The sequence below is a fragment of the Notamacropus eugenii genome, chromosome 3 (assembly GCF_028372415.1).
Source record: "Notamacropus eugenii isolate mMacEug1 chromosome 3, mMacEug1.pri_v2, whole genome shotgun sequence".
Lineage (NCBI taxonomy): Eukaryota > Metazoa > Chordata > Mammalia > Diprotodontia > Macropodidae > Notamacropus > Notamacropus eugenii.
Genome location: NC_092874.1, coordinates 443,042,159 through 443,114,247, shown reverse-complemented (window position 1 = coordinate 443,114,247; position 72,089 = coordinate 443,042,159). Strand labels below are relative to the sequence as shown.

Below are 72,089 nucleotides of genomic sequence, written 5' to 3'. Positions count from 1 at the left end.
ATAAGTGGAGACAGACTACCCAGGGATCACAGTCAGAAAGCCTCTACTCTGGACTTTTAGCTTAGCATTAATCATTATGTCAGTAGTTATTGGTAACGCTTCTAGAGGGACATAAACTGGGGTTTCTCCCTTCATGGATCTAGGAAGCTCCCATCATCAGTGTGCTCCAGCAACGTTTCTACAGTTTCCAGTCTGCAGCATTGTCTGGGGGACACTGAGAAGTTAAATGGGTTGCCCGAGATTATTATCAGGCCAGTACGGGTCAGGGAGGTAGGGCCTGAAACCAGGGCTTAGTGACTCAGATGGCTGTCTGGTCACTGTGCCCTAAGGCAGCCAAGTCTCTTATTCTGTTGTAACTTTCTAAGTAAAGAAAAACATAGAGAAGAGTTCACTGAGAAGCTTAAGTTTCTTATTAGATACAAGCAATAAAGGTAGCTAGAAGTTTTTGTGTAGATGTGTAGCTTAGCGGGTACTTTGGATCATATTTCTTTTATATGTATATTTATATATGTGTGTGTGTGTGTATATATATATGTATGTATTTTATTTTTAGTTCTTAATATTCACTTCCACAAGAATTTGAATTCAAAATTTTCTCCCCATCTCTCTGCACCCTTACCCCAGAACATCATGTACCCCATGCACCCCTTCCTCCATTCTGTCCTCCCTTCTGTTACCCACCCTTCTTCCATCCACCTTCCCCTATATTTTCCTGTAGGGCAAAATAGATTTCTATATTCCATTGCTTGTATAGCTTAATTTCTAGTTGCATACTAAAACAATTTTTAACATTTCGCCCTTAAAGCTTTGAGTTCCATATTCTCTGCCTCTCTCCTCACCCACCTTCATTGAGAAAACAAGCAATTCAATATAGGTCATAAATGTTTAACAATGCAAAGCACTTCTAAAATTGTTATGTTGTAAAAGACTAACAACATTTTCCTCTGTCCTATCCTATCCTTCATTTATTCCATTCTCTCCCTTCTGATTATCCCTTTCTCCGATTTGCTTTCCCTTCTATTATCTTCCCTCTTCTATCCCCTTCCCCCTTGCCTTCCTGGAGGGTAAAATAGATTTCCGTATCCAATGGAATGTGTGTTGTTCCCTCCTTAAGCCAAATACCATGAGAGTAAAGCTCAATTATTTCCTTTCATCTCCCCCCCCTTCTCCTCCATTGTAAAAGCTCTTTCTTCCCTCTTGTATGTGAGATGATTTGCTACATTCCACCTCTCCCTTTCTCTTACTTCTAGTACATTCCATTCAATAGTAAATATATTACATATTTTTTTGGACGTTTTGAATGTAGAAGCCTTGATTTTTATGTCTTCCTCTGATGGTATGCTTTGTTCTTCCTCATCCAAAAGGATGGAAGAAAATATCTTTCCACCAAGAAAGTAACCTTCTATAGTCTTATTTTTTTTCCCTTTTGGGGGCATTTTCCCAGCCTGTTACTTGACTTTTGAGTCCTTTGTAAAGTGGAGGGTATACTGTTCTCAGTTCCTCCACGGTGGCACAACCAAGGGAGAGGAGTTTACTTCTCTCCTGGCCTGTGGTTCCTCATAAGCACTTTTTTCTGTTCAGGATCTGCGAGTAGGATTCCCTCTCCATAGCCACCACCAGTTCCACCACACCAGCCCTCCTCCTCACCCCAGGACCGCCACTCAGAACTGAGACCCAGATTGGCCCCTCGATTCCCCCAGGGTCTTTAGGCCAAGAGCTCCAAAAGTGGATGCTGCTGTTGCAGTGGCTGTTGCCACCCTGGGTCTGGGGCCAGGGCCAGACTGCACACCCCTTTCATCCAGGTGAAAGAGCTTTCTCACTGACCTTTGAAGCTGTCTCTAGCCTTTGTGGGTTAAGAAATCTGGGAACCACAGCTGCTGCCTATGATTCCGTGCTCTGAATTCTGGTCCAGTCCTGTCTGTGCCCCGCTACCAAAGCTGGGCTGTGCTCTGCTCTGAGTCCCTTGTGATAGACCTTCAGCCTTCCAGGCTGTTTTGGCCAGGAAATCTCTTTCACTCTGTCGTTTTGTAGCTTCTGCTGCCCTAGAATTTGTTTAGAGTCATTTTTTAACAGGTACTTTGTGGGATATAGGCGGAGAGCTGGAGTAGGTATACTCCATCATCTTGGCTCCGCCCCCTGGAGGACATTTCTAAACTTCATTTTAAAGTTTAGATCAGCTCCCCAGACTGGTGCCTTCAGCTCTTTCTGTAAAGGTAGGACTCAATAAGCATCACTTAAGTAAAATGAGCTTCGTGGAGTAAAGTGTAGAGGGATTGTGGACCCAGCAGCTGGTGCTGCGCTGGAGTCATGTGGTTCTGACAGTTACTTTATAATAGGACATTTAGAGCAAGAAAGAAGCAAATGATGAAGAGACTGAAGTCCATGAACACTGGGTTATCAGCCCCTAGGTTGTGCAGCCGTAGGGAGAACAATCGGCTTTGTCCCCATGGCGTTTGACAGCTTCGGGGCCCTTGCTGCCACACTGCACCTAGAGCTCCGTGATATGAAGCACTTTCTTCACAACAATCCTGAGAATTAAAGTAGTTATCAGAATTGACATAGTAGAAATTTGTCTTCTGTTTTTACACTGTCAGCTGATGCTGTTCGAACCTAATACAGGAGAGAATGCTGCCTAATGAAGACAAATCCCACAGAAGAAGGCTGAGAAGCTGCCTCAGAGCCAGGCCAGCAATCCTTGGTCTAACATTAAAAAAAAGAATAAAAGTCGGTAGCTCCAAAGAGGCCATTTTTCTTTTTGGCGCTCCGGATGTTCTCCTAATTACTATCTCTGAAAAAAGGAGAAAAAATTAAAAATAAGTCAGTCTTTTGGTTTTTTTTTATAGATGAAGAAACAGGCTCAGTCAAGTTAAATGACGAGGAAGTGACAAAGGTTGTACTGGAACTTAGGTCTTTAATGATTTAGGCATAGATATGGATGATTTTATTTTTTCTAGTTACTTTTCAGCATTTCGAGTAAGCTGTCATCAGGTGGGCAGTTGTAATGCTTACTAAGGTCTCATTACGCAATAACCTGACTTCCCATTAAGTGTAATTAACTTTAAAAATTAGTGTGATTTTTTTTGTGTGTGATATCCTCTTCTAAAAAATCAAATTCTGTATTAAAATAGATAATGATAATAATCATAACCAGTAATACTAATTATTGCATTTTAAGAAGTTGATGCACAGCAAGATTTAAAGAACTACACTTAGCCATAATTATGCATATTCCTCACTAATTAACTGTAATTGTACCTTTTTGACTAGATTTGAAGCAAATGAATCAATTTGAATTTCTTAATATTAATTCAAAACTTTATTGAAAACTAACTTTTGGTTTAAGCATATCTGTTTATTGTGGAAAGGGAGTTATTTAACTCCATTTCTTTGCCCTTTGAAGTTAGAGCCTATCATAGTCAGTATCTATATTGAATGATGCCTTAAAAAACATCATACACAGGGTTAGATAGGAAAATTATGGTTTAGAAGCTCAGAGCTGAACTCAAATTTAGCAGACTATTTTGGAATACATTGAACACTTAGACACATTAAACAGCTTCATAACCTATTGTTATGTGATTATGTTATGTATAACTGATGTCAGATTGCTTATTGCCTGAGGGAGGGAGGAGAGAGGTATAGAATTTGAAACTCAGAATTTAAAAAAGTGAAAAATTATTTTATGTGCAATTGGGGAAAAATAAAATATTATTTTTAAAATTACATTAAACAACTTAAACTTGGAATACTTTAAAATAATAGATTCATTATAGTGATATCAATGATTTTTCCATGGTACCATATTCCTTCCATGGCAGGAGGTGAATGGTGTTATATTAACCAGTGCTTATTTTTCCTGAGTAAGAAGTCCCCAATCATATTACTACTTTGAATTCATACAGTTATGTGATGTAGGTCACTTAAATGTTATGGTGTCATGTTAAAAGTCCTAAGAAAAATCTTTTATCACAATAGGTTTTGATGGTACCCTTTATGACTACTTTAATGGCTATGAAGATTTGAAAAACAAGAAAATTAGATTTGTTGGAGACCCTAAGGAGAGAATTCAAGAGGATTATCTTCGAATTTTGAGATATTTCAGGTAAAATAAATGTATTTAAGTAGTTGTGTATTTGATCAAATTATTATCTGAACAGTCTTCTCTACTTCTACCCTGAGTTGATTCCTTGGTTGTTGGTTGTTGTCCTTCATCTTGAAGAGGACCAAAATGATATCACTGAGCATGGAGCCAAGGTACAGTGTGTCTAATTGTGGCTGATCAGACCAGTACGAGCTCCAAATGTTCTGCCACAGGTCAGGAACACAAACATTTAGAATGGAGATTCTTTCAGCTTTGAGCATCTCACTTTTCCTTTGAGCTCTTGCAGTTCTTCTTCATTCCTTGAGCGCAGTGCCTACTTTGTGGGCACACTATGCAGGGCTGTCCTGTGCCAGTATCTGCCATGTCACACAAGCAATCTCAGAGTTCTTCAGAGAGACCCTGACAGTGTCCTTGTATTGCTTCTTTTGAACTCTGTGAGCACTTGCCTTCTTTAAGTTTTCCTTAAAATAGTCTTTTAGGAAGATGTACTTTTGGGATTTGAACAATGTGGTTAGCTCATGAGAATTGCACTCTCTGGGGTAGAGATTGAACGACTGGCAGTATAGCTCCAGAAAGGACCTCAGTGTCTGGTACCTTATCCTGCCAGGTGATCTTCAGAATCTTCCTAAGACAATTCAAATGAAAGTGACTCATTTTGTTGCCATGGCACTGGTATATTGTCACTGTTTCATAAGCCTACAACAGAGATCAGCATAACAACTCTAGACCTTCAGTTTGGTAGGCAGCCTAATACCTCTTCTCTCCCACATATTCCTTTGGAGCCTCCCAAACTCTGCTAGCTCTGGGAATGTGTGCATCAACCTCATCTGTTTGTACATCCCTGAAAAGTATACTGCCAAGGTGAGTGAAGTATCCATGGTGGTCAGAATTTCCCCATTTGTTGTAACCAGTGGTTCTATGTATGGATGGTGGAGAACCTCTGTTTTGTTGGTGTTAATGGTTAGGGCCAAATTAGCACAAGCATCAGAGAATTGATCCAAACTTTGTTACGTATTTGCTTCAGAGGCTACATTGACTACACAGTCACCTGTAACCAAAAAGAAATCACACACCACCTCTGCTTCCATTTTAGGCTTGGCTTTATAGCCGTTTCAAGTTAAATAATTTACCATCAGTGTAGTAGCTGACCTTGATGCCATGTTTATCCTCATTGAAGGCCCTCCTTAATAGGCTGATCCATCACCTGGAAGATGGTCATCTACCTGAGAGCCAGTGTGGCATCAGAAAGGGCCAAGGAACAGTCGATGTGGTGTTTGCTACCTGACAACTCCAGGAGAAGTGCCAAGAGCAGAACAGAGGTCTGTACGCAACATTCGTTGTTCTGACCAAGGCCTTTGATAGCAGTCGTTCACAAGGGCTTGGGGGAAGTTGTCAGAATTTGGTTGCCCAGAGAAATACTTCAGTATTCTATGTCAATTTCATGACAACTTGCTTATAGGGGTTCTGGATAACAGACGATGTTCCCAGGCTTTTTTATGTTGCTCGCCTGTTGTCTCCAAGTAATCATGGGAAGTAGAAGCTAGGCAGAGACCTTGATTGTCAAAAGGGGGAAGAAGGTATGTCCTGGAAATTTTGGTAATTTCAGTTGATACTGTTGCTAGTCCTTGGGGACAATCGGAATCATATCATTAAATAGATGGTCAGTGAGCACTTTGAGAAGTGATGATCATTAGATTAAAATCAAGCCTTACAAGGCTTAGCTCTTTCCTATTTGAATAAGTGTTAAGCTGTTTCTCTGCTAACATATTCTGCTGTTATGTCAGTATGGCCAAGGAGAAAACCTGAAATTCTCAAAGGAAATACAAATTTTGCTGGATACCATGGAACTGAAAAGCTTCAAGCACTAAGGTCCTGGTGATGAGGGTTGAAGCACCTGCCAAGTCAAGATCCAAGAGGCCCATTAGCTCGGTTGGCCACGAGCTGGTGAACTTGAAAGGTTCAAATCTCTCAACAACTATATTACCAAGTTCTAGGGGGGGGGCTCTGTTTTGATAGATGGCCTATACACAATTTCTTGATATAATTGATTGATGTAATCTAGATTGGTAGATGATATGAGAGCTATAGAATGGTCTCTAGATTTGACATAAGGTAGATTTGTGAATGAGATAGGAAAATACAGTATAGTGGAAAGAGCCCTGTGTTTATAGTCAGGATGTGGATTTGAATGCTGACTGTGACTTATTTTTTCATTGAAGTTGGGCTAAATGATCTCTGAAGGTCCTTAAGACTCTAAATCTATGATCCTTTCAACCTTTGATTAGAGAATAATGTACTTATATGAGGATCTAAAGTCAAAGGATATTGAGACTTTGTTGATGTAGAGGTGACCTCTTGAGTTAAGTGCCACAGCTCAACCCTTGTGAGCTCTGTTGTTTTGTCAGTGATTTGACTGAATGCCTTGATGGTGTGCTTAGCACATTTGTAGGTGATGGAAAGTGAGCAATTAAGTAATACCCTGTTGGAGCCAAAAAAACCCATCTGAATAGATTGATGATGTGAATGACACTACCCAGGTATATTGTAAATTTCTGCACTTCACTTCAGAAGTAAACACTGACCAGTACAAACGTGTGAGAGGAACATTGTAGTTAGGTGAAGATTCATGTAGAAAAGACAGGACTTTTAGTTGGATGCTGGTCCAGTATGCGTCATCACTGAGAAGTGGTTGCTTTGTAAAAGGGCCATTGTAATCTGACAGTGCAGCATAATATCTAGGAAAAAAAATGGGGATGATTCTACTGTGCTCTGTGTTGGTTAGACCTCACTTAGAATGCCGTGTCCAATTCTAGGCCCCACATTTTGAGCAGAACAGTGTCAAGTTGTAGTGTGGCAAGGAAGGTGAGAGAACTTGGTCATAATCTGTGGGGAGGTAGAGATGGACAGCATGTCTGTAAGGATGTGGATGTGGCTGAAGAAGAGAAGGCTTGAAAAATTGTTGTGGGATTTTGAAGAAGGATTTTGGTTTCTCTTAAGTGTTGGACAGCAGGAGTAGGATGAGTATTTGAAAATTTAGGGAAGTTAGATTTTAATTAATAAACTATTAAAAATAGATTGTTGTTTTCTGTTTGCTGATTTATGTCCCTGGAACTCTTCATTAGACAGAATGATAGTTGGGGAAAGATTTCTGTGTTAAAAAATAATTGAACTAAATGAGCTAGGATGTTTCTTCAAAGTCAAGTTTGATAATTGATTCAGTTAATTGTTTGCCTTTTTTGTATTATAGAACTTTTGTTTTTGTTTGGTTGAGAAATGTTTCCACTCACCTTTACCAGTAAAAATTGCAGAAAAGAAATATGTCCTGAATTTTCAAGTGAACAGTCTTGTTTGCCTCCCTTTGTGAATGGGCCCAATGCATCATGCTGTCTTTCCCCTTTGTAGTGGAAACCTTCAAACAGAGGCAATGTTGACAGAAGGCAGTTGTCAACTTGGAGGGTTTGGGTTCAGATGCCAGTTCTGCTACTTAGGTCTGTGACCTTTTCCAAATTATTACTACTCTCTGGCCCTCAGCCTTATTCATCTCTAAAATGATTTGGCTCTAAATCAAATGGAGAATAGCATTTCAGGACAAAATATGCTAAATTTGCTACAGAATGCTTGAATGGAACTGTGCTGAAAAGTCTGGAGGGCTTCTGTGGAAAATGAATGCTGAATGAAACCCCTTGTACTGTCCAAAAAGATGGAAGCAAGCTTTAACTCCATGCATTTTGTGAGGTCACATGATGTAAAGAATCAGTCATGGACTGTTGCGAAGTTCATCAAACTAGAAAAAATTCTTACAAAAAGTTTAGGTCATCCCTTAGAAAATAAAATTGAACCTAAAATTCCAATCATAACAACTGTGAATTGAAAAGGAGCAAATGAGAAATTTAAGTTGAACAGCTCAGTTTTTGTTTGCTTTGGCCCAGACTTTGATATCTCAGCAGTCATTTGTTCTTGGATAATATATTTGTGGAAGCATTGTACACAAATTATTTTTGAGGTGACAAATAGAGCATTTCCTTAGGGCCATAGACGTCAGTAAAACTATAACAAAACTATATAAAATATGCCTGAATAACATATGGCCTGTGGGCAGCTTGCAGCCCCCCAAAGGATTTTGGGAAGCCTGCAAGAAAGCAAGGATGTAATGAGTGCTTTGTCCATGCCCCATTTAACCTACTTTTCACCAGTTACTCTTGTGCTCATCATGAAACTTGCTGGTGGATTGCCGCTGCGCATTCTCTTCCCATTTGTCACGTGACCTGTGGCAACCAAACACTGTCAGTCTGTCTCTAGTCTCAGAGGAGCGAGGGTCTTGTCTTTTCCCTGGTCAGTTGTTACTGGCATCGAACAGGGACAAAGCGAGGGCAGCCCTGCGCCAACACTGCTGACTCCTGCTGTGGGATGAGCAGGAAACCTGGAGGGTCCTTGCCCGCCCTTCCTGGGGAGCCGCCCTCCAATGTCAGACACTCAGTGTTTCTTTGTATATGAGCAATTGCTGTGGAAATTTTGGGGGTCTACCATTAAAGTTGTTGGGGTAACTTTGTAAAATAGGTGAAAGGAATGGAAGATCAAATCAGAATGTAGAGTGTTTAATCTGAAGTGGACAAATAGCTACTTGTTTACTTACACGAGAGACAAAATATTATGCTTTGTTTGCTGAGAAAGGAATAGCTTTTCTGTTCTGTTCTGAAGGAGTACTGTCTTCATTGCCATTTCGAATCAGAACATCCTGACTTAAGGAAATTGAAACACCAATGAAAAATGAAAGCTTCCAAATTGTTGAAAAAACTCAGTGGGGAACAATGGTTTTTCAAGCAAGTAAACTCATAAAATGAGGTGGCTACTAAGGTTAGTTTTCAGATTTCTAAAGAAACTGATTTTAAACATGATTCCAGAGTACATTAAACTGATTGCTAACCAGAAATGTAACATGTCCCATTAACTAGATGTAAACAATAAGAAAACCTGAAAAATGTATTAAAACTTGTAACACATAGCAAAGTAATTTTTTAACATTAATGTGACTTCATGATAAAAATCTTAATAAGTAATTAATTGATATTAATTGAAATTTCCCTTTTTAAAAATATGGTTTATTTGCAAAATAGTTTAATCATTAATTATACCTTTACTTGGAAAGTGAGCCACTGTGAAAAACTTGAAGAAATTTAGCCTATTTTAATTTTGGCTCCTACCTACTGCCAGGTTTTGCAGGTCTGATATAAACTGTAACAGAACTAATGAACTGGAATAAAAACTATAATAAAAATAAAAATCTGAGTACGAAATGTATAGTGCATCTCCTTTTTGTACTCTTGAATAGGAGTAGATATTAAATGCTGCACATGCTGTCAGATAGGTTTGACCAATGTTTGCTTAGTTATGCTAACTTTTTAGTTTTTGTTTCTGACATTAGCTTGCAGGGTTGGTGTTCATAGTATTATAGTTGGAAAGGCACCTCTAAAAATAAGATCAGTTTTTAAAACTGCACTTAGATTTCTTGGGGTTGGAGTGGAGTGTTTAAAGAAAGCATGTAATAACATAGTCAACCAATTTAGAGGAATCCTTATACTTTTCTCACGCCTGAACTGCCCATCTTTGGACTTTAATTGGACTTTAATTGTTCATTTGGAGGTACTTGGGAGCCTTCTTGTGGAACCAAACTGGGAGATAATGGGTCCAGTTGTTCAGACTGTCAGTCAGTTCTTGTCCTTAATCACAGTCGTGTACAAGTGCGTAGTAATGTTTGCTGTTTATCAAAAGCTAACATTTTCCTTCTTTTTTATCTATATTAATTGGATCTGAGATTGACAGCTTTTAAAATGTCAATTGCTTTGAGTTATTTAGACTATAAGTATTTGTTCAAGTATTTCTTACATTATGGATCATTTAAATGAATCAGTAATATATCTTTTGTCATTTAAAGTTAGTCATATCTCAAGTTCGTAAGAGAAAGCAAAAACATTCTAGACTGGCAGATTGCTTGGATTTTAGTCAGAATTGACCACCTCCATCTAGATGGATAGAGACTGGCACTTTGAAAGGTTTTGAAGATTCCAAAATGTGATCATGAGAGAATCCAAATAGCATCTTTGATTTGCTGCCTCACATTGAATTTGTCTCAGCTGCTGATGGCATCTGAATCTCATTTTATAGACTTTCACAAACAGTGTTCTTTTCAAGTTTATGAGTCATCCACATGAAGTTTGTGTTGAAGAACTGGATTTGATACTCACGCCAGTCTCAGTCAGCTGTTCAGAATTAAAAATAATGTGTTTTCAAGGAATTATCTATCTGGGTGCAAAGGTACCTGAAGCTGAATGAATTCTGATTTAATGTGCCTTGTTCAACATTGTGCAGACCTGACAAACCTTTAAATGATCTCCTAAGTTCTAGCACAAAGGACTTTACAAACTTGGAAATAACCTATCATTTACAGTATTATTCAGAATCTAGACTTGGTCTTTCAATGTTAGAGCCCATGTACATGTGTGAGCAGGGTTTTGTTTATTTGAAGTGCATCAAAAGGCGGTTTGCATTTGAAAGTTGTGGAAAACAGCTTGAATGTATTCATGTGACTAAATTTAACTAGATTTATAATGTCAAACGTCAAGGAAATGTGCAAAAAGATTGCATAATAAAAATCCCATCGAAGGTTTATTTTATTGAATAAAGTCTGTTACCACAGGCCTTCTTTTATTAATATGCCAGCTAGCTATAGTACTAAGTTGTGTGTTTTTAGTTTAATAGACGGGCTATTTTACTTGTTTAACCTCTTGTTTTGAATCTAAATTTAATTTGGTTCTGGTTTGAAAAAGTTACCTACCAGTGATCTAGATCAGAAGTATAAAACACTGGCCCACAACATCCCCAGTGTTGCCCAAACTACATTAAAATTAATTGGGAAATATTTAACAAAATAAAAGTGCAAAAACCCCTATAGGTAACATTAATATGTGATTTTATAAGTCATTATGTGACCCATAGGCATCCTTATGTGTGGTTTACTAGCTTCCATATCTATTCAAGTTTGACATCCCTGGTGTTGATAATCTTACAGGCAAAAGTTATCTTAGTATTTGTGTTCGGTGGTGGACTGAGTCTCCTTGTTTACCTTTCTTTTCTTTTTTCAATTGCTAATTGAGTTTATTTCATCTTTAGGACATTATCTCTGCCCTCATTTCCCATTTCTCCCTTTGTAGCCATCACCATATAATCAGTTCAATTCCTTGAACTTTTTTCATTTTTTTTCTGAACTGAACAAACAACTAATGAGATGAGTATTTGCATATATGTTGTAGAACAGGAGACACTTATACATAAAACTGCAGACCTCTATTATTTAAGTAGTGATTGCTTTTGAAGTATATAATAAACTCACCATTTCACTTCAAGAGCTGTCCTGCTTGTTTGGTTCCTTAGGAAGTCTCTTGTTTTCCATTTTTTCAATATTTTAGTTTAAAAATGTTAGAGCTAGGAGAAAGTTCCTTAGACTAAAAAAAAATGCTGATTATAATTTTTTACAATTTAATATTGAGTCCCACTTTTCTATTCATTTGGATCTACTCTTAAGGCATGGGATTTGTGAAATATGGTTAATAACTTCATACTTAATGGAAGAAAGCAATGCTCTGATTGAATATAAGAAACCAATCATTTTAAAAATCATATATGTCCAAGGTATATTAATGCACTGTTGATTAAGCTGTAAACTAGTCCAGCCTTTCCACAAAATAATTTGAACTATGCCCAAAAAGCTATTAAGCTGAACTTACCTTTGACCCAGTGACATCAGTACAGATCTGTACCCCAAAGAAATCAAAGAGAAGGATCCATATGTGCAAAACTGTTTATAGCTGTTTTTTTTGTTGTAGCAAAAAAAAAAAAAAATGAGATAATGGCCATCAGTTGGGGAGAGCTGAACAAAATATGGTATGAATATGGTGGTGTAAAAAAGGTGCTGTAAGAAAAATATGAATGAAGGGGATGGTTTTAGAAAAACCTGGGAAAACTTAGATGAAGTGATGCAAAATGAACAGAACCAGGACAGCTTATACAGTATTAACAATATTGTAAAATAAAATTACTTTGAAAGACTTTAGAATTCTGATCAGCACAATGGCCAGCCACTACTTCAGAGGACTCAGGAAGCATGCTACCAGCCTCAGGATAGAGAAATGGTGGAAGAGAGTGCAGATTGAGGATTGATTGTGTTTTTGTGTTTTGGATGTTGGCTAATGTGGGAATTAATTTTGCTTGAGTCAGCGTTTGTAATGGGTTTTATATTTCTGGCTTTCTCATAAGAAGGAAAATAGGTGGGAAGGAAAAGTTTCAGAGCTAAAAATAAATTTGAATTAAAAATAAATCATTTTATGTTGGACTTTTGTAAGGTTTTTTATCCTGCTTAAAACCAAAACAAAATTGACAAAATCAGACAAAATTGAAAATCCATGCTGGTTTATTAGTTTTTTTTCCCATCCTAGTCGCTTACTTCCAACTTCTTGCCAGCTCCTCATTTTTTTTCCTCAAAATAGGTTGCATGAATTCATAGTGATGCCAAAAAGTAGTTTAAACTAGATATGGATTAGACAAGGAACTAACTATAGTGTGCACATTAGAGTAGGTGCTTTTTATTGCTCTGGATGCTAAGGGTTTTTTTTGCCATCACTTAAACATAAACTAATAATGTCAGTACACATTTAAAAATGAAACCCACTTACATGGGAGAACTTTGTTTTGTAGGTTTTATGGAAGAATAGCGGATAAACCTGGTGTCCACGATTCAGAGACTTTGGAAGCAATTAAAGAAAATACAAAAGGTTTGGCTGGAATTTCTGGAGAGAGGATTTGGATGGAGCTGAAAAAAATTCTTGTTGGTAACCATGTAAATCATTTGGTTCATCTTATGTATGATCTTGATGTGGCTCGTTACATTGGTGAGTACCATTTGTGAATTATGTAATGCTTTTGTGTTTTGTAACTTAAATTAAAAATTTAAGGAAAAGTCATGTCTGACTAATCCACTAGAAACAGTGTGCTATAGCAGAAAGAGTATTGGATTTGAAGTTAGGAGAGACCTATATTTAATAAACATCCTGTCTCTGATACTTGTTCTCTATATGTGCATAAATACGTCACAATCACAATCAGTCTGAACCTCTGTTTCCTCGTCTGTAAAATGGGAATAATATCTGTAGTATCCCACAAGGTTGTTGTGAAAAACAAATGAAATAATTTAGTTTGTCAAGTGTTTTGCAAACCTTAAAGTTGTATGTATGTTGTATTAATTATTAGATCTCTAAGGTCATGTCGGACCTAAATCCTGTGATTCTGAGGATTGATTATTTCAGAAAGAATAGACACTTGAGTAAAAGGGAGTAATTGAAATAAGATTTTCAAATAGGCCTCCAAGAACATTCCACACCAAGAATATTTATTGAAAGAAAAAAGTCATGAAAAAGTTGTGAGAGGGGAATAGTTTGTCAAGATAGAAAAAGAAATCGAGACAGGAAACAATGGGTTAGGGATCCATTGGGTACTTAATAGATGTAAAGTGTTAGAAGCAGTTCCACCACTTCTCTAAAATGGGACAGAGAGAGAACACATTTCTAGATCTATCTGGAAGATCCTACATTCTTGTGAGGGGAAGATCTTATGAGGCTAATAAGATCATATCATAAGAAATGAGGCTAAGGGGAGCTTTCATGTGGACAAACGTACTACATGTGGGGAAGAGTACTGAGCAGGTGTATAATAGATTCTGCTGCCATTATGGGCGATCTCTAGATGTCATCACGTTCTTCTGCAGCCAGAAAGTCAACGTGTTAGATGTCATCAGTAAGGTTATTAGAAATGAAGTCCAGAGCATGAAACTGCTGTTGTTTCTTCTTGTGTTCATTTAAAGAAGATGCACCTCAAGAAAGTGGTGGGCATCCCCTAGACGTGAACATCAGAGACCAGGGTGATTGAGTGAAGGGAAGTCTGAAGTCGGACTGAAAAATTAGGACTTTCGCTTTGGAAAGATGTGGGCTTGAGGTGGATATGGCTAAATTAGGAAGTGGCCAGAGTGAATTTATGTTCAGCACATCCTAGTGGACTGAATTTAGTGATGCTTATAGAAGTTTGAAAAACATACATTTCAGAAAAATAGGTGCAAGTAATACTGTTATACACAATCTGTTATGTAATTTCTGTGCAATAAATAGTGAACTTGGGGAAGAGGCAAAACAAAAGATCTGCTTCCAGAAACAATTTAGACTGGTAGCCGACCCAGTGGATTGTCACATGACTTTATGGTCTTGTCAGTTTGGACATTCCCACCATCAGGAGAGATCACCAGCCATGCATGCCTGCCCATCCTTGTCCTCTCATAAAATCTAGACCAGGGTCCCTGAGGCCTTCCGCATTTCCTCCTGACCTTTTGGAGGATGCAAGTGGGGCACTTAGGCTGTTGTCCATGATTCCCTGACCTCCCCATGTGACTCTCCTGTCTACCTGGTGACGTTGCAGATGTTGCAGACTGCTCGCCCCCTCTCTGAGCCCCTCCATTGCCCTCTGCGTGAAGATTCTTTTTCAGATGTTCAGTGATTGCTCTTTCAAGTCTCAATATAACACTGACAACATGGCTCTGAAGAAATATGCCTTTGTTTCTGGGAGTGCTGAAAGGAGCTTTGCCATTTCTTGAAAGTAATTCAGTCTGCCTTCTTTCTGCAATTCTCCAGTGCATTATGAATTTCTGTGAAAATTGGGATATTTGGAATGTATCCCCTAGTTTTTTTAGGTTACCATACCAGGGAGGCTAATTCTTCCCTCCTTTTCTTGGTGCCACTGTCAGAGAGAAAATCCTGTACCATGCAGACTATCTTACCTGGCATAGCATTTCTGTAGAGGAAATTATTTTGTGTTTCTGCATTTTTTTCAGTTTAATACTTTGACAAGGAAGTAAATGTTTTGGTTCATTTAATCAGGGCCTTTAAAATACAGGATCAACTGTTTTCCCCCTACAGGTTTACCTGCTGCTGGGAGTTTAGAGGAATTTAACAAAGTCAGCAGAAATGTTGAAAGTCTTTCTCCGAAGCCAATGACCCTTTTGGCCTCATTATTCAAAGTACAGGATGACGTTAAAAACCTTGATTTGAGATTGAAGATTGCAAAAGAAGAAAAGAATCTTGGCTTGTTTATAGTGAAATATAGGAAAGATTTAACTAAAGCTGCTGATAGTTCAGAGCCACTGAAACCATATCAAGATTTTGTTTTAGACGTAAGTATATGATACTGGTGTGGTCAGTTGTCTTACTGAGAACTCTTCTTGAAATCCAGGTTTTTATTGCCACTTAGGGTTTTCTATAAAGTGACTAAGAGATTAAACTTGGGGCTTTCTTTTCCTGTTTCCTTTATTTACTTTAGACTCATTTTATCAAAGCAGTGATGATAAGCACATAGTAAAACCTCAGAAATGGGGGGAGTGGAGAACTTTGGACCAAGGGCTGAATTCTGACTCTACCATTGATCTGTGAGACCTGTGGCAAATGACTTGAGCTCATGGGGCTGGAGTTTTCTCATCTGTAAAGGGTAGAGATTGGACTGCTCTGGTCTAATCCATCTTCAGCAATCTGACTGCAGAAACAGAAATTTTACAAATGTGAGGGTGAGCCTAGCAGTCTTAGCTTCACCAATTTAGAGTTAGAAGGAGCCTTGAAGATCATGAATCTGGCCTCTTTATTTCACCAATAAGGAAAGGAGAAGTTTCCCAGGTGTTGTCAGTGGTGCAGCCAGAATTCAAACCCAGGCCCCGAGTCCAAATCCAGTACATTTGCCCATAGTACTGTGTCCACTTTATTTGTCCCATCAGTCAAAAGATTCTCACATCAAGCAAATTCTTATGGTGTAATGGAAAAAATGCTTGGTTGATCATTGGAAGACCCTAATTTCAGGAATTGTACCCCTGCCATTATCTGGCTTTATACTTCAGATACGTCATCTCACCTTCTGCTCCTTGGTTTCTTCTTCTGTAAATAGGAGGGGTAGGAATTGGATTAGGTAGCATTTTCCAGTGATGGAATTATATGATTTTTTTCAGTGAATGCACTTATTAGTAAAATGCCCTCGTTATGCTCCAGTATAAGTTAATTTTCTTTGTTTTGTATTTAGTCTAGGGAACCTGATATACTTAGTCGAATTTGTGAACTGCTTAAATACCAAGGAGAGACAGATCTTCTCAAGGAGATGCAACAGTGGTCCATCCCTCCATTTCCTGTCAGCGGCCACGATGTAAGAAAAGTTGGTATTTCTTCAGGAAAAGAAATTGGGTTAATATTACAGCAGTTGCGAGAACAGTGGAAGAAGAGTGGTTACCAGATGGACAAGGAGGAACTTCTAAGTTTCATAAAGAAGGCCTGAAAATGATTGGAGGATTGTACTTGGATAATCTCTAAGATCCTCTCTGGCTTACCATCTTAAGAAAATTTTGACATGCAAAGCTTTGGGCCTAAGAAATAACACCCTTGATAAAAAACCGTTAGAAGAAAAGCCCATTTGGGGGACTTATGTAAAGATTGAAGATTTTTATATTTTAAGTTTCATGCATAAATCTCAAACCTACTTAGTGAGACTGTTCCAGTCATTGAACAGAAGTGCCTACCATTTGTTTCACATTTTAATGGTAAATACAAACTTATTAACATAGACTTATTTGTGGCATTTGATTTATTTCTGTAGAATTCTCACCTTATGTTGTACAGTCCAACCCAAACTACCTGACTTCTCCAATTTCTTCTTTCTAGGATTTTGTTCTAGATGAGTAATTTCTCTTCTCAGAGATGACCATCCTTAAAAAAACAGAGAAAATGACTGGTTCAAATAAAGATTTCAGTGTTTTCATTTGAGCTAGATGGCTAGTTTGTAGAATAACCAAATCTGCATGAGGATTAAATGCCCATGTAATTTCAAAATAAAACTTGAAACAAAGTGTTTGGAAACATCATATTTCAATTCAGTGAACATCCTCTCTTTTTAGTTGTTTTTTCCTTACCTTTTTACTGTCAGCATGTGTACCAGTGAATGCATGAACCACATACTCATACACCTAATTCATTTTGTTATGCGATCATATCTGATTCTTTAGGACCTCATGGGGTTTTCTTGAAAGATACTGCAGTGGTTTGCTATTTCCTTCTCCAGGGGATCCTTTTGTCAAACAATTGGGACTTGCTCAGGTCACACAGCTAGCACATGCCTGAGGCTGGATTTGAATTCAGGTCTTCCTGACTCTGGGCCCAGCACTCTATCCACTAAGCAACCAGCAGCCAGATTCCTTCAAATACACTGCACATTAGCTCATGTTTTAACTGACTTGAGAGTCCTAGTGATACTGGCTGCATGTGTAGACAAAGCATGCTTCTGTTAAATTGAGGGATAGGATGAGAGAGAGAGCATGCGTGTATTTGGTTTGTGTATTTGAGGGTTGTATGTAAGGTGAATTTTAATGTGTATAAAGTGAATTTTTGTTATTGTTTCTCAGAGTTCAGTTTCCCAGGATTCATAGCCATAACAATCTCCAGTTTCCAGGTATTAGATATGAGTTCCCACAGTTATGGTTCAAAACATCTCCACCACACCTGGGTAGAGTTATATGTAATGGTAAATAATATGAACATCCACTGTGGCTGTGCAGTGAGATGCAGGGCTGCGGTGATGTAAAGTTGTGAGGCTGTTGCTGGTAATATGCCTACTCGGTCTGATGCCCTGTAAAGCAGGTGGTCGCTAGAATGGGGAACACTTAGGGTTGAATGCACACATACTGTGTGTGCCTCAACTGGCCCCCATGGAGGCTTGCGGGGGGACCTTAGGGTTGAGTGCACAAGCTGGAAGGCTGTGCATGCCTTGATCGGCCCCCATCAAGGCTTGGGGGGAATCTGTGTTTGCCTAACTGACCCCCATTGAGGGATTTAGGAGCACAAGCTATGCTTGTCTCGATTGACCCCATCCAGACTTAGGGGTAGTTGCCTCCGCCTCTCATCAGCCCCTGCAAGAAGGGTGATTAGGGAATGCTGTAGGGGTTTGTGCTCTCATTGTCAGCAACCTCTTCTGAGAAAACTAGACCAGAGTAAAGTAAGATTATTAAACCATTCTTAGTGTCTTTCCTGTTTGACCAGATCAGGAGTGACCTGTGTTAGCAGCTCTCAAGTGAGAGCTGTGTTTATCTGTCTTACAGAGGGACATTCCATTCATTACATTTTTTATGAGGTTGGAAGAAAGTGGTGGGAATCATTAGCCTATGATGGGGAAGGTGTAAAAATACTTGTCATGGAGTTGTAATTTGGAGAAAGACAATTTGAAATACGAATGTCTGGGTAAAAGATGACGGATGCACACAACCAGTTAGTGATGCCACGGGAAAGCGTCCCTTTACTTGTTTGACCTTGACAAATCATTTGATCTCTCCCTGGGCCTCAGTTTCATTTGTCACATGAGAGGATGTGGACAAGACAGATTCCAAAGTCTTCCAGCTTTAGATCTCTAGTTTTATGATCATAGGTCACAGATAAACATATCAGGCAGTTTGATACAGTGGATGTTGTGCTTGGTTTGGAGTCAAGGAAGACCTGGATTCAAGTTCCTCTTTGGACCGTCAGTGTTGACTTAGGCAAATCACTCAGCCTCTCAGCCTCAGTTTCCTCATGTGGGTGTTGAACTTGATGACTTCTAGCTATCTGTACCTCTGATAGCAAGGAAATGTCTGAGGCCATGTTTATAGATTTTGGAAAGGCTGTTTTGTCTAAAATCAATAAGATTTTGCTGGTTCTTGTAGAGCAAACAAGATGCAGCTTTTTATAAGACTATAAATAAAAGATGATTTGCTGATGACCTTGATAGCATTAGAAAGATGAGTAAATGAATGTTTCCACTACATAAAACTCCTATTTATCTCAGCTACTTTCCTGATTTTGACTTTTTTTTTTTGGCAAGTTTGAAAAAAAGTTTACTCAGTTAATTTTTTAAAATCCATTTTACATGTTATTTCTTTCACTCACTCCTAATTGCTCCCCTCTTCTAAGACTCTTCAGACAGTAAACACCTGATGAGTTTGTAAGCTGCAGCAGTGATTGATTTTGAATGTGTCTCTTGTGTGAGCTCTTTTCATTTCATGGATCTGAGTCCCAAATAATGAGCACTACCAGACATCTTTGGGTTTATAACTCCTTTGTGTGGCTGTATGAGCTAAAGGTCGGCCTGAAAAAGAACACATGTCACGGTTGACACTTTCAAAGGGTAGTTATTGCTTTCAACTTGAGAATCTAGAAGTTTATGGAAGGTCTCTTCATTTAGGAATGGTTCATAAAAGCTATTTTATTTTGATAGCTAAATAAAAAGCCACCTTTCTAGTCTTCCAGAGAGTAGTATTTTTTGTGAGCACTAGGTGGCAGCATTGCTAGGCACTAAAGAACTATTTTGATTAGAATTTTAAATTAATATCAATAAGTACCGTCAGGAGGAAAAAATGAGATGTCTATAAGTGCCAAGAACCTTTTTCTCTCCATCCCCATATGCCAGCAACTGTAGGTGGCTGTTTTTTTCTCTTCAAGGCACCAAAGAATCCTCCTTTTAATCAGTACTACATTTTCCTAATGTCCATGAGACTTTTTCTTCCTTGGCTTTAAATTTTAGAGGAATCCAAGATACCAAATGGTTTGCTTCAGGGTTATACTAATTTTGTTTTGTCTTTTAATTCAAGCCTAAAGGAAATAGGTTGGTTTTTGAATTTATTTCATGACTGTTGTCTTCCTGTAGCTTAATAGAAGCCTAAGAAATGCAAAGTAGAGGCAAGTGATTCTTAGTCCTTTGCCCCTCTGGAGTGTTTTATATCTCATGAATATATTTTGGGTAATAGGTACAAGGACTCTTTTCATGATTTAAAAATTGCTGAGGTTTATCTTAGATTAGTTTCTGCTCCAAAACAAATGGATTCTGGTAACAATTTTGGCCACAGATTGTAGGTAAGATGTAAGGTCATCTTTGGGTAGAACTTTTATAGTTCTCTATTTGTGCCTTTTTGGAGAAGGGGTAGGGTAGGGTAGGGTAGAGTGGGGTGGGGTGTTGAGAGAATGAGACTTGTCTCTGGTTTTACCTTATGTTGCAGATTTAAGGCTGGGGGTTGGGGAGGGAATGTCAGGTAGAATAGGAAGTATTGAGGAAAGTTAACAGAATCAATAATTATAGCCCTACACTCAAGTAAGTCCCTAAGGGAACATCACTATGACAGCACGTGATCTTAACTTGTTCGTAGTGGCGATGCTATCACCAAGAAAGTCAGATATTTTTGCTTAGTATGATAATAGCTTTTTTATGTAGTACTCTTAAGATTTACAAAGTTCTTTATGCCTTACCTCATTTGCTTCTCACAATCTTACAAAAATGTTACTGCTTTTTGCCCTCATTTTAGAGATGAGAAAACAGACTCAGAGAATGATGACTTTCAAAGTCTCCTAGCTATTAAGTTGAGGAAGAATTGGAACCTGTGTTCAGCTTTCAGGTCCACTTCCTATCCATTATTCCAGTAGTCTTTAAAGTAGGAGTGAGAGGCCCTGGGTGGGATAGAATAACCCCAGGAAAGGAGTGGCTTTGACCCTAAGCAATAGGAATAACCAATGAGGGATGGAGGGGGCAGCTTGCTTCCATGTATCCCCCCACACCTTCCTATAACTAAGGGTGGGTATTATCTAGTGGGATGCAAGTCCTTCAGAATGAATATATCTTAATATGACCCAGGCACTGCAGAAGTCATGCTTGCTGATTTTCCCTCTTTTCCTAGATTTCCCCATAACCTGATCGCCATCACCACAGTGATGAGCTCTGCATACTTTGGCAGTGGAGAGTAAGCTCCCCGTCTCTTACCCCTTCTTGTTTCTAGTAGGAATAAGTAATATAGGATAAACAGGCATTGAATGGTTTGCAGTTACAATATCTTTCCCCAAAGAACTCACCCCTCTCCTGAACTTCCTATTTCTAAGTAGGGCTCTACCAACCTTGCAACTTGCCAGGTTCTCAACCTCCTTAACCTTGATGCCAAAAGCTGCTTTCCTCAAATAATCTGATTTCATTTTCATCCTTCTTAATCTCTGTAGCATTTGACGCCGGTTGACTACCCTTTATTCTTGAATACTTCTCTCCCTGGTTTATCAGGGCACTGACCACCCACTCTCCTTTGCTGGCTCATCGTCCACACCTCCTAACACTGGGTGTACCTCAAGGTTCTCTCTTACTTGGTAACTTTAACAGCTCCCATGGTCTTGCCCCTATGTAGATGACTCAGATTCTTTCTCACATGCACGTGTATGTGCATACACACACATACATCTGAGCTCCAGGACATTTTGAACTTGAGAAAACTAATTACCTTTCCTCCAAAACTTCCCCTTTTCTAACCTTCCCTATTTGTCTTGAATATACTAACATCCTTCTGTATCTTACAGGTTCACAGCCTTAGCCTTGGTTCATTTTCTCTCATCCCAAATATCCAGTTAACAAATCCTGTCATTAAGGTCCCTCAGTAGTTTCTACATCTCTCTTTTCTCTACTTCTACCACCATCATCTTAATTCAGGCCCTCTTGGCTGGACCACTGCAATAGCCTCCTCTTTGGTGTTTCTAACTCAACGCTCATCAATCTGTGTTTCCCCCTCCCAAATTGTATCTGATTGTGTCATTCCCTTATTCAAACTTCATGGCTCCCTTAAATTAGCTCTAGTATCAGATGTCATTTCTATCATCCTTTTCTGTGGAAATTTTATAATGTACATAATTTAGTAGAATACAAGTCTATAATTTAGAAATAAGTGAAAATTTCAGGTATGCACAATTTTTTTTTTACTGTAGTACAGCATGATCAAAAAGTTTGGAGACAACTGTACTATGTCATACTGCCTTTCTGGGGGTATCTGAAATATTTTAGAGAGATCTCTGTCCCAAATAGTACAATTATAAAAGTATCACATACATGGAATACATACATGTATGTGGGAAAAAATGACTTGTCCCTGTAAAATGTTTCATTAGAGCTTGTGGACTTAAAAAAAAAAAAGGCAACCAGAGGTAAAGATTAATTGAAATGGCCCTTTAAATTATGTTTTCCAGAACATTAATTTTAAGTCATTTTTTAAAAGCAGTTATTCCTTGCGCAATACATAAATTCCACTGTAGAATCTAAACTCCCTCATTTACAAACAAAATAATCTCTATAATTTTGGTTAAAAATCCTGGTGTTAGAATGAAGCAGAAAAGAGAAAAACGTAAATCCAATAAACTCTAAATTACCACTGTCAAGGATGTAGTATGTCAATCAGTGGGAGTTTCTTTATGGGTGAGTGTTATTTTCTAATGCCTTAATCTCAAAAAGCTAAAATCTAAGGGCTGCGACTGCGGAAAATTGTGCCATAGACACTGCCACATCTACTGACCTGGATGTTGGTTTGCTCTCAAAGGAACACTCGGTATTTAGAATGTAAAAAGGTGACCACTGGCAGTTTCACCACTATTCTTTGCTAAAAAACACATTCTGACAGTGCAAAGCACCGTAATTTCTTAATAACTCTGTGACTTGTGTATTGGTCCAAAGATCCTTAGTTCAGATAATTGTAAAACCTGCGATGCCACTCATAGTCTAAGATCAGATTTACATGATTGCAGCTGTAAAATGAGAGAGGTAGAAACAGGAGGCTAAGAAAAAATAAATGGCTAACACTGGGAACTCAAGCATGGTTCCCCCACTTTAGCCATCTCACCACCTAAATATTTGGTTTAGCTTCTACCATGAAATATAATTAAAGAGCATCTGATTCACCTGCATCAATACTCTTTCCACCCTGACACATAGTAATAAGGATTTAGTGCTTTTGAAAGGAAAAAAAGTTATCTACTGACCACTTTCTAGTGATGCCAGGCTGACCCTAGGCTAATTATACCAGGGTTTAGCAGGTCTGAATATGAAGCAATTCCAATTTGCCAAGACCTACTAAAAATCCAAAATGTAGAATAGAACAGGACTTTTTTACTGTTCAGTCCTGTTCAATGATTTGTGATCCCATTTGGGGTTTTATCTTGGCAAAGATACCAGTTTGCTGTTTCCTTCTTCAGCTCATTTTACAAATGAGGAAACTGAGGTAAACAGGGTTAAGTGACTTGCTCAGGGTCTCACAGCTAGTAAGCATCTGAGGCTAGATTTGAACTCATGAAGTTGAGTCTGACTCAAGGCCTACTGCCCTAACCACTGTTCCATATAGTTTTCTAACACAGGGCTTTAGTTGAAAGACTTTTGACAAAAACCTCCAAAAAAAGCCAGTTCAATATTGTTTAAAAAAAAATACAAAAACTGTTTTTAAAACCAAACTAGCTAAGCAGGGAAAACTTCATCACCAGATGTTTAGCCACCAAATGACAGTATTTTTTAGCCACAGCAACACTAAAACATTCTATGAAATTGAGAGCATCCCCACCAATGATATCAGAAATCTGAAAATAAGATTTGAAATAGATATACAAATAGATTGAAACAGATGTACAAAATTTCTTCATTATTACAATTAATTATCCATAATTTTGCAAATCACAAGGAGTCAATCACAATGTTAGGGCTTTATTATTGTTTCTTAAATACTTGAGTTTAATTCTTTGCAAATATTGGCAAGCAGTAAGACAAATTATTCTGAGATCTATTTCAAAAAGCAGATTGAGAAAGTGAAATCAGTGGGCTAACAGCAACTCTGCAAAACCCCCTAGACTCTTCTGAAAACTTCATATCTGAATTCCAAGCCAGAAATATTAATGTACAAAACAGCATCATAAAAAAACTCACAAGATAATGCAGACAATAAAATTTAACACACATTAAAAGAATTACTGCATGCTACATCAGCATTTTTCTTTTAACAAATCTAATGAAAGATACTTAAATTAGGCAATTTTGTTGATTCCTGTTGGTATTTTGTGCAGCTGAAATGAGCACTTATTGGCAAGTACTTCTACATCACACAATTAAATATTATTGGAATTAATTCCAATAGAGAATTTGCATCTGGTTGGCCAGTGTGGGACCATTCACGCTATCTGAAATCACCATCCAAACATTCAGATTCTTTCTTAAAAAACAAAGGGGTTTTCAAGTCATGAAAATTTATAATGTATAAGAACCCTTAAGTCTATAGCAATACTATAAAATAACACATAGAAATTTAATCATTTCTGAGTGATACTTCTGTAGCTAGGAACCACAAAAAAGAAACTGGCCATTCTTTCAGTGATTAATCAGGCAGGATGTCATAAACTTAGTTACAGACTATGAAATGCAAATAAAATCTAATTAAACTGCATTTTGAACTAGTTTCACTCGATTACATACGCATACAATACCCCAAAAGCAGCATATTTCATGCTCAGATGTCACACAATGTCAGTTTGATGCTTTGAAGGAATCTCATAAATTCAGGGAAATACAAGAAGGAAGTGTTCAGTAGTAATTGAAAACTGCACCTTCTCCATTCCAACTTGAATGACATGAATGTCAAGAAAATTGATGACTACGGTAAAGATATGTTCTGACTTTTTGCTTTTCAAAAATCTGCAAAATAATTGGAAAAAAAATCACTCTCTACTTAGCTTTTCTTCTTCAGTACATTATAACAGTAAATAAATAAGAGAAAATAAGACTGTTATGGAAATGGAATCAACTATACATTTTTTAATAAAAGCAAAGATATAGAAAGTATCAAAAATTAGTGGCCATTAGTTCCTCAAAGTTAACTGAAAAATTTTCGTAACTATAAAATGACATCACATTCTCAGATTTTGTTGTACGTTTATAGAATGTTATTTCTACGTGCACTATATAAACATAGCTGAGTAAAAGAGATGGAGTACAATTTAATTTAAGAACTCCTTTATTAGTAAGGTGACTCACAGGGTCTTTTCTTCATCTTTTACTTTGAACATAGAAAGGGTGAACCAAACAATATTTGAAAAAAAGGTCACCGCTAGACTCCTACTTAAGTACATTTTTTAAAACAAAATTAACATTCTTCTCATTATTCTGCTTTTTGCTTTTACCTATCTTGTTCATTTCCAATAATAAAATAGAACAGATAACGTTAAGGCTGCAAAATGAACAAAAGGATGATTCCCATATGTTTAAACTTCATGGAAAATAATTCACATACTGAGCAAATTAAGTTTAAATGGGTAACTGTTTACTAAATACTAAACAAATATAATTTAACAGCATGACTCAGAATTCACTAATATTTTTAGAAAATGAGGAAAGTTTATTTGGGGAATTCAAACTGTACATTTTACATCAATGCTTCAAAAGATTTACAAATCAACACGGCAATAAAGCTTAATCAGAAAGGAAAAAGCCCTTTTTAATATATGATCCAATCTCCCTATAAAAAAGGAACACTTTACCTGACTTGCTTTAGCAGCAAGTGCCATTGATTGCCTTTGGCCATTTTTGTTACCAAAATGGCATTATAACCATCACAAATACCAGGAAGGAGCAACCAGTCTCACACCAGAATATTTTACTGTCAAGCAAAATGGAAATTCAAAAATGTGTGTGTGTGTGTGTGTGTGTGTGTGTGTGTGTGTGTATACACATACACAAACTTGGAAACATCAATGCCACTCTGAAAAATATCTTCATGTGCCACCTCTGACAAACATCCCTAAAAAAGAAATGCACTTTTAATATTCACTGCCATACATGAAGGCTATAAGCAACATGCTGTTTTTAACAGCATTTTTTTAAGCTTTAGTTGGGCAAAAATGGATGTCAAAATTCCACAGGGCAGTGGCAAGTCTACCAAGTTATTTAGGATAGGTATTCCCCAAATCAAACCTATTTGCTAAATTTCTTTTCCTCCTCTTCAAGAGTGAATTCAAATCTTCAGCTACTGTTGCTTCTTGGGGAAGTAGCTATTCCTCATACATACAGCAAACCTCAGTGTAATGACTCTTTTTACTTAGGTAAGCATCTGAAGAAAGCATTATCTTCCAAGGCAGATTTGATTTAGAAACACTGACTGACTGATTCTGTTTCTTGTTCCCAAAGCAAATCATCAGGTTACAAGCAGAGTAATGGTGAGCTATCTTGGTTGGATGTGTCTTCAGTTTCTGGAATCCTGGGCAGGAGAGCAGATCGAGTTAACCCCCAAAATTTCTGAGGTGACATATCCTTCTTGGTGGCTGTAAATTTCCACCCGATGTGACTTGAGCAAACTCTGCATTGGGCAATAGTCCATGCATACCTGAAAAATAAAGCAAGTACTCATGTATTTCATCTTTTAAATGATCATACATTTTAAGAGAAATCTATTTCAAATAATAACACATTGTTACAACTCTTAATGATACATAAGCTAACTAGAACTTGAATCTAAAAATCTGAGTATGACTCTTAGAAAAGCCAAATCTTATTAGGACAAATATCATCACAATTTAAAACATGCAGTAATTTGGCTTCTAAACCCCAAGCACTGGTTTCTTTAACAACAATCAATGCAACAAAATTCCTAAGGAAAAAAAACAAATCCGAGATGGCCACAAGGCAGCTCTACTCTTGGTATTTCAGTGGAAGTGAATCCTTCTCTTCTAACACCATTTCACTCCAAAGAAATATCAGAATTGCTACTTGACTCTGAGGTGGCACTCCCTGTTTTGTGTAGGACTGACTGCTCATCTGGTACTTCCTACATGTAGGTAAAACTTTATAGGAAAAGCTTTTGGTTGATAAAACCTGAAATACTGGGTTTCCTATCACACAAGAATAGAGAAACTACACCAACACAGGGGAATTCCTTCCCTCCCTCAACAGAGGGGAAACATTCTTCTCAGCAATCTAGAATTTTCTTTTGGAATCTAAGTTTCCTCTGCATTGTGCCAAGGCCACATACTAGTCTTGCACCTGCATTTTTGGTTATTCTGCATTTTTATGCTCATTGAGAACAGCAGGATTTGTTTTTATCCTCCCACCTGCAGAATTGTATACTTTTTCTACTGTGTATAAATTAAACATTTCAAAAATTAGTGATCATCACACTAGGACATCAAAGGCATTCAAGATAATAAATGAAGATGAAAGGATTTAAGGTCATAAACAGCATAATTTTTTTCATTGGGAAAACAAATCAACAAAATATTTCTTATACATAATTTCAGTTATTTTAAGTACTCCAAGGGAGCAGAGAATTCTTATCCATCTTTATTTCCTCACCATATAGTGCAGAGCAGATAACTGTTACCATAAAAGGAAAAACATTAAAAACTCCTTTTCCCCCCTTTATCTACCATTTTGAGAAGTTAAGTTTTAACTTCTTGTGCGTCATCTAATTTCAGGGGAATCATGAAACTACTCCAACTCCCACCCCACTGTCACCAGATTTTGGAGAAAGTCCTCATCTTCTCCACTAATAAGAAATAAGGTGACTTAATCCCTACGTAGTTTTTGTTTGCTTGTTTGCTTCCCCTTCCCCCAACCCCACTCCATTAGACCTATAACTGTAGAAACCAAGGTTCAGGGTCCTTAGCTACTGAGAGCATTGGACCCTTGTCTATTTTCTACAACTGCATAGACTGGTAGATAAATTGTTGGTTGGATGTAACTGCTTGGTGTCTTTATTCTACCATAATATGCTACAAGCAATAAATACTTAAAATGACACATAATTTCCAATTTTCTTCCCAAAAGAAATTATCTAATAGTCTGAGTGTTCAGTCCCAGGCTAGAAAGTGTCATTCCCCCATAGCTCTATTTAGCAAACTGAGCTTTCTCAGAGCTTTCTCAGAGCAGAAGATGGAAAATAAATGTAGAAAAATAAATGATTTTGGAAATTTAAGGAGATCCTTAAATGTTAAACCTAAAGGTTCTTTTGATTCTTTTTCTAGTTAAAAAGGTAAATTAATAATTAAGAAACCATTGCAATTTCCTGCTAATGGTTACCTGTGTGATTTGGGGCAAATGATTTTATTCACTTCTCTGAACCTGTTACACTTCATGTATCAAATATGGGGACTAGCCAGATGATTTCTAAATAAAGTTTCTTGCCTTGAAATTCCACAAAATACTGTTTGAATTCCTGCCATATTCAGGGCATGTTGAGGCTATTTAGAAGTCACAATTACAGTGGTTGCCTTTACAGAACTTACAATCTGTTTGAGACCACCCTACTCCAGTCCCTGATGCATGACAGCACACAAATACCTCATTAGTAGTTCAATAAATGCTGTGAGGTCAGAAGTGTGCTGGGATAATGAGGAAAGGCTTAATGGAAAAAGTGGGAATTGAGTACGGTCTTAAAAAAATGAAAGTATCATCAGCTGACTAGCTAGTGGGAAGAGTGACTGGTACCCCAAGAACTTCTCCTTGACCGTGTGCTAGTCAATATTTTTTTTAATGACTTAAAGGCACAGATGACATAAGGGGTAGGGGAAATCATTAGCATAAAGGATGAAAAAATTAGGAACCACAACGATGTCAAGAATGGAATGATGAACTGAAGATGGAATGATGCTATGGAAAGAACACTGGATTTTATGTCAAATGACCTGGGTTCACTGATAATTACTACCTGTCTGACACAGGCATGTCATTAGATGGGCCTGTTTTCCCATCTCTAATGGGAAGAGTTTGCTCGAGGTAAAGTCTGAGCTCCTCTTCAGCTCTGAAATTTACAAAGGATAAATGCAAAGTCCTCTGCTTGGATTCAAAAACACAACTAACTGCAAGTCAGACAAGAGGTCATGTGCAAAATTAGGGATTTCAGGGGACTGTTCAATACACCAACAATGTAGTGGAGGAGCTTAAAAAGCTCATGCTTTCTTAGGATACAAGAATGGAGACTCTTCAGAACACAGAAAGTCACAGTCCTGTTAAACCTTGCCTTGATAAGATCACACCTGTAGCATTATGAAGTTTTGAGAGAATATCCCAAATATACGTGATGAAGAGGACTCATGACCCATGCCATATGCGGCTGTGCTAAATTTACCTAAAGAGGAATGATGCCCAGGGGTTCATGGGGGCATTACGGCTCCCTTTAAGTAAGTGAGCAATTGCTACATGGCAGAAGAAGAATTAGACATGAAAAAGGTACAAGTTGCAGGGAGGTCTACACTGATTCCTTATAAGGAAAGATTTTGGACAATTTCTCATTGTTTGCTGCTTTGTAATACGATGAGTTCCCCTCAACAGGAGGTTTTGAAGCCCAGGCTGGATGCCCACTTGTTGGGAACGTTATAGAGGTGATTCCTTTCTGAGTTCCCTTCTAGCTCTTCTATATCAACCCTGAACTTGAACAACAAGTCATACGGATAGTTCCATGTGCAAAAGAGAACGGAGACTCAGTATATGAAACGAAGAATCTATCCTTGAGTAGAGGCTAGTAACTTACGTTTGTCAGCTTGTTCCTGTATCTGTAAAATGAGCTACTCTACAGGGCTGTCTTCAGGATGAAATGAAATACGTGTAATGTATTTTGTAAACCACGAAGTGCTACACAAATGCTATTATCACTGATACTACTATTACGACTATTTTCTTTGAGGGAGTGGGACCATATGGTATAATGGAGAGTGCCCTACATCTGGAGTCAACAGGTCAGCTTCAGATCTTGGCTCAGACATGATCTGTTTGATCCTCGGAATCCTCATCTTATAAAATAGGAGCATTAGACTCGATGTCTCTTCTTGTTTTAAATCTCTGAACGAATTATCTAAACTTTGCATCACCTCAAGTGCCTTGCTGATGGGTTCTACATTTACCAATCACTCAGTTTATTCAACAAACATGCATTTTTATATTAAGTATTTAATAAATTGTAACTTGTCAAATTATATTAAAACGTTCTGCTTAGGACTGTGAGTACTTCAGAAGATCCACGGCAGTCTATACAGTATTACAGCATGTTACAGCATGCACTACATTTTGCTCTGATTCATTCTTTGTAAACCAGTACACATTAATAATAGGCACAATGACTTAAAGGTGAATACAAAATTTGATTAAAGCACAAAAGTTACGTCAACTAGTATAAAAATCCTCCAGGCAGTGGTGTCTACTCTGACACTGATTAGCCTATCACTGACGTGTGAAGCTTCTCTAGCATGGCAGACCACCATGGGGACACGACAGTAGGAAGCCTTGTGGCACTGTGCTGGAGACAACACCGTACTTAGAGTGAGAGGCCTGGTTGGAATCTCAGCTGATACTTTCTCTCTCCATCCCAAATGCACCCTACCTGTCACCTGAGGTAAATCAGTTTCGTTTCTTTATCTGTAAAAAAAAGAGAGCTCAACTATTTGTCCTCTGATATCTCTTATCCCTTCTGGCTCTAAATCCAATATTCTGAGGTCAGCCTGATCTGGTCACAAAGTGTTTTACTTTCAGGACATGAGTGACAGACTGGACTGCTTTTTGCCTCCAATTTAAATTTTGCTTGAGGATCATAGCATTTGGCAATCTCCTCTTTTTACCTTTGCATTCTATGCTGTTTACATATGTAAAAAGTACAAAAGGATAATGCAACAGCTGTCGCTCAGTATTCACAGGTTGGAGAGCATTTAAGCAGAATTATTCATTTCATTTTATAGTTGTGACTGTAATTCTGGCTAAGGACTTTTGGCTTCTGTGTCTGATTATGGCACAGAATACACTAAAGTCTAAGAAGTTAAATTAAAAAAAATAAAAACAACATTAAACAACCACCAAATTACCCAGGAAACCAGCTGTGCTCTGTTGAAGATCGGCCAATCAGATTGAGGTTGGAAGCCTTGTACACTGTAAGCGTCTCATGTACATATCCATGAGGATTCACGTATGCTGCCATAGGCCCACATAAGGACAAACTACAACAGACAAATCAAGACCAGCCACATAAATCACACTTGAATCTGGAATGAAAGTCTTTCTATTTAAACATAAAGTGAATAGAACTGGCAAAAAACAGAAGGGTCTTGAGTTTAAGGTAATGATGTTTTTTTCTTCAAAATACTGGTTAGAAGTTAATACATCTTGATATACGAGTACTACCAAGAGTCAAAAGTAGAAATTTCAAAATACAAACAAGTACTTGACAGTCAGCTTACTTCTGTCCAGCTTAAATAGCTGTCTTCTGAAAAGATTTAATGATGATCAATAAAAATTGAATTCACTCGTCTAATTCTGCCCTTAGAAATGAGAACCCATTTTCAAGGAAGACTGAAAAGAATCAATATTAATTCTTTAAAATACTTTGGCTTTTAAAAGCAAAGAAATCTCTACAAAAACTAAAAAATGAAATACAAAATAACTGGAAATACCTTCCCCCTGCCCCCCAGCACAAAAAGATCCTCAATTTATTAAACGCAGTTTCTTACACTTATTTATACTGTGGAAAGAGAATTAGGTGCTGGCTTTGCCTCCAAGTTCTTACGACCTACAGCAAATGCTTGGTGCAGGTTCAACAAGACGGCCTCCAACGAGCCTTTGAAAAGTCTGTGACTTTGTTCCTTGCATCTCTAATATTTTATGAATCACTATGTCAATATAGGCACAACTTTAGAGCAGATGTGCATGTGAAAATTTAAATTAAAAAAAATTCACAAGAAACATGGCATTCCTTCTGGGTACATTTCTTACTTGCTCCAAAAAAATTAAAAATTGACTGATTCTTATCCAAATAATGGTGCTTAGTACAAGTTTAAAAAAAATTGCATGAGATTATGCATCAAACCAAAAATCATGTAAGTCCAGAGTTCATCTAGAATATATGGAAAGAGTCAGGTTAGGTGTTTTCTAGTCTCAGCTCTATCAATAATGGGCTGTGTAATGCTGAAGGAGCTCTTTCACTACTGTGGGGTTTAACCTCATTTATGAAGGATTTAAACTAGATGGTATTTCATGCCCTCTCAGCTCAAGGATTCTAAGTGTGTAGCCAATGACAAGTTGCTTAGAGGATATACGTTAACTTCTATAACTGTAAGCTGGAGGCAACAATACCTCCCTTCTCTTTATGAAACATGTTATTGGTGTTTATATTACAACATAAATAGCAAAGAGGCTGAGGGAACACATAAAAATAAGACTGTCTTCTCTATCCTTGAGTGCAACTTATGAAGCCTACAATCACTACAGTTATAGCCCAACTTCCGTACTTGTACTAGAGGGAAAAGACATCTGGGAACAATTCCAGAATCACAAAATTTCAGAGTTGGAAGGGACCTCAGAGGCCATCCGTGTCCAACCCACAACCAAATCAGAGCATCCTCTAAACAAACAAGATCATCCAGCTATTTCTCCACTGGAGGGGTATCCACCCTGAGGGAGCCCAATCCACTTTTGGAGAACTTTAATTGTTAACAAGTTTTTCCATAACCAAAGGCTAAATGTGTTTCTCTGCAAACTCCATTCATTGTTTCTGGTGGCAGATGCTGCCTTTAGAGGCAGGTGATTCAGTAGATAGAGGGCAGAGCCTATGGTCAGAAAGAGTTCAAATTTGGCCTCGGACACTAACTTAGCTGTGTGAGCTTGGCAAGTGACTTTACTTCTATTTTGCCTCAAATTCCTCAACTGTAAAACAGGGATGATTAATATGGCCTAATATGGTTGGGCTGCTGTGAGTATCAAATAAGATATTTGTAAAGCACTTAGCACAGTGACTGGCACATAGCAGGAGCTTAATAAAATGCTTGTTAGCACTCTTCATTCTAGTTCTGCTCCATGGGATTAAGCAGAATAAGTCTTTTCCTGTCACATGACAGCCCTCTTGCAAAACAATCCTACGTCTAAAAAAACTCCTTTCTCACAGTGTGGCAGCAAGAACACTGGAGCAGCAGTGGACAGCCTGGGTTTCTGCACCGCAAGCTCAGCTACTTCCTAACAGGCCTGTAAAATGAGGGGTATGGGTTCTAGTATATCAGTAATGCCAGCTAAGATTCTTACATGACGATAAAATACGCAAAAGGATGCTTGGCTGAAATATAAGATAGCTGCTGAACACTGATTAGCTGTATTAACTACCTTAGGTTCTGGCAATCAGAAGAAGCACCTAGAGAAAAAAGTTGGTTTTTTTTTTTTTCATTTTATGAGAGTCCTGATTGAATATCGAAAGGATTACAAAGGAATTACCGACTCCCACAATTCCATAAGAAATTTACATGGAATAGCTTGTCATCTGTGTTTTAGAAAAAATATTACTCATAATGAAGCAATTTCATTAATTTATATGTATAATTCTTAAAGAAATACTTGTGTATAAAATTTTATTTCACAAAGTAAAAACTTCAAAGAAACTTTTTGTTGACAATCACCTTTCCCAGTAATTAAAAGGTGAAGAATTTTTACATGAGTAGTGAATAAATTCACCCCATAAAATACAAAAGCATCTATGGCAAATTTGCATCTGTCTGTAATTTTTCTCCTTGAACATCTTCCATTATTCTACCTCTTTTGTATTCCCCCAAACTCACAGCAGATGTTCAATAAAGTCTTTTAACTGAATCGAACTGAAGAAGAATCTCACCTGAATATTTCAGTTTTGGTTGTGATTTCCGTTTCCTGACACTGCTTACAGCAAAGGGAGGTACACTTAAAAAAACATACAACAGTCTTAGAAGATAAATAGAAAAATATAGATATATACTGTGTTATGTCATCTCAGTAGTAAAACTATGTAAAGCATATGATATAACACATCTCTAAGCTTTTCCCAGACATTTCTACAAATGCCACATTTTCCAAACACATTCCTTAGTTATTAAAAAATAACAACAGCAACCACAAGAATTGGGGAGAGGACAGACAGACAGAAAGATCAGAGATGAAGGGAGAAAACGCCAGATCATGAGCTGGTCAAGATTAAACTAGATGCAGAAATCTACCAGACGAAAAGTCAATTCAACAGTATCATAAGACACCAACACAAAAAAAAACCACTCTTTGCCCTCAAAGAGCTTATATTCTAATGCTGGAGGTTGAGGGGGGAGATCAAGAGGGTGAATACAACATGGACATAGAGAAATGTGATGCAAAGTAACGTGACAAAGGAGAGATGACAAACATCCTTGGGAGATGAGGGGCAGACATCAGAGAGGTAGTACCTAGGCTGAGTATTGAAGGTAAGAACTCTGAGGCAAAGGTGAGGGGGGAATGCATCCAAAGCAGAGAGTATGGCTTGTGTGTATATAAAAAGTATGAGATGAAATGTCAAATCTGAGGAAAAGCTAGTCTGGCTGAACTGTGGTCGATAAAGGGGAAGAATGTGATGTAAGGACAGAAAGGCACGCTGGAGAAAGACTGTGGGGGACTTCAAATACCATACTGAGGAGTTTGTACTGTATAACACAGTGATAACAGCAAGTAACTACAGATTTTTAAGGAGAATGATGAAGTCAAATCTGTGCCTTTGGAAGATTATTTTGCAAAAACAGACTGGTGAAGACAGACATCAACAGGAGGGGGTCCTGAACTAGGGTAGCAGCCATGGAGAAAGAGAATTAATTCAAGACTGGAATTTGAGAGATCAGACAGGGCTAGCGCTACACTCAACAGGGAAGGTGGGGAGAAGGGCAGCTTCAGGAGATAAAGGGCTCTGTTTTAAAGATGTTAAGATGCTGACAGAATATCCTGTAGAGACATGCAGCAGGCAGGTAGAAACACATTTTGTGTCCAACTCCTAGACTTGGTAGTCATTTGTATGAAGATGATAAATGTTCCCATTCGGGTAAATGAGATCACCAAAGGAAAAGGTATAGAGAAAGAAGACAGGATAACCTAAGGCTTTAGGAGACAGCCATGGGGAGACAAAGGAAGCCAGCAAGAGACTGAGAAGGAGCAATCAGCAAAATGGAGGAAAAAAGAGGACAGAAAAGTATCAAGGAAGTCAAGGAAGAAGGGTGGTGATTTAAAGTGTCAAAAGCCACAAGGGCACCAAGGAAGATGACGACTGAGCAAAGGCCAGGGATTAGAAGGTAAGGTCTCTTAATAGTAGTTTCATGGCACCCCCATCAAAGTGGCAAAAATGGTAAAATGGTAACAGTCAACACCGCAGAACCTACAGGGACATAGGTACAGCAATACTACTGACGGAAATATGAATATAATGATGCAAGAAAAGACACCAAAGTGTGCAGACCATTTGAACCATCTGCCCTAGTTGGGTATATAACCCAGGGTACCTATAGACAAAGAGAAAGGTCTCATACATAACAAGAAGTTCACAGGGGCATTCTTTGTGAAAGCAAAAACACTGGAAACAATGTGGGTGCACGCTGACTTGGGAATGGCCTAACAAACTGTGGAATATGAACATAACAGAGTATACTATATCATAAGAAACAAATGTAATTCAAAGAATTACAGAATAATCTTATAAACTGCTATAGAGAAAAGGTAATAGAACAAAGAGAAAAATATAAACAAAGGACTACATATGAAGTAAAGGAAAACAACAGTAAAATGCTCTCAAACTCATTAATTACAATGACTAAGTTTGGTTCCCAATACAGAAGCAGGGACTATGGACAAAAGGGTACATATAAACTGTCAGATATAGTTGCTTTATTGGGTGGGCTTCACTCAAACTTTATTTTATTGAAAGGAAGAACTCAATGGGAGGTAAGAGGGTATACTGGGAAATTAGTTTGATATTTTGAAAAGGGACACAAGTAGAAATTATTGGATAATATATAAATAATTGGGGAATGTAATAACTGAGGAGACAGTTGGGGATTTCTTCTAAAGAGAATACGGATTACATTTGGAGAGTGGGATTGACAGTGAGTAGTCAGAAAACAGAGACAAGACTCCTGTTGAGAATCTGCTACTGAAAGAGAAGGAAGAGATAGATGCCAGCTGAAGGAAATGGCAGAGTGGGTGTGGCTGCGAGAATCTGAAGATACAGGTCAGGAGGACTGAGCAGGCTGATGAACAGAGAGATCAGGTTAGTCTAGGGGACATCAATCTGAGGAGAGGTAGACCAGCACAATGGAGAGTAAGTCAGCTTTGACTCCAGGAAGATCTGGGGTTCAATCTCATTTCTAACACATTCATGTAACTTCCAAGTCAATCTGGTAACTCTCTAAGATTACTGACAAGACTGTCAGGTGCTGATTCACACCAAGAGAGAAGTTTTCTACACCAATGAAATCACAAGTCCAGTTAAAAAAGCTGTAAACCTTAAGAAAGGAAAAGGTGTGATTTCAATGCTACAAGGATCTGAATCAGGCAAAAGATAGAAAAGTAATATTAAAAGGAGGAAAAGATGCAGGAGATGAATGGTCTGAAAGCAGCACTAGTATTATGCTGACTCCTCCACCTGGAGAGGAGGGACTTATTTTACACAACTTATTTTAAATAAACTTTAGGTATATTCATTTATATTGGTATATTAGGTATATTTATTCAATAATTTTAGGTACATTCAATCTATTTAATGTATAAGTCAAATGGTCTCATTAAAACAGTCCAAGTCTAGAAAATAAATATTCAGCGGAACAATTAATCATCAACATTGCTCTGAAAATTATAATTAAGTAATTGTCTTGTTTAAACAGTCCCTTGTAATCCAAATCTTTGGAATCCTAAATCTCATTTTCTCCCTTTCTCTGTCTAAAAGTGTACTGTTTTTTAAAAATTCTATCAAGAACACTGACATGATAATTCAGGTTTTGAACCAAATAGTTCAATTATCTTTAGGGGAAAAAAAAGTTACTATTTGAATTGTCACTTGAAAAGTTTATGTCAATTATGATTGGCAAATGACCTTTTCAGTCAATCTGTGTTGCAAAACTTTGCCACATATTAAATTATAAGGAAATTACCTCTTGCATGAAGTAAAAAAAGGTGATTTGAAACAACTCTGCAACGGGTGAATGTTACAAGGTAATTTTTAAAAAGCAATTTTCAAATTTAGGTAAGTTCTTATAGGGTTAATGCAATGTCAAATGAGAATAGTTACTCTGATTTCACGGTTCCTAACCATGCATGCTGATATAACAGATACAAACACCTTTAGACTTCATCAAAAATTAGTGAGAAAAGGTTAGTATACTCACTTTGTTCATAATATCTAGTTCACAACGAAGTCGCTGGATAGCACTGCCAATTTTAAGGAGCTGGATTCGTAATGCATCATCAATAGGAAGACAGGCAGCTACTCTGTAAGAAAAATCTTCAAGACATAATGAGTATTTCAAGTTAAGAATCAGATAAATAAAATAAGCATATCTTGCATAACTGACACACAAAATTACCTATCTTTTGAAAATGGATCCCAAATACAGTGATAGTGATGTCTTAAAATATACAGAATACATAAGTTAATGAAGGATAATGCCAGAAAATTATATTACCAGGAAGTTCAAAGAAATCTGAATCGTATGGACTGACCACATCCATCCTTTATGCAATTTAACAAGTTTAATATGTGCTATCCCTTCTTTTACAAATAGGAGTATTAATTCATACACTGAGAAAATCCTCAAATTAAATCAATTTGAGAGTTATCTGCCTACAGAGACAACTATGGCAAACAACATTATTTTAATTACACTGTAATTTATAAACAAATATTAAATAGCACTAGGACCATTTATAAATGCAAGGACTGATATCAAGTGAAAAACTGTCTTTTATAAATATAAAAACTTACTTTCCTAAGAAAACTTTGACTAAAATAAATAAGTTTTTACATATGGATCAAAGGGGCAAAAAAAATTAATTACATTCCGCCCTTTTTTTCCCCCTTCTTCCTTCTGACTTTCTTCTAGACTACTTTAAAATCATTTCCAGAGAATAAAGCTAAAATTCAAACAAATACTTTAGGTTTCAATGAAATTAGAATAAAATAATCCCCTTTAATACTGTGTTTTTCAACATAATAGCCACTTAATGAATGTTTACTTAATTAGAGTAAACACTGTGAGCTAAAAGTAGAATTCCATACCAATTGGATTTGAAGGAAGGGATTCATCTTTTAGATTTTCATCCCATTCATGTAGTTGTCTCTTGACTCTTTCCATTAAGGTTTCCTGTGGTTAGAATAAAACATTAACAATTTAGCTATTTTATCTGCTTACCACAAAAGGTCAGAGTAAATATAAACAGTTTTTCACAAATACTGAACCGTATATTTTATTTTTTAAAATAATATTTTATTTTTCCCCAAATACATGTAAAAACAATTTTTAACATTCATTAGTTTAAAGTTTTGATAATCTGATACAGGTTATATATACGTCATCGTGTACAATATTTCCATATTAGTCATTTTGTGTCAGAAAACTCAAATTAGGGAAGGAAGGGAGGGGGGGAAGGAGGGAGGAAGGAAGGAAGGAAGAAGAAGGGAGGAAGGAAGGAAAGAAGGAAGAAAGGAAGAAAGAAAAAGAAAGAAAGTTTTGGTCCGTTATTCAGACAATATCAGTTCTTTCTCTGGAAGCAGGTAACATTTTTTATTATGAATTCTACTGGATTGTTTTGGATCACTGTATTGCTGAGAAATCATTCACAGCTGTTCATCGTACAAAATTGTTCTTACTGTGCTGTACATATATTTTAAAAGTAAACAAAATAACAAACATTTATTAAGTGCCTACTATGTGCTAGTGTTTGTGCTAATAATGTTAGAGGATACAAAGACAGACACGCAACTATTTGGCATTTCATTAGCAATTCTACCCATTTCTGATCTTCAAAGAAATCCCTTATTTTTTGGCACTTCCTAGCTTTGTATTGTCATATGGATAACAATTATTTTCTGATACCAATTCTTAGAAAAAGATGGACTCTATTTTTAGAATAAAAAAGTTTTCTAAAGGACTTTCTATAAAAAATCCTAAAACAATTTTTTTCTATCTTTTCATAAAACGTATACTTTTGTTTCTTTAAGTTCAATACTTATATTCTTGTCAGTTCCTAAAGTGAAAGAAAACATTACTTGGCCTAAATTCTAGATCACTCACTGAAGTACTTACCTAAAATAAAAGAAGAATGATAGACACTGACAAAGGTTCCAAGACAAACAAAAATACTCTACCAGGAGATCTAAAGTATACCACTGAGAAACACAGAGCATGAAAGGCACAAAAACGCTTAACAAAATATCTGTGGAACTGACTGCTACACATGGCGACTCACTCCTAACAACAGTCCTAAGAGGTGTGACTATTTTCTTTCTCTACTCTTTCCTTTAGCAGACTCCACGTCTATGGTTTCAATGATCAATTCTCAATGGCGTACCTTATCTGGGATGCTAATGTAAACATTATTTCTGTGCCTCCACTATGTCTCCTCTCCAATTCCATCTTTCTATTGATACGTCTGACCCTGTTACTTCCCCAATCAAAAGCCTGTGAAGATTCCTGATTAACTACAGAATAAAAACACAAGCTTAGCATTTCGGCACAATCTGGTTCCAGGCTAACTTTTCAGCCTTATTAATTCTAGGCCTGCATATATATACTCTGCCAAATGATTCCCTCATTCTACCCTAATTTCCTCCATTTCTGTGCATATACTCAGGCCAATCCTCAAGCATGAAATAGACTCTCCATTTATGCCTGTTGAAGGGTCACACAGAAACCATTTCTTCCAAGAAGCTGAAAGTGTTTTCTCCCTTCTCAAATCTTCCTAAGAGTATTTTACATAGACTTCCATCATTATCATTAATAAATCTTTATTAAGTGCCTATTATGTGCTAGGCACTGTACTAAATGCTGGAGATTCCAAAAGAGGCCATAGACAGTCCCTGCCCTAGAAGATTTCATAAATATATACAAACAAGCTACATTCAGAATAACTAGGAAATAATTTAAAAAGGGAAGACAGTGAAATTAAGAGGGGGTGGGGACTTCCTGTAGAAGGTGAGATTTTAGTTGGGACTCAAAGGAAGTCAGGGAAATCAAGTCTGAGTGGGGGAGGGACAGTATTTCAAGCCTTTGGAGACCTGTGCCAGTGGACAAGAGTGTGAGTCTGGGAGGAAGGCATAGAGAGAGGCAAGGTTAGGAAAGACTCTGGATGATGAACGGAGCATCTTATTTGCTCCTGCAGGCACTGAGGTTTACTGAGTAGGGGAGTCATCTGTGCTTTAGGACAATCCTTTTGGCAGCTAGAGGATGGACTGGATTGGGGAAACTTCTTTGTCCTTATCCCATTCTACCTTACATTATACATATTTGTGGGCAGTAAAAACACACAGCTATACAGTAGTATTCCAAGTGGAAATTCACTGGGTCTGAAAGTCTTAAGAGATTCTCAGTACAAGTTAAATACCTGACAAGGGTAATACCAACCTTCTCCATGTCTCCTCTAAGATGTCTGAGTATACTGAACAGCCCTCTAGTGACCCTGATGAGGGAACTCCCTCATCATCTGAGGGATCAGACTTACTACTTTGGAGGCTTCTTTTGTTCTGATATTAAATGTCGGTTCACAATGTCTACCGTGATAATGCCCATGAACCCAGAAAAGGGCAGTTCTTAGGCTTCTGTGTATCACAGACCCCTTTAGCAAAGTCCACAAACCCATTCTCAGAATAATGCTTTTCTTTTTTCTTTTAACTCACAATTGAAGGAAATGTGAAATTTCAATTAGTGAAAATAAATTTTATTTTTTGTTTTTCCCCATCTAAGCTCTTGGACCTCCAGAAACTTACAGACCTCTTAGAGGTCAATGAACCCCAGATAAAGAAGAAACATAAGGAGAAAGAATAAGAGAGATAGGGGAGGGAGAGAGGAAGGAAGGAGGGAAATAAGGAAAAAAGGAAGGAGAGCATGAATATGAATACATGCACAAACACTGAACACCTTGTCCGTAAGTTCTAAATATGGAGGCAAGGACCTACAAAGCCATTTTTCCAGTTCCCTAGTGCTCTTCATCTAATAAATCACTGTATTTTTGGTAGTAAAACTTGGTTCAGTATATATGTATCAAAATGTACAGACTACGTAGTAATATCTACCAAAAATCAAACAGGGGGACTTAGAAAATAAAAGATTAATAGAAGGTAACTTACAGCATCATATAAGGAATAGAGCCAGGGAGGCCAAGAAGTCAGACTTGCACAGTGAAACTTCCTCTGAAAACAGAAAACATATACTAAAATCATACATCGTTCCTCTGCAATAAAAAGGGGAGGGAATTTTCTCAAAAGGAAAAATCAAGCTCCCTCCCTTCTTCTGCTTCTGCCTATTGAGATTAAGGAAACAAGCATTTATTAAGCACCAACTATGTGCCAGTCACTGTGATAAGCACTTTAAAAATATCTCATTTGACCCTCACAACAATCCATGCTGTAAACTAGTAGGTGCAATTATTATCCCTGTTTTACAGCTAAGGAAACTGAGGCAGGCAGGTGAAGTGACCTCCACAGGACTGCACAGCTGAGTAAGTGTCTGAGGTCACATTCAAACTCAGGTCTTCCTCAATCCAGGCCCAGCACTTTATCCGCTGAGCTATGCAGCTAACTCTGATTACCTTCCATCTACACTGTATACTGCAGATTGCTAGTCACCTCCACTGTTAGAACATGGCTCACTGGAGGCAGGCTTGAGTTTTTGCCATTCTGAGTCTCCCTAGCGCTCAGCATGGTGCCAGGTACGTAGTGCTGATTGACTGATTTGTGTCTCCAGTGCCTAGAGCTATTCTGATAGTATAGTACAGATAGCAGAGTACAGGAAGCAGTAAATAAATGATCACTGAATTGAATGTAAACTAAATAGCTGTATGATTTATTTTAAAAGAATCTATGGTTCATATTTTTAAAAGATTTTCATATTTTAAAAGAATACAAATCTGTATATGGAAGCCCTATAGATTTATTTCTATTGAAAAGTCAAAAAATATTCTCTGTGTTTGAGTATGGCAACCATTTTTATTTGAAACAGGTGGGCAGAAGGATAAAAGGCTGATGTAATCTCAATGCAATTCAGTTATATGAATCATTTAATCAGCACATCGACTTTATGCACAAGATGTATGATATGCATTTCAACTATTTACTTTGACTACTACTGAAAGGTATGCATGTCAAAACAAATGGTGAAGATAACTTAGGAAACATAAAAGAATAAAGTAAATATGAAAAGAAGAATGGAGTTTTAAGATATTACTGGGACATTTTACATAATTTCTATTTTTTACATAATCTCCACTGTATTTGCACTAAAACCTCAAAACAGAATTCAATGTGGAGCTAGAACTTATAGAACCCATAGTAATTGAGGAGAAAAACAAGATGTTATCACACAGGTCTCAATGTAATCAATGTTTACTTACTTGGAACTTGCTGATAATAAGACGGAGTGAATATAAATCAAGTGGCATGAAAACATGTAATACTGTCCCTTAACTACAATGGAAATTATTAACTTTCCCTTTAGATTGATATATATATATGTTTCCAGAATGTGGTTTAAGTCACAATCTATTCCAATTTCTCCACTGCAGAGACATGCCCAGAGGACATCAATGGGCTGCTACACAGTACCAAATGACTTGCACACAATTAGTGGCAGAAAGAAGCCACTGAAACAAAAACGTGCATATACTTTATACTGAAGTATACTAAAATCATGTAACAATGAGTCAACACAATAGGATCAGAGTACAATCAATTCAGTAGAATCAATAGAGCTAGAATTTCCAAAATTGTTCTGTTTAGTTTGGAAGTTGATTAAAATCAACACCAAATCCTATAGTTTAAAAGAAAGAAAATATCTAATATTTTACAGTGATATTTTGCAGAGAGTAGATACTAAACACTAATCAGTGTTCAAGGAACGTAAACACAAAGCTCAGCTGTCCCACTGTCCACCCAACAGTATTTTCAAATAAATCTGTTTTATAAATCATTCCTAATTTAACTGTACTTTCTAATTTTGCTCAGAGAACCAAATAACTCTGAAATGAAAACAGAAGACTAGTTATCAGTTCTATAAGGTAAGCCTAAAGTCCCTGTTTATTATCTACCTATGCTGAACATATAGGCTTAACAGAGAAGACTAAGATATTTAGACTCTTCTAACAGTAATAAGAAGTACAGACAGCATGAAAGCACAATATTATTGAAAATAAGACATAATGACACCAATGAGAGTTACAGGTCCTTCATGATACTAGTATCTTTGTGGAGTTCTTTTAATTAATATAGGCTTCCTATCTATAATAATAAGCTTATTAATAAGTTTCATATACTTTTCCTTTATTTGCCATTTTGTAGCAAGAAACACAAAGAATATTATAAAAACTTTCAGCTTGTTGACGTACTGTTAAGTTTCTAATCCTATATCACACAAGCAATTATTGTAATAAACTGAAAATTAAGAAACCAGATTCTGCTTAGATTCAACATTTTCTAACTCATCAAATAACATGGTACTTAAAAAGCAGTAATTAATGTGGATTTAAAAGAATGGCCATTTCTCTCCCCACTAAGGCACACACATTACTTTTACTTCGAAAAGCTGTTATTAAAGGAAGAAACAATTGTTGATTTTTGCAAACTGCACACAGTGCTGAAGCAACATGGTACAAGGGAAAGGCCTTAGGATTTGGAATCAGAGGACTTAGGTTAGAATCCTAGATCTGCCATTAATGCCGTGTGAAACTAGGCAAGCTGCTGCTTTTCCTTGGGCTGCAGTTACCTCATCTGTAAAATGAGGCCATTGAACTTTAAGACCTCTCTACCAGCTCAAATCTATGGTTGTATGATTCTATCTAAAGAAAATATCTTACATAAAAATATTAAATGCTTCGTACAACAACTGACTTTGTACTATAAAATTAAAAGAACAGTGTTTTGTAATGAAAAGGATGTGGGGCTGAAATTTAGGAAACCTGGTGTTCAGTCATAGCTCTGCCACTGTGTTGGAGAGCCACAAACTTTTTGGACCTTAGTTTCCTCATCTGTAAAATAAGGGGATCAGATTAGATGATTTCAAAGGACAATTCTTGCGCTAAGATTTTACAAAGTTTATTCTGAAACAAAGGCACCATAAAATTAATATACTAAACTGCATCTATTATTTCCTATCAACTGTGTGCAATTAAATAAATATTGCATCAAAGAGCAGAAATATATGAAAAAGAATTGCACATTTTTGAAGAAGTCAGCAAACAACAATCAAGCAGTTTCAAAATTCCCAAAATGAACTCGTTTTTGGTCCCTGGAAGAGAATTCTCTCTTGTTTCTGTGTCACACTAATAGACTAGACATTTACGAATGTCCTTCTCCATAAGTATTTTAAGCCTATCTGCAACATGAGTTGTTCTATGAGGGCAGTCACTCTGCTGCACCAGAGGTGCCCTAGGCCCTGCTTTGCCAGCACAGTCCCCTTCCTCGGGGAGCGTGGGGGGTTTGATATGAACACTTTTTGGTGCTAAGAAGCTTTTTTTTCCTTTTGTTGGTTTCTCAACAAATAACAATTTCAAAACCATGAGAAGAGTAACTTAGAGATTGCAAGAACGCAACAGGGTTCAAGTGGGAGGAAAGAAGTGTCCAAATCAACACTCAGAATTACAATGCACTGAAAGGAGGGGTGACAAATTCTACACTGTCCTGTCAAGTGTGTGCATGAACCCTAACACACCCTTCATCCCAACTTGGCTGTTATCTAATTAAGCTCTTCTAAAAGGCCCCCCAACTAGTAGGTAGCCAGAAAAATAGTTTTGTAGGATAATTTAATGTTAAAGAGAGAACAATTTAGTCAAGGCTAGTTTAAAATAAAAGTAGTAAATTAAAGACTCCTATGTTTCCACAAGAAGAACGAAGGGCCCAAGGTGGTCACGGGACACTTCAACGGGGCCATGGTAAGCTGACTTTGGGCTTTTTGTTTTGATTCCTCCATCCTGTCCAATAAACTGAGAAAAAACCAAGGCTTTATTTAAGAGAAAAAAGCACAAGGTTAGGCATTCGTGTGTCATTTCCTTTTTAAATGTTTCTAAAGTTTGCTGGCCTCAAAATCATCTTTAAAAACAACATTCTGCACACCACAGTAGAGTTGCCAAGGAGCACACAGGCAGAAAACCAGCAGGAGCTGGGATAGGGCCACACCAGGAGAGAAAGGGACTAGATGCTGGCTTTCCACAAGAATAAAAGAAGAAGACTTAATTATTAATGTATTTTGGGGGACCTAAGTCTTTTATGATTTCACTGGTACAAGGAAATAGCACTTTTGTTATACTTACAATCATGGTAAATATAACAGGTTTCTCGGCCCACCCTCATGACAGCAAGAGTCTAGATAAACCCAACAAACACACACTAACAGCTGTGTCTGGTAAAAGAACAAATTAAAATAACAGCAAGACCAAAGGTTTAAAAACAGGACATAAAGAAGAAACACTAAAATAGGGCTTGCTGCTGGACAGTTTCCTAAACTGCTCACAGATGATGGCCAAGTACATTTTTTTTTTTCTATTTTGATCTTTCATTGCCAGATGACACAGAGAGGAGAATGTTTCTTATTCTGTATTTCCTTTAATGCTCTGACTACACTTAGATAAGCCCACTTCCTGAAGCCTGGGTACTTTTCACACTTTTAGGGATATGCAGACTTGAGTGAAAAATGTTTTATGCTGCGGGTGGAGAGAAGGTGTGTGCAAACAATCTCAAAGTTCACTGCATACATCTCAGGGATGCTACACACCTGGATCCTTTAAATTCCTGCAGAGGGTTAGCCTTCAGTAAGTCTGGATAAGCAGTATGGCTGGTGGACGAGTCACTCTCTGCAGGTGATGATGTGCACTCCTGCCATTAAGCATCTTTTCTGCTGCAAAAGTGTGTGGCAACCTGATTAGCACATGCTGGAGGGACTAAGCCATGAAGCATCTAAATATCTCCCAAACCACATCACCTCAACTACTAATGCAACATGGAGACAAGTTCTATTTATACATTCTTAAGGACTGTGGAATACCTGCAACTAAATTGTGTGAAGAAAGGAATGAACTAATAATAAGCCTTGGAGTTTTCTAAAGAAAACATTTCAGAGGACTCAATCGCATTAGCCAAAGATTTTGCTGGCTGTAATACTGAAATGGTACCATGTGAATAAAGCTCACATATTGGGGGTAGTTGTGTTCCCCTGTTCCACTGTCATCACCCCCCAATACACTTCATGGCTAAATGGCCTCCTGTCATGAAAGCTTAAGATGCAGTGATTTAAAAGTTGCAAGATGCTTTCTGATGCATAGAAGAGTCTGCTCTGTGCTCACAATTGTCCACTGAATTAATAAACATCTTTGAAACACCAGGCAACCTGGTTAATAAAGATCTGCAAATGTAGTGGGTATCTAGGATCTTAAAGATCCAAGTAAGTAAGAAGTGATGCAGTAATGCTGGAAGATGCTGACTTCCAAATTCACAGCTGTTCTTCCACATCTAAGAATCCCTGCTCTGCCCCTAAAGGGCTTCCTTGGGTCCAAGTAAAGAGACCAGGCACCTCTGGCACCAAATAACACCTGGGAAGTTTAGAGAGCAAAAAGAGCAATCCCTTTCTCCCTGCCCCCTCCCCTCAGACCATTGCTGAGGTCTGTCCTAGAAACCACTTTGCTTCCTTTTCCACCCCAGCTCTCTCCCCTTCCTAAGTTTCCCTCTCTTCCCTCCTGTCAAAGTTGTCCTCTTTCATCTCCATATTCTTCTTCCTCCACCACCTTTTCCCTCTGTCTTTAGCTTCATTTCCTCTCTCTGTTCCTCCTTTCTGTTTGCCTCTCTCTGCCTTTATTATCTTTCCTATGCTCCCCACTTTCTTGAAATCTAATTGTCAAGAAAGAGAGCTGGCTAGCCCCATGTGCTACAGAACCAACAGGAAACTAGACAGGGCCAAACCAGGACAGAAAGTGACTAGAGACTGGCCTTCTACAAGAATAACAGGGAAGACTTAATTACTAATATAATTTTTGGGACCCAAGTCTACGATTTCACTGCTACAGTAAACCCCTGCAACAGAAACTTGCTCTACCTCTCAAAGGCAAGTAGGGAGGCCGAAGACAGACTGCTGGGCCTGGAGTGTGAAGATCCGAGTTCAAATTCAGCCTCAGACATTTGCTAGTTGTGTGACTCTGGGCAAGTCACTTAACTGCTGCTTGCCTCAGTTTCCCCAGTTATACAATGCAGTTAATCACACCTACCTCTCAGGAGTTGTTGAGAGGATCAAATGAGCTTAGCACGGTGCCTGGCTCAGTGTTGTTGTTCAATCATTTTTCTGTCACGTCTGACTCTTGATGACCCCATTTGGGGTTTTCTTGGCAAAGATACTGGAGGGGTTTGCCATTTCCTTCTCCAGCTCATTTTACAGATGAGGAGATTGATGCAAACAGGGTGAAGTGACTTACCCAGGGTCACACAGCTAGCCAGTGTCTGAGGTCAGATTTGAATTCACAAAGATGAATCTTCTGGATTCCAGCCCAGTACTCTATCCACTGCACCACCTAGTTGGCTCATAGTAGGTGCTATATAAAGGCTTATTCACCTCCTTTCCCCTTCCCCTTTCCTACTCTTCTTCCTCTACTACCAGTGAAGATTAGCACTTCATCTGTAACTTAGTCTTAGAGAGCTGGCTGAGGCACTAGTGAGTCAAGTGATTTGCCCAGGGTCACACAACTACCATGTGTAAGAGGTGGGATTTGAAGCCAGTTCTATCCACTTACTATCCACTATGCTTGGCTGTCTCTTGAATCATTAATATAAGAGAAGAAAAGAAATAAAGTATAATTATTCCTATTTCTGAGCAAAATAAACCAAAAAACTTTCTAAATTGGCAGGGTGGGGGTGGGGGGAAGGACAAAAGAAAGGAAAGGACCCACCTATTTACAATACACATCTACATAAACATTCAGAATGCGAAAGAAACTCCTTGGGGCGGGCACATACTTCTTTGCTGTCCAGAAGATATAATCAACTGAATTTTGTATTGTAGAAAAAACATATAATAATCTGGTTTTCTAAGAGAAGTTTTCATCAATTCAAGCATGGGGATGGTAGCAAAATGTCCTTACTTTCAAGGCATGCTATTATAAAAAAGACACTAGTTATTTTCCTGTGACAATTTTGATAATCAGTATTTCTAAGTCTTGAGATTTAAAAGAACCTATTATCTATTTAAGCTGATTAAAAAAAAACAATGGGAAAGGACACCTTCCACTTTGCAGCTGTCAATATACTAAAAGTAATGCAAGGGAAAAAATAAGAGTGAAATAAAGACTACAGTTGGGAGAAACGAACATCTAAAAAGAAGCTGCAAATGTTAGACAGTATTAATATTGTGAAAATGTCAAGAAGACAGAAGTTTGCAAGTTGTTTGGAGATGCATGATGGGAGCAGTTTGTATAATGCCTCTCCAATGAGAATCCTGAGCTACTTAACATTAATTAAAAATCACAATTTGCCATTACAGTCATTTCACAGGCTGGTAAACTGTAGCACAGTTGAGCTAAGTGACTTTCCAAGATCTTGAAGGGAATCTGTCAAAATCATAAACCTAACCATGGAGTGTGGACAGTGAGGCGTCTGGCAAACTAACCCACCTACATGGTCAAGCTCCTTCCATTTAAAAAGGACAGAACAAGTCATATAATGAAAAGAATAATGGCAATAACCTTCTTACATGAAAGGAATTGGGTGATCTTACACACTTTGCCTTCTAGTGATCTTCTGAGATCTCCTCAGCCAAGACATACAAAGGTACTCTGGTTTACAATCTACTATATTATTTTACACTTCTGACAATTTGATATAAAGTTTAAATTAAACACATCCAATTATTCTACCTATAAAAAGACCAGAGAATCTATAACGCTAGATCTCTACACTCAGAACTGAAAACACTGTTGTAACTTTAAGATTAAACTCCAAAAAAATAAAAAAACAAAGTTCAATATCAATCTTGCTGGTTAGTATAGTGGTGAGTATCCCCACATCTAATGTGGGAAACCAGGGAGGTTTTGTTTCCTTAGGAAGAAACCATAAAAAAATATACATTCTATTTGAAACCTGGAAAGAGATGTAACATCCTACTAATGGGTAACTGGAAATAAATTCCTGTTATTTTGCTTTTGTAAGAAAAAAATCATCTATTTAAATAGTTGTATACAACTAGCTACTGCCAACATTTTTAAGAGCAGCAAATTCCAAACAAACATTATAATCCCAAATCTTTTTTTTAAAGGCCACTTGTTCTAGGAAAGGCAAAGTTAAAATAACTATTTTAAACTAAAATAGTCTATTCTGATTTTGTGCCATTTCCATTTTTTTACATTAAATGTGCTTATACCTATAGAAATAAAAATTAGAATCATGTTATACAGGTACTTCAAAATCCTCACCCCAAATAACACTTTTTACCTTTTTTTTTTTTAAGATCTTTCAAGTATGTATTGTCAAAAAACCTAAACTGCAGAGATCTGCAACCCTGGACAACTCCCCAACCCATTAAAGACCCTCAGGTCTGGGTTGGATGAGTTGACTGCAATAGTGTCTTCTAGTTGTAAGGCTGAAAAATAACCATATTTACAGAGACGCAGATCTGAAGACATCAGACACAAGGCCTTAAAGTTTGCAGCAAAATGCTATATGAGGCGAAGTGAATTCTGAGCAGTCTTCAAAAAGCAAGAGGAGCAAGTGGCTTTGCTTAATTTTAAAAGATGCAGAAAACACTTGTTCTTACCTTCTGATATTTCTGCCACCACTGAGGTGAACAGTGATCTTCCCATGACACAGGTTTTGAAGATGGAAAAAGTTGACATCTACTAAGAGATTCCAACTGGATCGCAGACATAGTTGAAGGCAACACTCGCTCAGGAAGGATTTGCACTTTTGCTTGCTGAATTCTGTGGTGAAGGAAACCAAACATGGGGGATGGTTTAAGTAAAAACTGAATTCAGATTACAAACTCTGGAAGAGATATAATCATACTAAAAATACAAAAATCTGAAAAGTTATTTCATCAGCCACCACATGTCAATATACAAAACAATTTTTAGAAAGAAAATAGTCCACACATTGTACCATTATGCTAACCTTAATGCAGAATCAATAAGAGGATCTTATACTAAGTTGCATAACACAAGACACTGGGGGAAAAAAAGTAACTGAACCAGAAGATCCAAAAGATAACATAAAATCAAGTACCAATTAACTATTCTGTGAGTTATCTATTGCCCCTACAGGCTTCTCCTTTGTTTGGCTTTTAAAAACAGCATTTTAAGAAAAAGAGGAAAAAATACCAAACGCTCAGGCTAATTATTACACAGAAAAGAGATTAAAATAAGGCTAATAACATACATGTACGCAGCACTTTAAATGCTTTCCAAAGTTTACAAAGTGATTTATTCACAGCACCCTAAGGACTACGTCCTGTACAAACGTGTCTTCCCATTTTCACAAATTCAGAAATAAAAACTGAGGGAGGAGAAATAAATGAATCATAATCAAAGGGCATCTGAAGTAATGAAGAAGCAGAACAGCGAAGCTGGGCTTCTGATTCCACGCCCAGTCTTTTCAATTTGGTCACACTGCCTCCTCTAGGCTAAAAAACTGTTTATAGATTTCAAATCTCATTCATTATTTCCCTCATTGGCAGAGAAGTGAATGGTGGATGTACCAGGCAAGTGGCAAAGTATAATTTACTGTCCTCAAAACCAAGTAAAAAGGATTTATATTGATACTTAAAGGCACAAGAGTCTAAACTAATAAGTAAATAAAACACCTCGAATTCTATATACCTTGGTTTTGACTTTTAAAAGCAGTTCACCAAAATAATCACATTTTATAGCATCTCAATAAGATACCCAACGGTTTTTTAGAAGTAAGGTCCCTGGCTCCATCATTATGTACATTTAAGGCTTCTAAAATGACTTTTAAATCAACCACTGCCCTAACAAATGAAGACTGTGAAACAGAAACGGACACTTGCATTTATATGTTCAATGGAACTAAGTACATATGCCCTCCAGAGAACATAGGGATGATGTGAAAATGCCCAAGGATTACTCCTCTCTAGCTCAACCTCAATTTAATGCCTCATCATGGCACAGAAGTAACCTTGGGTTCTTGAAGATTATGTCAGGGTAATCCAAGTTGGGCAGGTTTCACTCTGAGATGTTCAACCATGCAATGTACATGTCTTGAGTCCCTGTATCAACCTGGCAAAATCTGGAGTGGCATATAAACAAAGAGTTAGCTGCTACAGGAAATCACAAAGGCTGCATTGATGGGGAAGCACTCAAAGAAATTTTAAAATGGATCCTTTAAGTAAGGATTCATTTAAATATGTATACTCACTAAACACATTTAGTGAAAATCTTCTGCCCTACTCAAACATGAAATAAAATGATTTTAAATTCTCCATCTTCTTTTTGCAATTTTCCAGATGATTTGTTAAACAGTAACTAAATATATTTATATGAATGTGCACAGGATTAAAAAACTCATCTCCTCAAAAGTTATTTATGACAAACTTAATACAAATATTTTTGTGTAACCATGACTGAAAATCATAATTTCATAGGATAAAGCATGAATATTTAAAAATTATGAGTAAGAGATAAGATCAGTTAACAACTACAACTAAAAGGTTTACCACGCATTTTATTAATCCATCAGAACCAACAATGAATTATTTCCAATTATTAACTTCACACACACGCCATCTTTCAATTTTATATGCCACTGTAGTTTGTTCAAAGCACTGGTGACATCCACTAGTTGAAAGATTCAGAAAATTCACAAGAGTCACAAAAGTTTTTCAAAGACTGTCATATAAGACCTATAGGAAGATCTTCAGGATGCTATGATTTTTTTTCTAGAAATGAAAAGGCTACCTGGTACAGACTTCCTGGTAATATGGGGTGATATAAAGGAGTAGTGCCCATTTATTCTCAATCTCTTATCTGCTACAGACAGAAAAGGAAATAGGGTGAAGTGATTTAAATTTCACATGAAGAATTCCCAGCAACTGTTGGTTAAAGCAGTCTGTGTTGTTCTCTGTGGAAGTTTTTAAAATGACATCTTCATCTTTTTGAAATAGCTTCATAGTGGTCTCACTTGAAGGCAAAGGGAAAATGCTCTTTTAAAGATCTCTTCTAGCCTTGAGTACAATGGTCTTTATTATTAAGTCACAGTCATATGCTTTACATTCCTGAACCAGTTTCATAGGTATTGGTGCACTGCCATCTTGTGTTCAAATAATAACTGCAGTTGTCAAAAATCTCTAGTACAGATACATAGGAACACAGCATCAAATATTAATTGTTCTTTGGGTCATATTTGAAAAAAGAAAAAAAACCCAGCCCCTATAGTACATTAAACAAAACAAAACAAGAAAAAACACCCTTGAGGATGTCCATTTTTTTTAAAAAGTTAGCAAGAACTATACTGATAAAATAGCCTGTAAGGTTACATTAGGTTACATTATTTTTACCAGAATGATTCACTGTTTCTTCCTAATCCATGATATATTCCTCCATTCTGTCCTATCTCCCAAATATGTTTGTTTTGGGATTTTCATACTATTAAACACAAAGCAGTAATAATAATTAAAACAGTTGTCCAAGATGGCCCGATGGATAGAGTGCCAAGCTTGGAGAAAGGAAGACCTAAGTTCAACTCTGGCCTTACACACTTAGCTGTATGACCCTGAACAAATCATTTAACTGTTTGCCTCAGTTTCCTCATTTGCAAAATGAGGTGGACAAGGAAATGGCAAATAACTCTAGTATCTTTATCAAGAAACCCCAAGTGGGGTCAACAAAGCAGGAAACTGATATGATTGAACAACAACAAAAATTGTTCAATATATTAAACAATTGCTTACAACCAGGTGCTTTTTCATACGGTTAAAATATTAGGTTGTAGAAAGCTACAAACAGAAAAAATACTTAAACACACACACAAAATATACAGTAGACTTGTCATAACACCTGGCTATCTTAGGTTAATCAACCCACAAGCATTTCTTGGATGCCTATTATGTGCCCAGGCACTGTATTAAGAATTATGAAGCACACAAAAGCATGATAAAACCTAATTCCTGCCACCCGAGAGATAACATCTCAACTAAAAAAATCCCCACAGGAAGCCTCCCCCAACCACTTCTAATTCCAGGGCATTTCTTCCATTAATTTTCCTTATGTATCCTGTAGACAGCTTGCTTTCTACATATTTGCTGCGTATTGTCTCCCCCATTAGATTGAGAACTCCCTCAGGGTAGGAAATGTCTTTTGCCTTTTTGTATCGCCAGTGCTTAGCACAGTACCTGGCATATAGTAAACTCTTAATGCTTACTGACTGATTAATGTACAGTCATGGCCTGCAAAGTTTTGCCAGTACAGTTTGAACATCTCATCATCTGTGAAGGAAAGACAGACTCTCCCACAGACACTTGCCCAGACCCCATACTGCATGGATGGGGGCGGTGATGTATCGGAATAGTATTGTGAATGGAAACCCAAGCTGTATGGAGTTCTTTCCTGTAACAGAAACGATGAAAATAATGTTCTGTCATGGTATGAATATATGGAAAAGGTCAAATTGTTTTCTTTTTAAAGGATAATTATGCTAACCTATTAGGAAATGGCTAAAGTCATGAGGATGATAAAGGGACAACTTTTAAAGCAAACACAGCAATTTCTTACCCATCTGATTGCGTCCTGATTTCAAGTACTTTGAACCTCTGTCTTCCTACAGCTTTCACTTTTACTATTTCAATTCCAAAGTCCTGCTCTTCTCGATAGGCATATATTTCGGCTGTTGTCCCAAAATGTGCTTCCCTTTCCTGTATGTTACTGAAGACATGGTTTTAAAAAAGGAAATGCCGTTGAGTTGTCTAAAATTTCAATTTCAACATATGCAAAGCTACTAATGGCACTAAACATGTACAAACTTGACAAAGCAACTCATCGTTTGCTAGAGCCCCTTCTTCTAAAAAAATCACAACCAGATTTAGGGAAAGCGCAGAAATTTTAAAGAAAACAACAGGTATCTATTTGTCTGAATTCATTTAGGACTTAAGGAAATTGCATCAAACATACTTTCACTCATTTCCCATATCAAATGTGAGCCACGATATTTGCTTGGATCACTACTCTGTGTTTCTTGCCCCAACTCCTAATTTCCTACATTCCCCTTCACAATATTTAAAGCTTAGTCTTTCCATACCACTGGGTTGTATTTATACAAATCATGGACTTATCATTTTGATAGGAAGTCTGTCCTTTGGAATGTCAAGTTTTTTATTTTAGAATATAAATTTGCTTCTTCTCTTCAAATAAGTAAAATTTCTAGGATTAAAAATCAAAAATTTTTTAAACTTTGTACATTCTATGGCATTCACTCAGGTTTCTGAAACCTTTAAAATTAATAATACTTAAACCAATTCAGACATTTGAGAATATCATACAATGTATAAAATATAAAAATATTCAAAGCCTGATCCTAGAATTATCAGTCATGTGAACAAATGTGTTTGTGTGTGTACAGGTATATAAACGCAGATAGTGAAAGTCATCAACCTTCCCAAATGGTATTTTTATAGTTTTATCAATAAAATCTATTAATTCATAGAATTGTATGCCATCCCTGCACATGTATAAATGTCTACTGACTAACTATTGGAATGCAATCATCTGTTTTGGTTTTACCACACCACTGTACCACTGACTACAGAAAACAAGCTACATAAAAAAATTCACTCATATGTTTTACCTGTATGCTAGAACTGCAAAAGTTCTGTCTTTCTGAATTAAATTCCGCACCATGCTAACTTCTTGAGGGTGAAAAAGTTGAAGAGGTAAGGTTTGTCCAGGAATCAACATCATCATCACCTGTGGCAAAACTGGAATCACCTGACAGCTGTCATCATCATGCAAAGTCCTGCCATGAAATTCTTCCATATCAGAGCCCAGATACTATTTAGGAATACATACATACAATGACTTCATGGATATGAAAGCAAAATCTTAAGTTTATTAAATTAAACAATATTAATGTGACAAAAGCAGATATAATCTGATAGATCTAAAAGTCTAAACTGAAATATACGACATTTTAAAGCATTAATATTACACTATTCTATCAAGCAGCAATGTGTAAAGCTGAACATTAAACTAAATTAATTATAGTACTAATAGGATTCTGTGATTAAGGAAGAGTGAAAATTACTCTAGCCACTGGATTAAATTCAGAAAGTTTACAAACTGTGAGCTGAGAAGTTAAAGAAAGGAATACATGAATCCATATCTGCATTAAGAATTTACTTTCAACAAAACATCCAATGTTGATCAGCATAACAAACATACTTTTCTGTAAACTGAATAAACAGTATCTTCTACCTGTTTTTTAAATGCACATGAATATTTAAGAAAATTTATAAGTTCATCTAAAAGCATTTCTGAATTCAAAGTAGACTTTCATAATTATTATTTCCTAACTCAATGGATATCAATCATATGAAGGTCAAAATAATAATAAAAGAGCTTCCTTACACTGAAAAAGTTTAGGAGTCACAATTCAAATTTCTTTTCACAAATACATATACATACTTAAGTACAGCTTTTTCAAAACTATTCCATTACAAAAGGCTTGTCAATTAGTAAATAACTAACAACCTTATTCACAGAGTTTCATTAGGGTATATGAGATAATACCACAATCACTGTTTCCAGTAACCTACAGGAATATGATAGTTAAAAGTAGCTCTGATCAGGATTATAACCAAAAGTACACACCACGTGAGACGTTGGCAGGCTGGTGTCAAAATTAATGATGTTAGGTTTTTTGGCTTCTTGGCTGTCCTGATCTTCAACTTCCATTTCATCATCTTCTTCACTTTCTGCTAATAAGAAGTAAAAGAATATTGCACTTTTTAAAAAAGTGAATTAATTTGTTGAAATGCAATTATTTAATGAAAAGAAAGTTTCACATTTAAAGTTTTAGGGATATGTCCCTTTAGAGAAGAGGTTTTTTATCTGGGATCCATGGATAAATTTCTGAGGGTCCATGAACTTGAGAGGGGGAAAAAATACATCTTTGTTTTCATGAACATCTAAATAAATTTAGAATTTCCCTCAATAATTTAGAGACATTATTCTAAGAAAGAGTCCACAGGCTTAACCAGACTGCCAAAGGAATCCATTACACCAATTTATTTAAGAACTCTTCCCCTAGAAGAAATGATCTCTTACTTTTCTAATATAAACACATTTAAAAGCCAAATTTACTGCTTACCAAAAAAAAAAAAACAACCTAGATCAAAGAAAATAAAGATATCTTCAATAGATACAACTAGTAGAGTGGGAAGAACAATGGACTTGGAAAAGGGATATGCTGAAAATGTTTAACAGCCCTGCAGGTGGTGCAGTAAATAGAGATGTAGACTTGGAATCTGGAATACCTGAATTCAAATCCAGCCTCAAACACTTACTAGGTGTGTGACCCTAGGAAAATCACTTGACCTCTGTCCACTTTGGCTTCCTCATTTATAAAATAGGAATAATAACAGTACCTACCTCACAGGAATGTTGTGAAGATCACATGAGATACTTGTAAAGTACTCTGCATGGTGCTACTATGTGCCTGGCTTTCCCCTTCCCTGTTCTTTCAAGTTTAATCTGAATTATCAACATTTTCTCCATCACTTTCTTAACTCTAGATAATCAACAAAACAATAAACCAATTCCTGAGTTGTAAAATTTGTCAATTTTTGAAGTGTATTAAATGTTCACCCCAACAGCTGAACAATCAGCTGCTGGTTCAAGCCAGTGCCAGTATAGCCTTGACTTGGAATCAGAAGACTACTTGGGGTTCACAGCTATCTTTGCTTTTTTACTAGCTGTGTGACTGTGGGTAAATCTCTCCTCAATGGTTCTCAGTTTCTTCACTTAAGAAAATCAGAGGGTTGGCCTGGATGTTCTCTAAGGTCTCGTCTAGCTCTAATATTCTGTGATTATGGGATTCAATGATGGATCATCTTTACTACAAGCACCTTTAAGAGAGGGGACTGTTTTTTGTCTGGCCTTATATTCCCAGCAGCAGATGCTTAATAAATGCTTGCTGACTCTGGAATCTTTGCAACATTCTTTCCAGTCATGCTGAATTGGGAATATTTTTTAGTTTGACTGTTATCAATCATACTAAACATGAAAAAAAGACAATGAATTTCATTTTGTGAAAATTTCACTTAAGTTTACATTAAAAATAATGCTATTCTGTGAAATAGCAACAGAAAATAATTAGAAGATATTAATAACATGCTCCTCTCAAAAACTGTTTTCTATAACTGCAATAAGGGACAGATCAATAAGTTCTTTTTGTTCAAGCAAAATTCAGGGTAAACAATTTGAGAGAAAGAGATTTTTACACACAGGTATCACTTCTTACAAAGTACTAGACTGTACATTTGCAATTCTATCAAATAAATGCTTTGCACATTAATTTCAGGACATACCATAGTAACAGCAGCCAGCATTTATATAATATTTTACAGTTTGCAAAGCACTTCACAAATATTATCACATTTTATTCTCAAAACAACCCTGGGGGTAAGGTCAATCGATCAACCCTTATTAAATGCCCTTGTTCCAGGCATTACACTAAACACTATGGATACAAAAAAGGCAAAAGACAGTCCCTGCCCTCAAGGAACTTACAATCTAATGGATGAGACAAAATGCCAACAAATATGTATAAAGCAAACTATATACAGGATAAATAGGAAATAATATCAGAGGGGAGGCACTAGAATTATTGGGAAAGGCTTCCTGCAAAAGCAAAGATTTGAGTTGGGACATAAAGGAAGCTAGGAGGCAGAGTTGAGGAGGGAGTGTTTCAGGCATGGAGTTCAGTAAGAGAAAATGTACTAACTGGGAGATGCAGTTTTATAACCCCCATTTTATAGACTAGAAATCTGAGGCAGAGAGATTATGTGACTTGCCAAGGTCACACATCCAGGAAGTGTCTGAGGCGGGATCTGAACTAGACAGAATCTTCCTGACCCAGAAATCTTCCTACTATGTCAATAGGCTTCTTCTCCTCTCTAATGAACCACACATATCACTGCAAAGGTGCCAGGTCTGACAACACTCTTCTCCACCTTCCAGCTCCACACTGCCACCTTAGGCCCTCATTTAAGGCCATCTACAATCGGACTCCAGCCTAAATGCACACTTCTATGTTCCAGCTACACTGGACCATCTGCGGCTACCAATCTCATCCTATGGTTTCCTGCTTCTGCGCCATTCACAGTCTTCCCTCCCCCACCAATAGAAATCTCTCCTTCCCTCAAGCTGAGGTATGATCCCACCCTAGCTACTACAGAATTGCCTCTTCAACATTTTCCTAGTACTTACTTTGATCTCTTATGCACCTGTTATAGCAATGGAGCTGCCTTATTCTGGACTCCCACCAATTAGATTATAGCGAATCAATGGCAGGGACACTGCCATCTCTTTTCCTTAATACCAGTGCCTATCACAATGTACTGTACATAGCAGCTGTAACCTTTTTCACAACATATACACTATAGGCGTATTTAATCTGGTATCTCTAAGACTATTCAGAATGGCAGAGTGAATCAAGCACCTCCTGGTGCCAGAAGACCTAGGCCTGAGTCTCACCTCTGACACATATTGACTGTGTGACTCCTGAGCAGATCCTTGGTATTCTAAATAACCTCCTAATCTGCAGAGAAAGGGCCAACTCCAGAGCTCACTATACCAATGAAATCACAGATCTAATCACTCTCCTATGTAAGAATTAATAAACAGAAGGATAATGCATAAACAAAAAGATAATAAACATGTGCAGTTTTTAATTTAATCAAATTTGAAATATCTCAATACACAGATAGATTTCAATATATGAATATGAATTCTAACATATGGACCAAATGTGGTCCAGAATGCTAATGTGTCTCAATATAGTAAAGGTGTTGGAATTTTTTTTTTTACCAACTCTTGAAAGCTAAGGAGTAATTATTAAAATCAAAGAAATCTGCTGCTGCGAATTACTATGATGGTGATGAAATTATACTAATTTTTACTATGAACATGAAAAATGTTTAATTAATTGAATATTATTTGGAAATCATTATTATTAGATTAGCAACACATACAGACTCCCTGACTCCTGATAACTGTTGACTAAACATGTACCAATACTTGCTAAGTGTGCCATTTTGGTCAATACAGAAGCCTGTAGACTGATGACTCACTTGACTGCAGCAGTAAGTACAACCTTATCTGGACTTTTTACCACAGCAGAAACTGGATTTGGTAGATAAAGGAATGACCCTGCAGTACAAACTGTTCTAGAGGGGGGAAAGGCCGGGTCTCCCTCAGTCAAAAGCTAACCATAATTTAACTCCTAGACACAGTAAGACAAAGCAGTTGGCTCTGAGTTTCCAACCACTGCCTGACGTTTCCTGGTTTTCAGAAAAAAGCTTCTTTGTCACTGGTCTCCCTGCATCTCTTCTCTTTCCCTTCATGCCCGATGCTGTCTCCAAATCGACACAGAACACTTCTGATCCCGTCACTCCCTGGTGCAAAAATGGGGTAAATTCAAAATTTCTGAGCTCGGATTCTGAGGCTCCCCACAGTCTGGCCACAGATACCTTTTCGGACGTTTGTCCGTCCTTCCCCACAAGAACACTCCACCGCAGCCCGACAGACCTCCTTCCACGGTCCTTCTCGCTTGTCCGCATCCCTGACCTACCTTCGAAAGCCCTTTTCCTCTCACTCGCCCTACTTGAGTTACGTCCATGCTTCAATCCATCAGCAAGCCTTATAAGCTGTACATCAGGCACAGTACCTGCCTGACACTAAACGGGCAATCAATGTTTATCGATTGATCCCAAACTTATCGATGAGGAGCTAGGTCCTGCAGGCTGCCTTCCTGGAGCTTACCGTCCCGGGCGGGAGGCCACAGCCGGGTAAACATCTGCCTGAAAACACCCGGGGTGACCTGACGCGTCACCGCGGTCCCGCTTCTCGGGGCAGCAGCACAAGGTGGCCCTGGATCGGGGGTCCCAGCCCCCCCAAGCTGCGGAGCGCCCGCTTCGCCCCGGCCATGGAGTGGCCGGGAAGGTCAAGGGGCGAGCGAGTGACCTCGGCTGCGGCTGGGGGGGTGCGGGTGGGGAGCATCTACACCGCCGGGCCAGGAGGGGGTCCGGCTGCGGCTGGGGGGTGGGGAGCGTCTACACCGCCGGGCCAGGAGGGGGTCCGGCTGCGGCTGGGGGGTGGGGAGCGTCTACACCGCCGGGTCCGGCTGCGGCAGGGGGGGTGCGGGTGGGGAGCATCTACACCGCCGGGCCAGGAGGCGGTCCGGCTGCGGCTGGGGGGATGGGGAGCGTCTACACCGCCGGGTCCGGCTGCGGCTGGGGGGGTGGGGAGCGTCTACACCGCCGGGCCAGGAGGGGGTCCGGCTGCGGCTGGGGGGGTGGGGAGCGTCTACACCGCCGGGTCCGGCTGCGGCTGCCAAACGGCCCCGCCCTCAGGGAGTTTACATTCTACCAGGGGGAAGGGCGAGGACGCGCGAGAGCTCCCAGGGCGGGGAGGCCGCGGGGGCTTCCCGGAGGAGGCTCCCCCCGATACTCCCAGACCAAGCGCCCCGCCCCGCCCGCCGCCAGGCTCGCCCCGCTCTCCGGGCCGCAAGGCAGCGGCCTCCGCGCGGGCCGCGCTCCGCCGGGTTCCGCTCCCCGCCCAGACGGCGCCCCGCAGCCCCGGGCCCCGCCTCCCCCGCTCCACTCCCCGGGGGTGTCGGCGGCCGGGCGGTTACCGGGCATGAGCTGCAGGTGGTTCCCCATGTTTGGTTCTCCTTCGCCACCTTCGCCGGCCATGTCTGTTTACCCGCGGAGCAGTCTGGGAAAAATCATTGCGGCCGGCGAAAGAAAGAGACGGCGGCCGCCAGGTTCCTGGCCGGCCAGTTCCGGGGAGCGGAAGCCCACAGCGCCCTCTGCCGGCCCAGCGGCGCGGCGACAGGCGCGACGGAGGAGGCGGAGCTGAGAGTGAGGGGGCGGGGAGGGGGAGGAGCGCGCCTGCTGGGACCGCCCACAGAGGCCAATGAGCTCCGGGAGCTCCGCCCCGCCTCCCAGGGCTGCAGTGCCTCCTGGGAAAAAGGGGGTCTCCTGGACTTTGTGTGTGTATACAGACATGCACGTGTTGCTGCTGCGTCAGTTTCACTTGGAAGATAACTGTACAGAAAATTTGTGTTCTCTATTAGAGATCGGAGAATCCCAGAAAAGTAGAGCTACAGAGGACCTTTGTGCGCACGTGTGTGTCCATACACACCTAGTCTTCCACAAGGACACGTGTGTTCTGCCATTTTTAGGTCGTGTCTGACTCTTCATGACCCCATCTGGAGCTTTCCTGGCCACCACACCGCAGCGCTTCCCCATTCTTTCTTCAGCTCATTTTACAGAGGAGGAAACTGAGGCATACAGAGTTAAGTGACTGGACCAGGGTCGTACAGCTAGCAAGTGTCTGAGGCTGGATTTGAACTCAGGAAGATGAGTCCTCCCGACTTCAGGTGTGGCACTGTCCTATTCCACATCTAGCTGACTGCATATATGAATATACACATCTATGACCCAGCCTATGGCCAGAAATTAGATACGGTGTATACGTACATACAGACACATAAAGCTGTGTGTCTGTGTCTGTTTATCCATGTACCTGTGTAGGGATGACTAAAAACATTCCCCAGTAGATTAATGGTAGATGGATAGGAACAGTTCTCAAAAAGAATTGTAAAGTTTTGAGCATCATATGAAAGAAAGCTCCAGGTCACTCATGATAAGGGAAATGCAGGTCCAAAGAACTGTAAGTTTTCATCTCATACACAGCCAAGGAGATCTAAGAAGAAGATAGTTACTGCTGGATGGAATGGAGAAAGAGGCATATTAATAAACACTGGGTTGAGCTTTGGGGCAACAATTCTGCAAGTAATTTGGAATCATGCAAGTAAAACGACTAAAAAGTCCATACCCTTTGACTCAGGAATTCCACTAAAAGGCAGAAAGCCTGAGGAGGTCATTGACAAAAACATATTAAAATAATCCAAACAATCCTACAGTCTTGGTTTCCTTGGTGGTAAAGAAATGGAAATAAAGTAGATATCTATCTATTGAAGGATGGCGAAACAAATTGTAGTACATGAATGTAATGAAATATTACTAAGCTATAAGAAGAAAACTGAACATCACGAATAGAGAAAGACATGGACTGATGCAAAGTGAACAGGGGCAGAAAAGAATACACACAGATACAGCAATGTTGATGTAAATGGCAGCCAGAGCATAATTAAAGCTGAATGTTGCAAAATTGTGGAAAAATAAGAACAAAAAACAAACATGTTTAGCCCCCAAAAAGAAACAAAAGAAGAAAACTATTCCCTTCCTTTGAAGGAGTTGGAGTCGATGGGTGTGGAATGTCAGGTTTTTTCAATACATTGATCACCGCAGGGCTTTTTCTCTTTATTTTTTCCTTTAAATTATTTGCTTCTCAGTGGGAGGAGACAGATGAAGGGGAAAACTATTAGGGGAAATGTAAATGGTACAAAATGAAATATATGAGGATAATCTTTTTGAAAATAATATTTTCAAAGTCCTTTGTAGCTCTAATATTTTGTGATTTTCTTTGTCCTGTCATAGTTGGAGAATACAAATGTATCTAATTTTACATTTCAATTCAATTCAAAAGCTTTTATTTAGCTCCTACTCTATGCTAGCTGTGTGATCTTGGACACGTCACTTAACCCCAATTGCCTCATCTTGGGTCATCTCCAGTCATCCTGATGAATATCTGGTCACTGGATTCAGATATCTCTGGAGGAGAAGTGAGGCTGGTGACCTGCACAGCCCTCCCTCACTCAAAACAAAGTCAAATGCAAGTCATGTCATCATTTCTCTGATGGCATGGTCTTCTTTGGCAATGAAGGATGAACACATACTCTCTATGCTAGACTCTCTGCTAGGCTTAGGGATAAAATGATACTATCTTTTGCTGTGAGGAGCTTTTATTCCATTTATAGACATTAGAGGTGGGCACAGAGAAATGAAGTGGATGCAAGGGATAAAAAGTTGACAGATATGGTCATAGAGGAAACAAGATTGGACAAGACAGAGTGGTGTGTTGGGAAGAAAAATCAATCTAGAACTGGAGGATGTAGTTTTGAAGACATTTTATTTCTGTTTCCTAATCTAGAAAGTGATGGAAGTTGAATTAGATGACTTTCAGAGTTTCTTTCAGCTTCAACATTCTACGATTTTATGATATGGGTTTGAGGGTCACCCAAAGGGCAATCAAGGAGTGATGCAGGAAAAGCCATATAAAATATGTCATCAAAGAAATATTTAATGAGAAAATGTGTGTTTATTTATATATGCTGTTCACAAAGCCTATATAAGCTGTCCATATATTGTTAATATGTTAAGTGCTACATGTATATATAATATTCATATATAATATATAATTAATGCAGCCGATATATACAAACTACATATGTGCATGTATATGCACTGTTCACATGAAAAGGCAAGGGATAACTGGTAGGCAGCCTATGTATTCCATTTGCTCATACAATGCCAGAAAATACAAAAAACGTTCTCTGGCTATTGTATGGACCTCTTTCAAGAAGATCTGTGGAAGGTACACATTTCATAAAAACATGCCACTAAAGTATACGTGGAAGGAACAAATGGTTTGAACCTCTGTGATCCGGGCACACATATGGAGAAGACAAATATAGGGAATGCCTTGGGCATGGGCATGGCTAGAACAGTTCTCAGACCTAATACTGGAGAACTGTTGCTACCTTTAATAATGTCTTTGTGCAGCCCTCTGTTCTTCTCCCCAGTCTTCATGGTCACTGAGCTGCTTTCTCCTGCCATCCACTGGACTTCAGCTCTTTAAAATCGTTTTTGGGGGCTCTATTCTCTCATTTACTAAGGAGCTATGGTTATAAAGCCTCTTCTTGACTAAGGAGGCTACTGTGTAATTGGCTATTAAAGTACACAGTAGTGTACAGCACACATGCACCTACTTAGTACAAAACATCAAATAAGAATTGTATATTTTGCATAGGAAACAAATAGGTAATATATGAAATAACATAGATAAAATACTATATAATATGTAACATGAATATATTATACATATTATATTATGTATGTATATATGTGTCATACTTAATATTATATCACGTATGTAAATATACACAATATGTTTCAATACATATATGAATATATAATATGAAATAACATAGATAATATCCTATATAATATATCACATAACAAATGATGTTGCATCGTCATACAAAGCATATGCATCCACTAATAGGTAATGGCTTCTCTGATTGCTTTCGATTGCACTTCTACTGTGACCTCCTAATCTTGTAGATGGCCTATGAGTGTCAGCTAGTTTAGGCACCTAGATCATGGTTGAGATCTACAAGGGACCTTAAGGATCTTCACATCCAAAGCCTTTCATTTTATAGATGAGGAAATCAAGACTGAGATGTTAAATGGCTTGAAAAGAGTCACCCAGCTTGTAAGGTATGATAGGCAGCATTTGGACTCAGATCTTCTGGTCTCTAAGTCTAAAAAATCCATTACTGGCCTATAGTGGGTGATCACCATTCTCTTCAGGCTCTATGGATACCTTTAGTTCAGTAAGGACCTTCTCAAGAAGAAAATTAGGCAGAAAAGGGGATGCCTCTAGCTGCAGCTCACCTTCTCTGGAACAAAATCAGTTGTGTTCTATAACCTATGTGATGGATATGTATACACAGTACCCTCATATGACTGAATTCTCCCTGCATGAGCAATTGTCTGGCTTTAACAGTTTATTAGTGATTGGTGGATAGACTCTTTACTGAACTTCTTAGCTGAATCACCCTCACTTCTCTCTTCCCACTTACTAGGAAATTCAACAGCTCCTTCAACAAGCAATAGGTACTTGTAATGAATGATCCTTCTCCTCTCTGAGGTCATTTTGTAGACCGGCATCCAGTCCAATTTTACAATGACAATACAAGATGACTTCCTATTAATTTGTTTGTAAGCTGAGATTTTTTAGTAGGACATTCTCCTTTCTCGACAGTGAACATGCACATCAATTTGTCTCATTTCTCTGAGGGCTTTTCTGAGTTCACTGGCACACATGAGGCTTCTTTTAACCATTCTCTCAGCTACGAGATATAATAGTTATACATCTCCCTCTCTTCTCTTCCTTCTGAAACTTAAAGCACAAGTCAAATAAATAAACATGGTTCTCATTGAAATGCCAACCAGCATGGAAGAAAGCCTTAGTATGGTAAGAAATGGTTCTAAGATTCTTGATTCCTGATAGAGCCACATCTCCTAAAGTAGTTCATTCTCAAAGTCTGTATTTTGGTAAGGATACCATATTCTAATATGTGTTTCTCCCACAATGTCTTGTATTCAGTTGTTTTTCAATCACGGCTGACTCTTTATGACCCCATCTGGGGTTTTCTTTGTAAAGATACTAAAATAATTTCCCATTTCCTTCCCCAGCTCATTTTACATTGAGACAAACAGGGTCAAGTGACTTGCCCAGGGTCACACAGCTAGTGTCAAAGACCAGATTTGAGCTCATGAATATGAATCTTCCTGATTCCAAGCCCAGCACTCTATGTACTGCACCACAGTGCCCCACAATGCCTTAACACTCTAGAAACTTTTGGGTTGCTGGTTGGCTATATCTGGATATAGTTGGTATAGATAGTATGGTCGAGCATTACTAGGATGCTACCCATAGTTTTTCTCTCTCATTTCAGAAGTTGGCTCTTCAGAAATAGAAAGATATGCGTATCTTTACATAGAAGGTGCAAAGGCTTGAATAATAGTTGTTGATGAGAAAAGTAAGTCAATTAAAGATTAAGTGATTTATCTATCTATGATCATACAGCAAGTCAGTTTCAGAATTAGGATTTGATCATGAAATAATACATCTTAAATAGTAGTTTTTAGCTCTTATGTTGATTTTTCTCAATCCCTCTCTGAATATGATCCCCTGCCATTATCCCCATGGGATAGAGGGAAAAATTTTGGCAGCAAGAGGTTAACTGATTTTTCCAAGATCCCACAGTCCACATCACAGAACAGATCTTTTTAGTCTATGTACTTTCAACCACTGCATTTGTATTTATATCTTCACATAGTGTCAAGAAAATTAATGGATTGTTTGAGGCCCCCAACCCCCACCACCTCAAGTCATCTCTGTATCACAATAAAATACTGGGTGAGGAATTTAGTGGAAGTTATACATGTCAATACTGAGGCAGCTCCATGGTGCAGTGAACAGAGCAGTGGACTTGGAGTTGAGAGGACTGTATTCATATCTATGCTACCTGTGCTACCCTGGGCAAGTCACGTATTCTCTGTTTGCCTCAGTTTCCTCATCCGTAGAACAGAGATCACAATAACACCCATTTCTCAGGGTTGCCCTTAGAACAAAATGTGATAATATTTGCCAAGTGCTTTATAAAACTTAAGGCACTATACAAATGCTTGCCAGTCTATTAATAATTTAAAATATATAGCCTATAAGTAATCAAAAGCTATTTTTTTGGCCACACGTTTCATTATTTGCTTATCTAATCATTGAAACAGATAGAGAACTGAGACTTAGAGTCAGGAAAACTTAAGCATTACTGTAATGGGAGTTAAAAATCTCGCCTGCTCATGAATAGGCCTTGGGTGGGGCTATTAAGGGAAGCCTGATTAGGAGAGGCTTGTTTTGTGTGAAGGCCCACACCTTTTGTTAATTGCTAATGAGGTACTGTGCCTTCCAGCTCTGAAAAGTGTATATATAATCTGAGATGAGGGTTTGCTTTGGGGCTCAAATTATTGGAAGAATGTTTGTGTAATTAGGCCAGAAGAGACTCTGGGTATCCTTTAAGGAGTCCCCCACCACCCCACTTTGAAAATCCAGATGCTGGTGCTTCTCTCTGGTTATGAGGTATATTTTGTCTATGGTCAGACAGATGGAAGCCCTATCTGTTGGTCTTTCTGTTTGTATTTTCTCTGAAGTTCAGGGTACTAATTTTCCCTTGAACTAAGTGAATGATATGTGTGCTTGATTGTTAACCCCTTTTAAGGTTGCTTTCCTTAGAAAAGCTGATCTAAGAACCCATGCAGCAGGCCCTCCTGTGTATGCCAGGGTGCTTGCTGTTACAATTACTTTGTAAGCCTTAATCTCTTTCAGCATCAGTTTCCTCCTCTGTAAAATGACAATAATAACATTTACCTCATAGGGTTGTTGTGAGGATGCAAAGCACTTGGTAAACCTTAATGTACTATACGAATATTATTGCTGTTACTATTATTATCTCCTGTGGAATATTTACTGGACTTTTCTAGATCATTTTCTCTTCTTTCCCATCTCAGTTTTTGTAAGTAGATACTGCCTCAGGCTTCATTATCTCTGATTACATTCTATTTGCCTTTTAAGTGTACTTGCGTTTCATGATCAACCACACTGGTCCTACTTGAAGAATCAAAATCATAATTGATTATCAGTTAACTTTTGGCAACTTGCATAGGTTTATTCATCTGTACTCTGGGGTCACTCTAGCTGCCCATTGGTCTGGAAAATGTCCATGGCTCTTAGGAATTTTCCATCAACTGGTTCTTGACTATGGAAAATGCGTTTGACGTTTGCCACAAACACAAAGCAATATCTATTAGAGGTGGCTTGTGTAGCTCTTTCCAGGCAAAAAAAAAATGAAATGTATAAATTACCAGGCATGTGATATTTCCCCAGAAGATAGGGAGAGGTAAGTATTACTGAACTTGAATGTGAATTCCATTTGGAACAAGCAAATCAAATAAATGGTATTTCATGTCACATCTACATATATTTCTAGCCAACAGAGATAATTCAGGTTCCATAATCTACGTAAGGACCACCCAGAGTAGTTTACTACCATAATCTAATTCACTGGAAAAATGACAGATCTTTGATTCCTTTTGTACTGCTTTACCACAGTTCTGTAATAATAAAGGGTGGCAAATAATGTGATGGAATATTTGTGTCAATTCATCTTGGTCTAATTGAAAAATAACAAGTATTATTAGCTCAAGGCAAACTTGTGTGAACAGCCACACTTGGGATTAGCGAATTTTGCCTTCAGTGTGATGGGCCATCATTACAAACATTTATTCAGCAAACACCTCTGCCAGGTATTGGGGAGATACAAAGTGTATATAACACATCACTCCTCTAGTAGAGAGATACAATATAAAACATACATAGATAGCTACGCGCATCAGAAAGTTGCCTCCAAAAAGTCCTGTGTGAGACAGAAGAGCTTTATTGACTGAGTTAGAGAAGGTTAAATGGAGGTTACAGCAGTGCATAGAGTGCCACTCCTGAAGTTAAGAAGACTCATCTTCCTGAGTTCAAATCTGGCCTCGGACACTTACTAGCTGTGTGACCCTGAGAAAGTCACTTAACCCTGCTTGCCTCAGTTTCCTCATCTGTAAAATGAACTAGATAAGGAAATGGCAAACTACTTCAGTATCTTTACCAAGAAAACCCCAGATGGGGTGAGTCAGACATGAGTGAAATGACTCAACAACAAATTGAGGTGGCAGCCATTTCAATTGCATATTAATTAATTAACCAAGCATTTATTAAACACCTACTACGTATAATGCACTGTTTTAATCAATGGTTAATAAAAAACAAACTTGAAGCAATCCCTACCCTCAAGGAACTTGTGTTCGTCCTTCGTTTTCAAAGAAGACCATGACGTCAGAGAAATGATGACATGACTTATACTTGATTTTGTTTTGAATGAAGGAGGGCTGTACAAGGTCACCAACCTCACTTTCTCCTCCTAAGCCATGTGGGTCCAGCGACCAGATACTCATCAGAATGACTGGTGTTGGCCCAGGATACAATGGGAGACCTTTGTCTTTTTAGGCTGACCTTTTCAGGTACTCACTTAGAGGGAGGTAACATCCATTGAGTGAATAGACCTCTTTAAGAAGTGGTCAGGGAATGGCCCTTTTAATAAACAAAAGAAAAAGAAAAAAAACATATTCTATTGGAAGAAAGGCTAGGAATTATATAGGAAAAGAGGAGGGAAGGAAGGTGTTTCAGGCATAGAGAGCAATATGAACAAATATACATAAAGCAAGAAGGGTTCATTGCATGCTAATATCCTTTTACACGGGATGAAGAAAGTGATAGAACAGAGGTACATAGATTTTACATATATTTGAGGAAAAATGCAACAATTCATCTTATGTCCCTCTTGTGGTAAAGATGGAGAACTATGGACTGAATTCAATTAGACTTATTGGAACTTGTTAACTGTATGGACAAAAGAAAATTTATTGCTTCAGTGTCAGAGTGACTGAAGGTCTCTAATAGAGAGCTCCAGGAATCGTTGATCTGTGCTCTTTTATAAATTATATGAATAAAGAGATTGTTATCATTACAACTATCCCTATGGCTTTCTCCCTTTGTAATATCCTTCTGCTAGGCTGGTCTTCAATAAGAGAACTATTGATAAGTTCCTTCATTCATCCTGTGGTGAGTTCCTCAATTTCTAAACAGATCAATCAACCTTTATTTTCCTCCAGCTTCTTCTCTTGACTTTCCAGACTTCCAAAGGATGCCCATTTCATCCGTACCTTCATCCCCGTTATTCTTTTGTGGATTAGTTTCCCCCTTAGAATGCATACTCCTTGAAGGCCGTTACTATCTTTCTTTTTGCTTGTATTTGAGTTCCCAGTCTTATCAGAGTGCCTTGGCACTTAGTAAACATTTAATAAACACTTATTGCTTGCTTGCTAAGAGCATAGATGGCATGTTCGTTAAACATGAGGATAATACAAAGCTGGGAGGGATAGATAATATAATAATAGTTTAGAATATTAAGTGCCAGTGCTTTGCAATGATTAGCTCATTTGATCTTCATAAGAACTCTGGGAGGTAGGTAGGTTTCCTCACCATTTTGCAGGTGAGGAAACTGAGCACACAGCTAATACATGTCTGAGGTCAGATTTGAACTCAAATTTCTCTTATTCCAGGCCCAGGACTCTATCCACTGAGCCAGAAGCTGCTTCTGAATATGCTAGATGACAGTCAGACCCAAAATATCTTGTCAGACTGGGAAACAGAGCTGAATGAAATAAGATAAAATTCATTAAGGTTTCAGATAAAGTCATGTTAGATTTAGGTACCAGAAAAATCCCCTGCAGAAGTAAAAGATGGTGGTAGTATGGTTGGAGAGCTCTTTTTTTGTTAAAAAAAGCTGGAATTTTTAATGTACCACAAGCTCAATATGAATGAACACTATAATGCTACCACCAAAGGAGCAAATGTGATCTTGGGCTGCACTGAGAGTTTTAATTTAGAGAAACATTGATGAATTTCTTCCAGTGTCCATCCAAGGTTATACTGCCAGTTTTGTCAATTGAGTCTCTTGATATAATGTGGCTTAATTGGATTTCATTTTAAGCTTTCTGTGGATTTGTTATTGCTTGTGCCATTTGTCACTATTTTATGAAGTGATATTTCTTATAACCTCTAGCCATCCTCCTCTGAAGTGTTTCTAAAAAAGTTTGCATTCTATATATAAACAAGATGGAAATCACTAGTCCTTAAGATTTAGGAAATGACTGATTACTGGCAGGAGTTATATAGGTGATGCAGTGGATAAAGTGCCAGGCTCAGAGTCTCTGAGTTCAAATCCATTTTCAGACACTTATTGTGTGACCCTAAGCAAATGGCTTAACCCTATTTGCCTCAGTTTCCTCACCTGTGATATGAACTGGAGAAGGAAATGGCAAACCACTCCAGTGTCTATGCCAAGAAAATCCTGAATAGAGTCGTAAAGAATCAGACATGACTGAAAAACAACAATACTACTGACATACTCTCTTAGCCCACACATATTATCATGTTGAGTTTGCTATGTTAGGCTGGCCACATTTCTGCCTCAAAGTTCTGGGGTTACCCCAAAGGGTTGGGGTGAATTTTTATTGACTCAAGCCCTGATTCTGTTGTTTTTACCCCAAAGTTAAGCACAGTCATCATTCAATTAATATCAATTAGCTCTTACAAAAGGTTATTTACTCTAAAAATATAGGAAAAATGGAAGTCATAAATCCCCTCAAACTGGGGATAAAGTGGGAAAAGGAAGTGTTATCTTCTCCCATCTATCGCTTCATTTCTTGGGAAAAACAGACATGCATTTAAAGTGTTTTGTACAAAGAATTCACCCTATCGAGTTTACTTCCAAATGTAGAATGGCCAATGTAGGAATGTGTGTTACTTCTACCTCTGGGCTGGGTCAAGCATGTCATTCCTTGGGACCTCAGATGCTGCCTCACCCACACTTAGTCTCAGGCAGATTGTAGCATGGAATTTAACTCCCAAGATGCTCAAGATTCCAATCTTTAGAAGCTGACAAAGTCATAGCTATATCTAATATTCTTTGCAGTTTCCAGTTTTACTGTCTTTCCATGCTTGCCTCAGTACTGAAATCACCAAATATCAAAGTGTATTTTGACTTGGTTTGAAAGTCTTTAGACAAATTCTTCACAGAATTACTCTGTCTCCTCTACAATAGGTCTTCACAAATAAGTGGCTATTATCATCATGCTAGCTTCTTTGCTTCTGCTGATCAGAAACATTGCAAGACAAGGAGACCAAGTCTCTTGGGAAATGGTACTTCTCACTGCCTTTATACACATGATGAAACTAACTCTGCCAACTTTATTCACCTTTCAAAGAGAACCTGTGAACTATGCTTACATTTAGCTGCAACTTCCTTTTTTATTTTAGAGCCATCTTAAAGTGGAAATGGACTGCCTTATGCCTCGGTAGGTAGCAAGTGGACTGTCTCTCATCGGAGGTTTTCAATCAAAGACTGGATAAGCATTTATTTGTTATATTGTAGAGTAAATGCTTTGAAGAGTATGGACAGGATGAGATGACT

General features: G+C 38.1%; 2 protein-coding genes across 8 annotated transcripts in view; one reads left to right on the top strand and one right to left on the bottom strand.

The window, feature by feature from the left end:
* Positions 1 to 16,794, top strand: part of TRNT1 (tRNA nucleotidyl transferase 1) — a 24,258-nt gene extending 7,464 nt beyond the window's left edge. For both annotated transcript variants that reach the window (XM_072598633.1, XM_072598635.1), the window contains exons 5-8: positions 3,976 to 4,102; positions 12,851 to 13,044; positions 15,115 to 15,368; positions 16,259 to 16,794. In XM_072598633.1, the coding sequence (XP_072454734.1) occupies positions 3,976 to 4,102; positions 12,851 to 13,044; positions 15,115 to 15,368; positions 16,259 to 16,507 (824 nt within the window). In that variant the 3' untranslated portion in view covers positions 16,508 to 16,794. The remainder of the gene's footprint in view (positions 1 to 3,975; positions 4,103 to 12,850; positions 13,045 to 15,114; positions 15,369 to 16,258) is intronic.
* A 6,923-nt stretch (positions 16,795 to 23,717) lies between these two features.
* On the bottom strand, positions 23,718 to 61,095 carry CRBN (cereblon). Of its 6 annotated transcripts, none has more exons than XM_072598628.1 (11): positions 60,891 to 61,095; positions 55,847 to 55,950; positions 54,825 to 55,027; positions 53,756 to 53,905; positions 49,789 to 49,951; positions 41,139 to 41,201; positions 38,073 to 38,157; positions 37,183 to 37,298; positions 33,651 to 33,715; positions 30,865 to 30,996; positions 23,718 to 26,402 (listed from the first exon to the last, which is right to left on the bottom strand). In XM_072598628.1, the coding sequence occupies exons 1-11, from the start codon at positions 60,949 to 60,951 to the stop codon at positions 26,219 to 26,221; spliced, it is 1,326 nt and encodes a 441-aa protein (XP_072454729.1). In that variant the 5' UTR covers positions 60,952 to 61,095; the 3' UTR covers positions 23,718 to 26,218. The 6 variants fall into 6 exon arrangements, with proteins under 6 accessions (XP_072454729.1, XP_072454728.1, XP_072454732.1 ...); XM_072598627.1 differs by having other exon boundaries at positions 25,398 to 26,402; positions 55,847 to 55,953; positions 60,891 to 61,091; XM_072598631.1 differs by having other exon boundaries at positions 25,398 to 26,402; positions 54,825 to 54,992; positions 55,847 to 55,953; positions 60,891 to 61,021.
* Positions 61,096 to 72,089: the final 10,994 nt, after the last annotated feature.

What these genes read in the sequence shown, in the direction of transcription:
- CRBN (XM_072598627.1), bottom strand. Translation starts at nt 60,951, where the DNA reads ATGGCCGGCGAAGGTGGCGAAGGAGAACCAAACATGGGGAACCACCTG. An exon ending in ATCAGGACGCAATCAGATGG is followed by an intron (nt 49,952 to 53,755) that starts GTAAGAAATTGC and finishes CCTTCACCACAG; the next exon opens with AATTCAGCAAGCAAAAGTGC. An exon ending in AACTAGATATTATGAACAAA is followed by an intron (nt 33,716 to 37,182) that starts GTGAGTATACTA and finishes TGTTTTTTTAAG; the next exon opens with TGTACCTCCCTTTGCTGTAA.